Here is a 61,340-nt window from a genome sequence, read left to right as displayed (position 1 = left end):
TTTTAAATTTTAATTCTGGGACAGTTAACATGCAGTATTACGTTAGTTTCTGGTACAAAATATAGTGGCTCAATAATTCTATACATTACTCAGCACTCTTCATGCTACATACACTCTTTAATCCCCGCCACCTACTTCCCCATCTCCCCACCAACCTCCCCTCTGGTAACCACCAGTTTGTTCTCTACAGGTAAGAGTCTAGGTCGTGGTTTGACTCTCTCTCTTTTTTTTTTTTTCCCTTTGCTCTTTTGTTTCTTAAATTCCACATATGACTGAAATCATACGGTATTTGTCTATCTCTGATGGACTCCTTTCACTTAGCATCATACTCTCCAGCTCCAACCACGCGGTGGTGCAATTGCTGGGTCGTAGGGTAGTTCTGTTTCTAACTTTTCGAGGAACCTCCATACTGTTTTCCAGAGTGGCTGCACCAGTTTGCCTTCCCACCAACAGCGTGAGAGGATTTCCCTTTCTTCCACAACCTCACCAGCATCTGTTGTTTCCTGTGTGGTTGATTTTAGCCATCCTGACAGGGGTGAGGTGGTATCTCATTGTGGTTTTGATCGGCATTTCCCTCATGATGAGTGATGTCGAGCATCTTTTCATGTGCCTGTGAGCCCTCTGGATGTCTTCTTTGGAAAAATGTCTATTATGTCTTTTGCCCATTTCTTCACTGGATTATTTGTTCTGGGGTACTGAGTTTGATAGGTACTTTGTAGATTTTAGATCTTAACCCTTTAACCGAAATGTCATTTGCAAGATGAGCCCTGGGTGTTGTACGTAAGGGATGATCACCAAACTCTACTCCTGAAACCAATATTGCACTGTATGTTAACTAACTAGAATTTAAATGAAAAATTGAAAAGGAAAAAAGTTCCCTGGTGATCTCAGAGAGCAGTGGGGGCTGCAGAGTGCTGGTCTGCACCAGATATCCACTCCATGCTCTCCTAGCCTCACACCACGAGAGAAGATTTGGGGCCATGCTGGAAATGAAGCAGGACGCCAGGCCGGGTGCCTGCTGGGTGCAGGGAGGCTTCTGAGGGAGGGCAAGGAAGGCCGCTTGACGTCTGACTGCCCAGCGCGCACCTGAGTGACAGTAAAAACCAGGGGGAGAGCCAGTGCCACTCCCTTGAGCTGGGAGTAGGGAGGGGAGGGGTCACTCGGGACCCCCAAGGGCATGGCAAGGAGTTTGGATTTTATTCCAAGGGCAACGAGAACTAATGGAGAGACATGATCTGATCTGCACTTGTACAAGATTGCTCGGGGCTAACGGGACCGAGAATCCAGGCTGGGTCACTGGCCGTGGGAGATTCAGGACTGACGATGGATGTGGAAGGGGAGAAAGCAGGTTTTCCCTGAAGGAAGAATGAGAAGGGCTTAGTGATGGACAAAAAGGAAGAATCCCATGAAGGCACAGTGTGGGCTCTTCAGGCAGAAGGAAGAGCAGGACAGGGACCCTGAGGAGGAGGGGCTACAGGATTGGGAGGGGGAGGGGAGAGACTGGATTGGCAAGGGGAATGGTGCTAGAGCCTCTGGGCAGGCAGATGGGCCACCGGGTGAGTCTACTGACCCAGGTACGAGCATTTACTGAGTATTGGGCACGGGTCAGACCCTGGGTGCACATCAATTTTAAGAAATTTTACCTGCAAAGAGCTTGCATTCTGGTACAGGAAGAGAGAGAGAGAGAGAGAGAGAGAGAGAGAGAGAGAGAGAGAGAGTAAGATAAAAAAGCGATATGATAAGAAGACATACAAAACAAGCTAAGAGACATCTGAAGCGCTGAGTGAGGAGATGTTTGCAATTTTAAATAGAAGGGTCTGGAACTGCTTGCTGAGCAAGACTTGAAGCCATACCTGGGGAAGAGCAGGCCTCAAACAGTAGGTGCAAAGGCCCTGAGGCAGAAGCATTCCTGGTGCGTGAGAGGGCCTGGAAGGAGTTGAGTGTGACTGGCATGGGAGAGCAAGAAGACGGTAGGAGGAGAGAGCTGTAGAGGGTCGGCACATGGTAAATCTTAACTCGTTTTCTCGCGTGTGTGGTAAAATGCACAAACGATAATATTTATCACCTTAGCCACTGTTCTTATTTTAATGCGAGGCTTTAAAACATCTTGTATTGAGGTGGAATTCACGTAACATAAAATTAGCCATTTCGAAGTGTACAATTCGGCAACATTAAGTGCATTCATACTGCTGTGCAACCACCTTCACCGTCTGGTTCCAGAATACTTTCATGGTTCCAGATAGAAACCCCACTCCCATTAAACAGTCGCTCCCCACTCTTCCCTCCTTGCAGCCCCTGGAAACCACTAATCTGCCTCCTATCTCTACAGATTTCCGGACATTTCACAGAGATGAAATCATACAATATGCGGTCTTTTGTGTCTGGCCTTTTCCCCTTAGCATAAGGTTTCAGGCTTCATCAATGTTTTACGTGTGTCAGAACTTCACGCCTCTTTATAGCTGAGTAATGGGCCATTGGATAGATGCACCACAATGTTTTGACTGGACTATTCCTCGTTGATGGGCTCTGGGTCGTTTCAAGGACCAAGCTTTGATTCTGGGTGACGTGTTGGACTTTGCTCTGAGCAGAGGACAGGACCCGGGGGTGCCTGTTCCGACAGCATCCCCCGACTGCTGCAGGAGGGTGGACAGGGAGGGACACCCGTTGGGGTTGAGAGCGATCATCCAGGGACGAGATGGTGGGGGACTGGTCCAGAGCGGAGGTGCTGGCCGGCCCTCCTTCTGGACATGGCGGTCTGGAGGCCACAAGGGGAAGGGGGATGGAGGGAGGGGTGGGCACCCTGCAGACAAGTCCTCTCACCCTGTCTGTAAGCGCTCCTTCTGTGGCCGGCTCTGCTTGCTGTCTTGCCAGGTCTCTAACACGCCGGAATGCCACCTGGGTGTGGAGGAGAGAGAGGTCTTCTTCGTCCTGTAGGAGCAGTGGAGGAAATGAAAAACAGAACTTTTTACCATCCAAACAGGAAAACTCTGGGGACTGAAAAGCACGTCCAGAGGATAGAAATAAGGGCCTCGGGCGCCAGCCCCCATCCCAGGGCCAGCTGAATCACCTGACTTGAGTGGTAAGGGGCGGCCCCAGGGTGGCCCTCCTCCTCCCGTGCTCTGCAAACACTTACCCGCTCCCCAGCTGCCACCTGGACTGAGACGACCCTGGAAGGATCCATCACATCGCAGCCCTCACAGGACTCAATTTTGCAGTCTGCTCAGCTGAGCTCTCATCATCCTTGGGCCTCAGGCATCCCGATACCAGAGGGGAAGGCACCCCACATGAGTGACTCCCTTATGGCTCCCCGCAGAGGTGACTAACGAGTGGTCTTCCCATCCTGTCGGCACATCCTAGGTCACTCGTCCCTTGGCAAAACTTAGGAGCCCAGCACACAAAGTAGTCACATGATGGCCGGATCTCGCTTCACGCCGAGGAAGACTTCTTGGTGTCCTACTGTCTAAGTGTCAAGGACTCCCTTGAGAAGGACTGCAGGGGATGGGGGACTGGAAGTTTCCAGGGAACCGATCTCCTGCCCAGTTGCCGCTAGTGTGGACAACTTCCGTGCTAGAGCCTCGGAAAGCGTGAGGTTTGCCGAATTTGGCCTTGACGGACACGCTCTTCCTCTTAGCCCTCCCCACTCATGGGTTGGGGAGGCAGCCACTCATTCCTCCTCCCTGTCTTTCCAGAAGCTGATGGGGTCAGCTTGCTGAAGGCAGTCTACATTTGTTTTATTATGGGACAATAGTGGAATTAACAGGAAGTATGAAAATCAGAGGGGGACTCATTTCTGGTCCGCCACGCAGGCAGAGCAGCAGGGCACAGTGGGAAGACTTTGGCTTTGGGGGTTGGATGGCATGTGACCTTGGGCAGGTGGTCGAACTTGTCTAGTCCCGGTCCCTTCTCTAATGGGGGGGTTAATAACACCCCCCTGCAGGATGCTGGCTCTCACATGACCAGTATGATGCCTGACACACAGTAGGGATATAATCAATGCTTTAGTGGTGTTGATATTTACTTTTGTATGAGCCCATCTGGTCTGTGTCTCTGTACTTCCAAATCGTGCAATAAGTATGATGATTGGGCCAAATGCGTGACTCAAATTTACCATATGCTGGGTGTTGTCCCAAATTCTTTGCTCGGTGTAACTCATTCATTTAATCCTCACAACAGGTCCTCGAGGTGGCTGCTATTGTCACCCCCATGGCACAAATAGGGAAACTGAGGCACAATTAACTTGCTGGAAGTCACACACCCGTAAGTACTGGAGACAGGGTTGAACCCAGGCGGTCTGGCCCCAGACCTCTGCTCTTATCCTCTATGCTCTGCCGCCTGTGCTCAGGAGAGAATGAGAAGTGGGGACAGAGAAAGGTGGGGATGGAAGCCCAGAGGGTAGGCAGCAAGGTGATGGGAGCTGTAAATGAGACAAAGGTTGTCCGGTTCAAGCACGCAATGACCCCTAAATGTGCCTTGATGGGCACTCACACGCACGCACACATACCTCCTTCCTTTGGAGGAGGCAGGGGAGTCTTAGGCACTTAGGGAAGAGTATGTGGCCAGCCCAGCACTGAGCCGCCCCCTCCCTCGCCGACTGCAATGCCTCATCAGTTTTCCCTGCATGCCAGAGACAGGCAGAAACGCCTTGTCAGGGACCACAGAGATGACACGGAGACAGGAGTACAAAATAGCAGGGAGAAAGGCAGCGAGGAGAGACAGAGAGAGAGGGGAGGCACCGGTGGCTCTGTAAAGGAAGAGCCATTGTCCCTCTCTCGTCCCTTGGCAACGGACATGGTTGCTAGGCTGCAGAGCATATCCAGCCCAGCTCTCTACGTGTTCAGATTGCTAAAGGGTCGCCTTCCTGGTCAGAGGCAGCTCAAGACGCAGCACGAGGTGGTCCCATCACCAGAGCCTAGAGACCAGCCAGGGGCTGCAGTTTGCTTTGGGGCCTCCTCAGCAGGCTGGTACGTGACAGAACACAGTGGTCAAAAAAGCATTTCTCACCAATAAAACATTCATCAGGTTCCGAAACAGGGTGTTGCAATTTCTGACACAGAATGTCATATTTTGCCCCTTGCAGAGATGTATGTGTACTCCTAGCTATTTTAGAAAAATCTTTCTTCTGCCCTTTCTTCTATACAGAAGGGATTTTAATAGCCAGGCTATTTCAAGAGGCCCCAGTTTGTTGGGCAAACCAGCAAGATTTTCATTTTGTAAAACTGAATTAGCAACAAAACAACAGAATGATAAGGGGCAATGAGGCTGCAAGGCTGTGGCCAGAGCCACATGCTTACGGACTGCAGGACTCCATTCACATTTCATTCCATGCAAAGGACACACTCCACATTCGCTGTGACCTTGAGTGGGTGACTTAAGTTCCTTTGAGGCTCAGTTTACTTATTCCTACAAAACGAGATCAAACCACTTTCCTCATAGGGCTATGACAAAGGTCAAGTGAGATAATATGTGTATTATCCCTTTGAAACCTATAAAGGATGACACGTAAGGATGGTGATATTTTTCTTCTCCGCTGTTGTTTCTGTTACCGGAAAACACTGTCCCGGGTGATTCGGGCAATCTCTAATTTGGCAACACATTTGTGCAATCAGCACGACTATTTAGAAATATTATCCAAGGCTTGGAAACAGAGTAAAAGATGTCTGCATGACATTGAATGTGCCAGACATGATCTGTTCTCTAAGGAATGATAGACAGTAGGAAGGTATGATGATTTTCTTTTATGACCAGCAGAAAAGACTACCCCAAAGCTTGCGGTTGCATTTTCTCAGAGAACAGTGGTTCTCAGGGTGTCGTGCCCGGACCAGCAGCATCGGCACCGGCTGGGAATGTATAAGAAATGAAGTTTCTCAGGCTCCACTCTGGGGAGTCACAAACTCTAGGGGTGAAGCCCAGCATCCCAAGGTTCCTCTGTTATACGCTCCAGTTTGAGAACCACTGTTTAGGACAGTAACCGAGTTTTAAAGCAATAATTAGAAAATCTTATTTCATCATTCCCTTTTTTCCACTGATTATCGAAATCCCATTTTCCCATGTCATCTTTTGACCTATGTCTTCCTGTTGTTCCCTTGTTAATAAGTTAAATAAAACTTTGGCGTTGCTATTTTTGTTGTTGTCATTGTTAAATTGAGATAGAACTGACATATAACATTATATTAGTTTTCGGTGTACAACATAATGATTAGACATAAATATATATATTGCAGAGTGATTACAATAATGTCTCATTAATGTCCATCACCGTTCAAATTTGCCTATCACCCATCCCCATCTTTGGCCACTACCAAGCTAACCTTTGCATCAATGAGTTTGGGTTTTTTGCTTTTCTGTTTTATTTTAAATGTTAGCATAGGTTTTTTTAAAAAGTTCATTATTTTTGAGAGAGAAAGAGAGAGCACAAGCAGGGGAGGAGCAGAGAGAGAGGGAGACAGAGAATCCAAAGCGGGCTGCATGCTGTCAGCACCGAGAGTCTGACACAGGGCTCAAACTCACAAACCGCTGTGGGATCATGACCTCTGCCCAAGTCTGACGCTTAACCAATTGAGCCACTCAGACACTGCTGTTTTCTGTTTTTTTTGTTTTTTTTTTTTTTTTTTTATTCCACATATAAGTGAGATCATTCGGTATTTGTCTTTTCTGACTTCTTTCACGTAGCATAATGCCCTCAGGGTCCATCCACGTTATGGATTTCCTTTTTTATGGCTGAATAATATTCCATTGACCACAGTAGAGAAAATGTGTTGTGTCTATATAAACACAACGGAATGTTATTCAGCTATAAAAAGAAATCCTGCCATTTGCAATCCCTAAGGATCTTTCAATACTTTCAAAACATTGTTCCTTTGTTCTCCAGTATATAATGTCTCCTTTTTCTCTAGCAGCTATCAAGATTTGTTCTTGGGGCACCTGGGAGGCTCAGTCAGTTAAGCGTCCAACTCTTGATTTAGGCTCAGGTCATGATCTCACAGTTGTGGGTTTGAGCCCTGCCTCGGGCTCTGTGCTGTTGGCATGGAGCCTGCTTGGGATTCTCTCTCTCTGCCCCTCCCCTGCTCAGACTCTGTCTCTCAAAATAAATAAATAAAATTAAAAAAAAAAAGAGATTTGTTCTTTATTATTTATTTTTGGTAGTAAACCATGTTGTGCCTAGACATGTTTTCTTCACACTTACTCTACTTGGGATTCAATGGCAGTTTAGAATTTGTACATTTATATCCTTCACCAAACTGGGGAAAATTTCTGCTATTATTTCCTCAAATATATTTTCACTCTCATAGTCTCTCCCCACTCCTTCTGGGACTTGAATTACACGTATGTGAGTCCTTTTGATATTGTCTCACAGGTCTGTGAGGCTCTGTTCAGTTTTTCAATATTTTTTCCTTGTTCTGATTGGATCATTTCAATTGATCTATTTTCTTTATTTTTATTTTTTAATGTTTATTTATTTTTGAGAGAGAAAGAGAGACAGTGTGAGTGGGGAAGGGGCAGAGAGAGAGGGAAACACAGAATCTGAAGCAGGCTCCGGTCTCTGAGCTGTCAGCACAGAGCCCGATGCAGCGCTTGAGCACACGAGCCGTGAGATCATGACCTGGACCGAAGTTGGATGCTTAACCAACTGAACCACCCAGGCACCCCTCCTTTGATCTATTTTCAAGTTTCCTTACTTTCCTATGTCATTCCTATTCTGGTCTTAAGCCCTCTTGGCGACCTTTTTATTGGAGATACCGTATCCTTCAGTTCCAGGACTTCCATTTGGTTTTATATATAGGTTGTATTTCCTGAGGCTATTTCCTATCTTTTCATCCATTTCAAGGATATCGTCCTTTCCTTCACAAGCACAGTTATCATAGCCATTTTGTTCACCTCTGTCTTTTCTCTTGAAAATGAATTGTATTTTCATATTTTTCTTCATATGTCAAATCATTTTGAATCGTATCCTGAATGTTATAAATGTCATATTGTTTTCAGTATGGATTTTGTCATATACCTCCAAAGAGAGTAGATATTTTTGTTTCAGCTGGCACGAATTTAGAATTTAACTATTCCTTAGGTGGCAGCTTAAATCTCTGCTTGCTTTTTTTGTTCTACTTGGGCTGTTTGGAATTTGCCTCAGCCATGAGTGGCTAAGTGGTCAACTAGATGCTTAGACAGAGTTTACACATAGACTCTGGGGCTCCCCTTCTCTCTCTCCTCACTTTTCAGTGGTTTGGTTGGCCTGTACTCTGTTCTCCGCTTCCTCAGTCAAGAAAGAGGGGAGTCTTCTACCAGAGTTTCAGCCTCCCTGTTTGGGTTCCTCCGAGTGTAGCCTGCACTCAATGTATAAACCATAAAAAACAGGTTACTTCCTTTGGGCAGGTCCCAAACCTCTCACTTTGGTTCACTCTCCAACGCTTTCAGGTGTCTGTTTTTGTATTGTTTCCAGAGATCATAGTTGCCATCTGAGGGACGGTTAGATCATCTTGGAAACATATTTCCATGGGTGTTTTACATTTCTTTAAATTTGAAAAATTAAAAAATTAAAAAAAAAAAAACAGATACAGAAAGTAACATTTTAGACCACGGTAGTCTCATGGGTGGTGGGCAATACTGTTGAAGGCAAATCTCTCAACATGTCATTTATTTTATTTTACTTATTTATTTTTGAGAGAGAGAGAGAGACAGAGCATGAGTGAGGGAGGGGCAGAGAGAGGGGGAGACACGGGGTACCCTCCCCCACCCCCGTTTTTAACATGTTGTTTATTTTTAAAAACTGGCCAACTCCTATGTCTCCTTCTACACTTATGCAAGGCATACTAAACATTTCCGGATCCCCTCCACTATGACTGTCTGGGCAGGATTAGGGTGAGAGGTGTTTTGGAGTGTTTTCATACCTGGACTTTCCTTCATCTCTGCAATTTCATACTATTGTAATTGCCTGCTAATATTCCTATTTATTCCACTACATTGTGGGATTCTTTTTTTTTTTTTTAATGAAATATAGTTGACACACAATGTCCTACATTAGTTATAGGTGTCCGGCATAGTAATTCCACAACTCTGTGCATTACGCTATGCTCACCACAGGTAGCTACCATCGGTCACTATACAGCCCTATTACAATACCATTGACTGTATTCCCTATGCTGTACCTTTCATCCCTGTGACTTACTCATTCCATAACCGGAAGCTCTACCTCCCAATCCCCTTCACCCCTTTTTGCCCATCCCCCCATCTCCCACTCCCCTCTAGCAAACACAAGATTGTTGTCTGTATTCACCGGACTGTTTCTGCTTTGTTCAGTTTGTTTTTTAGATTCCACATATAAGTGAAATCATACGATATTTGTCTGATTTATTTCACTTAGCATAATACTCTCTAGGTCCGTACATGTTATCGCAAATGGCAAGCTCTTAATCATTTTTATGGCCAAGTAATACTATATTGTGTATACATACCACATCTTTATCTATTCATGTACCAATGGACACTTGGGTTGCTTCCATATCTTGTCTATTATAAATACTGCTACAATAAGCAAAGGGGTGCAGATATCCTCGAGATAGTGTTACTTTCTTTGGGTAAATACCCAGTTGTGGATTTACCGTCTCATGTAGTATTTCCATGGTTTTTTTTTTTTTAATTTTTTTCAACGTTTATTTATTTTTGAGACAGAGTGAGACAGAGCATGAACGAGGGAGGGTCAGAGAGAGGGAGACACAGAATCCGAAGCAGGCTCCAGGCTCTGAGCTGTCAGCACAGAGCCCGACGCGGGGCACGAACTCACGGACCACGAGATCATGACCTGAGCTGAAGTCGGCCGCTGAACCGACTGAGCCACCCAGGCTCCCCAGTATTTCCATGTTTAATGTTTAGTGTTTTTAATGTTTTCCACAGTGGCTTCATCAATTTACATGCCAATGTGGAATTTTTTTCTTATTGAAGTGTAATTCACATAAAGTGTTATATTAGTTTCTCAGTGCTCATCAATATAAGTGTACTCCTAATCCCCTTTATTTCACCCATGCCCATCCCCTGCCCGAGTCCCCACCCCAGCCCCCCGTCAGGCAGCCACCAGCTTGTTCTGTTTTGAAGAGTCTAGGTTTTCTTTTTTCCTTCGTTCATTTGTTTTGTGTCTTCAATTCCGCATAAGTGAAATCATAGCATCCATTGTGGGATTCTCAAAGTAGGATATGATCTGAATCATTTCAATGCCCGGCAACTGCCAGACAGGGTACAGAGATGGGAGAGGCCTGAGGAGTCCCAGATGAGGGACTCCTACTGCGAACAAAACTGATAGCGAACCAGGGAGTACCGCCTGGGGTGGAAAAGCCCAGGCTGGGGCTTGGCACGGAGCCGGAGGCCAGGGGAGACTGCGTGGATTTGCAAGGCCCAGCCCGTGGCTCCGCCTCTTTGCGGCAGAGCTCAGGCCGGTGCAAACCGGTTCAGCGCCCCGACGGACACACCGCAGCACCCAATCCTCCGCTCGCCCCCTCCTCCCCAGTTCTCCTTGGGAGACCGGGAGTGGCAAGTGGCCAGCTTGGCCAGAGGCAGCTCTGAACCAGGCGGCCTGGGCTGACAGCTAACGACAACCACCGCTGGCGCTGCGGGGAGACCTGCGAGCCGGGGTGTAGGCGGGGGGCCGGCCCCCGTCGGCTCCGTGCCCCGCCGTCCACTCTGGCGCGGACTACCCCGGAGCCTGCGGGCTCGGGAGGCGGAGGGGTGGCGGGGCGGGCCCGGGAGCGGCCGGAGCCTGCGCAGTACGGCGCCCGCGCCCGGCGGGGGATGACGTAACCTCCGCCTGCGGCCTCCGCGCCCCGCCCCGCGCCGCGCTCCGCGAACCGGGCGAGCGCTGCGCGGGCGGCGCCTGGCTGGCCACCGCCTCCCCCTTGGCGTCCGCGCAGCCGGGTCTTTGTCCGCCGGCCCCGCGGCCGCCCGCGCTTTGTTCCCGGCGCCCGTCTCCCGCCGGCCGGGGCGCGCCGCCGAGCAGCCCCCCGCGTCGCGCTGGCGTCGTCCTCGTCCCCCTCGCCGCCCCCCGCGCGCGGCCGGGCCTTGCCCCCCATGGTCTCCCGGCCGGAGCCGGAGAGCGAGGCCATGGACGCGGAGCTGGTGGTGACGCCGCCGGGCTGTTCGCACCTGAGCAGCTTCAAGGTGGACAACTGGAAGCAGAACCTGCGGGCCATCTACCAGTGCTTCGTGTGGAGCGGCACGGCGGAGGCCCGCAAGCGCAAGGTGCGACCCCCTCTCCCCCGGGAAAACTGCGGGCTGCGCTGGGGGCCGGAGGAGACCCCTCGTGCTGCAGCGCTGCCCGGCGAGCTGGTTGTGATGGGGCTTTTGGGCCCTGTTGGGGGCGAAGAGAAGGAAGGGAGGGCTTGCTAGTTTCTTGCCGACCCCTTTGGGCGGCGTTCGCAGGCGGGGGGGGGGCAGGGCGCTTCTCCTTTCCAATTCCCCCCCATCCTCCCTCCGCCCCCTCCCTCCCGCGCCCTCTTTTCCCCTCCCCCACCTTCCTCCGCTCCTCCGCTGCGCGGGTGGGGACGGAGCAGGGGCGGGGTTTGGGGCGTGTCCAGTTCCGGGGGTGGGTGAGTGCAGATCTGGGAACCGGGAGGTTTTCTCTTCCAGGGTTGCGGTGGAAGCTTGGTCCCTAGGAGGCAGGTGTCCCACGTTCCAGCGCTGGGCCTCACCCGGGAATCTTCCAGGGCGGGGGAGGGTTCGGGGGGGGGGATGGGGGCAGTGAAGAAAACGTAAGACAAAGAAAACTAAAAAGGGACAAAGACTCCGGGGACTGTTGGGTGGCCTGCTGTGGGCCAGCCGCTTGCCACCATTTTGGGCTCTAGAAGGAGTGTGCATCAAAGCTTACCTGGGTCAGGGAAACGGAACCACGTGTCGGGATCGGGAGTTGTTAGGGTGAAGCTACAATTGTCTTGGTGCCTGGGCAAAACACCTCACCGGCTCCCGGGTCCGCAGGAACGACTGTAGGGAAATGGCAACGCCCCGCCTCGTTTCAGATTTGGACGTGGGTGGAGGGGATGACCGTTGGGAATGGAACAAGTCAAGCCAGTGTTCAGACCTATATCCGGGAGAGCCATTTCGTTATCAGCACGGTTGTGGTTTGGAGAACCGCTTGTAGCTACGGAGGAATGGATTTACAAGAAAAGATCGGTCTGTTGGGAAGGTGGGAGAGTGGCGTGCCTTCTCGTTAAGAGGCTTTAGTCAGAAACTGATCGCCTCCAGTGACATGTTGAAGAAATTACATTTTTAGCGTTATATTTTTCAGATGTATGTCCTATTAGGCTTATTAATGATTTGGAAATCGGAAAATAACGGCATTCTTATCTGAATAAACCTTGGTACAGTGTGACGCGATTTTGCGTATTAGGAAGGTTGGGAGGTGTATTAGGTTCCACCTTGAATAGCTTTTTGGTGTGGCGGGGGGAGGGGGAACTAACATCCCCTGAGATTGTAGGGAATGTTAAGCACCGGTTTTATTTCTTTTTAACAGTAACGGTGTTGGGAAGCATTACCTCTTAGAATGAACTAAAATCGGGAATGATTTCTCTTAGGATCAGAGTGAGATTCTTGCTAATGGAATTATATGCTTTTAAAAAAATAGCCTGGTTGAAACCATCAGTCTTCAGGTGGTTGTATTATTGTTACCGCTGCGTATTAGTTCATTGGTTGGGGCTTATGTGATCTCTGTAAGATTCTTCTCCATAATGGATTAAGTAAGGAATCCTCTGCTTTTTGCTTTTTTGTTCTCTCTCGCCCCACCCCTGTAATTCTTTAACAAAAAATTTTTGTTTAACAGTCCAGTTTAACACATCATTAGCTTTGTCTCATTTCCTAAAGGAAGGAATCACTGTGTGTGTGTGTGTGTGTGTGTGTGTGTGTGTGCGCGCGTGTGTGTGCGCGCGCGCGCGCTGTGTTTTGGATTAACCTTTAATGTCAGTTGCTTTAGTTTCAAAGCTGTTATTCTTTGTTATTCACTAGTAAGAACTCGAACTACAGACAGGTAAGAGGTGGTGATAAATACTCTCAAACTTCAGATCTGTCAGTGTTGGCAATACTTTTTGGTAGTATACCAGCGAGGAATCTTAATGTCCTTCATCTTTTATGCTCCAGACTTTTGGGGGGGGGGTGTATTTTGTATCTTTTGGGTCCTATATAACTGCATTTCTAGCACTCTCTAGTGGCCCAGCCAAGGAAGAGTTGGTTTGACAAATCCTTTAACCCAGACCATTAGCAATGAACAATACACATTTGTCCGTTTGTGTGGGATTCTCAGCAGATCTACATGTAGGCCTAGTATATTTTTGGTTTTAACAATATGAAGTTTCCTACTAAAATATTTCAATTTAAGTTATAATATTTGTAAATAAAATGACTTTTGAGGTTGAAGTTGCAGCTGCAGCGTAACCATAGAAACGCAGCCCTGGATGAAAAGAGAGTTAGAACTTTAAGTAGAAGCGTTAATGGTTTTTGTATCCAACTTTGATTCTTCTTTTAATAGGCACAGAGTGAGAAGAACATGATCAGATTTGATAACTTTCTATCCAATTTCGGCTTGGTTTGCAGTAAAACTTACCTACTACCGAATGTAAAACTGTTCCCACCATTCAGGACTCAGTGCTACCACAGTGGACTCTGCATTTCTGGCATGTGTTAAATATAGCACATGTCTTACCGTTAGGGTTTTTGTGTGTGAAAAAGAAACTGGCAATAAAAACATCAAGAATTTACAGTGCTGCTGGTTATTATGACTTAACATAGTCTACGTTTTATTTTGAATATATGGACCCTTGGGAGAACAGGTAATATTTTTTAAATAATGACCCCTCTCTTTTTTGAACGACTTCCGTGACTAAAATTTTCCAGCCGCTTGTCCTCAAAACACAGCCCTCTTTGTAGCTGTAGTTAATTCTTTTATCAAATATACTTTGCCACAAGGGAAGAAGAGTTGTCAAACATACTGTGAGTATTTTGGATTATTATGGATTCTGGTTTAATTTGGTCAGTAATCTGGACAGGAAACTGCTTTGGAAGGCTTCTGAGGCACAAAATTTGGGGCCTAGAGCAACCAGCCCTTTGGGGTAGAAATTCTTAGGGAAATATTTTGTTTGAGAAAGGGGTTGGAGAGAAGGAAACTTACCTAGCAAATGAAAACACCTGTCATTTGTTCTGTTTCTACATTTGTGGTCTTTCACACCACCACTTAGATGTGGAATAGGTACCCTCTGGAAGAAAGTCGAATGATTCCCTAATTGTTAGACCTCTCATTTTCTCTTCAGTCCAGAGTCAACTCTGAGCCCTGGGTTTCTATCTTGAGGAATTAAAATCAGAATTGTCAAAACCCGTTAAATAGTAGGTATCACATAGTAAGATAATAAATATCTGCTTTAAATTTTAGAGTATTTGTGGATGCCTAATGATAATTCCTACACATAGGGTAGTTAGAGCCTGAACATATATAAAAGAATGCGTAAATAATTCTAGATGCTTAATTGTTGGTAAGTTTTACTGAGGAAGGTTAAAATTCATGAATCTGTGTATTTAAAAAAAACAGAAGTGACCGTGTGAACATGTTCTTAATGTGTAAAAATAAAACACCTTCCGGGCTTATTGAATATGTAAGGTGAGTCTTTTCTGGCTCCAGACAATATGTTTGATGCTTGGTCTTTCAAATTTTTTGAAAATTATAAACACATGCGTACATATAAAGCAAAGCTACACGTTTTTATTTATGTAAATATGCATGCTGTGTATCTTCGTTCCTTTTTTCACTTGTTGCCCATAAATCTGTTGAGCCGTGCAGTTAATACTCCATTGAGTGGAAATAGCGTTGTGTATTTTCCCCATTTTTTCAAGCTTTCAATTTGGAGAATTTACTAAGAATTTGTAAAACTTAAACCTGGTAATCAGTTTAAAGAAGGAATAATCTTAGGCAAGACATTTTTATGTTTTTGTTTGCTGAGATACTGAAATGTGATTTGTCTACTTGACATCAAACCTGAGATGCGTGTAAAAAAGTGCACTTTTGGGGTGCCTGGGTGGCTCAGGCAGTTATGCCGCTGACTTAGGCTCAGGTCATGATCTCAGTGGTTTGTGAGTTCGAGCCCTGTGTTGCCCTCTGTGCTGACAGCTCGGAGCCTGGAGCCTGCTTTGGGTTCTGTGTCTCCCTCTTTCCCTGCTCCTCCCCTGCTCACGCTCTGTCTCTCAAAAATAAATAAAGATTAAATTTTTTTTTAAAAATTAAAAGTGCACTTTTGTTTATGGAAAAAAATGGGGAGGGAGGTAGCTAAAAGGAAACAAAAAACAATGTGCAGCAAAAGTTGAGGATAGTAGTTTTTAGAGTAAAAGTGGAGTGCCCTTTCATTTTGAATCTTTACAAAGCAACAATATAGATTGTTAGCCTGTGGACACTTGCTTACAGTGAGAGTAGCTCCTACAGTCAGTGTTGTAGAAGTGTGGCTCAGGAGGTAGGAAATGGTCTTACTTATCTTGAGTGGTACTTTTGCCCTGTGTTTTAGGAAAAGATGTGCTGTAGGACTCAACACTGGTCCTCTCTTTATCAGTGCTGCTTTAGTCCTGGAGTCTGAGATCCGAATGAATCTCTAGTACTTGAACTTTTTAATAGAAATCATCATTGGGGAATAACAGTTCTGCTGTTACTGGCTTAGACAGACTACATGGGGTGACAGGACACACTGGGAGGTCATAAACCGGGCGCTGGCCCCACCAGTGAAACAGATTAGTCCTCACTGACTCAGCCAGGCACTTAAACGTGATGGTGAGAAAGCCACTAAGCCCTTTGTTTTTGAACTTTTTAAGTTCAGTTCATTTGTTAGATATGTCTTTTTTTTTTTAAGTAAACTTTTTTCTTTTCAAATTTTATTGCTTTGAGGAATTCACTTTTGCTTTATTTATCGATGCCGTGGATCTTTCAAATCCTTACAACAAAACACTATACAATTCATATGAAGCAGGGGACAAGTCATTGCAAGTAAAAGATCCAAAGCAGAAAAAAATTTTCCTTTTGAGATACTTGTAGATTGCCATGCCGTTGTGAAAAATAATACAGAGAGGTCCCTGTACCCTTTACCTAGTTGCCCCCAAAGGTAATATCTTGCAAACTATAATAAAATATTAACAATCAGGATACAAACATTGATATATATCCTCTGTGATATAATCCGCCTATTTTATTCAGATTCCCCCCCTCCCATGTCCCTGATTGTTAACATCTTAGTTGCCATGGTACAATTTGTCACGACTAATGACCAAGCTTGATACATTGTTACTAACTAGAAATCATACTTTATTCAGATCTCATTAATTTTTCCCTGATCTCCTTTTTCTTTCTCAGAATCCCACCCAGGATCCCACAGTACATTTAGTTGTCATGTCTCCTTAGGCTCCTCTGGCTTGTGACGTCTTCTCAGACGGTCCTTGTGTTTGATGACCTTTGCAGTTTTGGGGGCATATTGCTCAGGTTTCTTCTAGGATGCCCCTCGATTGGGGCTTGTCTGATGTTTTTCTCATGGTTCTTAGTTGTGGTTACAGGTTTGGGGAGGACCAAGTTCTGTCAAAGGTGATGCGGTCAACATGACTTAACACTGTTGGTGGTGAACTTGACCACAGGGCTGTCAGGCTGGTCTTCTGTGAAGTGGCTCCTTCCCTCCTTTCCCTACTGTCCTCTTTGGAACAGAGTCACTCTGCACATGTCCACTTGAGGAGTGGATGCCTCCTTGAGGCCAGAATATCCATAGAAATTATTTGGAAATTTTATATAGGAAATATTTGTACTTTCTCATTCCTTTAGTATTTATTTAACCATGTGTATCAGTATGGACTCAGGGATGTTTTATACTATGGGTTATAATCCAGTGCTCTCTTTTGTTGCTCAGGCTGTTCCAGCTTTAGCCAGTGAGAGTTCTTCCGGTTGTCTTCTGTGTCACTTTGACATACCCTCACCAATTTTTGGTCGGTTGGTGGCTGTTTTTGAGGACATCCGTCCTTTCTGGTACCGTCAGACTTTCTAGGCTTATATTGTATATTTTCCGCCCCGGTCTTAGAATCTGCCATTTCTCCAAGGAGTCCCAGTTCCTTTTATTGGAGAATAGAATTAGAATCTATAGTTTGGGCAGTGGCTGTGCTTGTTGGTACCAATGTTGTGGCTTCTCAGCCCTCGGGGGACAGAGCTAAGAAACAGCTCTGAATTGGCTGGCATATACTAATTCACGTACACACAAGTCCATGGCTATTCACCTCCACTCCTATTAAACTATACCTGAGTTTGTAGTGATGTCTCCCAACTCTAATCCAGTACCACATGGGTCATTCTAGTCTTCTCCTTTCACTTATCTGTAACATCTCTGTCCAACATAGAAAGTTATCAACCATCCACGTACTTATCTGTTTAATTTCAGTGTACATGTATAGGGGGCAAGGGTAGGCCACCCCCAAATGTGACACTTTGGCATATTGTTTATTTTTAATTAAAAGTTCCTTAAAAACCACCTATGCAAGAACATTCTGATCCTCCTTTATCTCCAGAAAGCAGGAAATAAATCTTCCATGTCAAAAGGCACCCTCTTTGTACCAGGAGCTAAAGAGACATCTTTATGGTCAGACGTGGGGAATTTAGAACCAAAAAGGGTGAACAACCTTTGTTACTTTTTACCAATTTACTACCCCAGCCCAGATTCTGTGTGGAATTCCTTCTTAATTGAAGTTCCTGAACATAAGTTTTTGTCCTGTCAATTCCTCTCAGATTTATTGTTTCTTTGTCTAAAAAGTATAAAAACTACCAGTCTTTTTTCATTTCTTTGGGTCTTAATTTCAGTATTGGGTCTCCGTGTGCACATAAGTAATTTTTTTTTTCTTCTGTTAATATGTCTCGTATCAATTTAAATCTTAGACCAGCTGGAAGAATCTTAAAGGGTAGAGAGAAAATTTTCCCCTTTAACAGTGGTTTCAGAATTGTTTATCTGCCCCCCCCCCCCACCTTTGAGAAGCATCGTTAGGGTTAGGTATGGCTCCTTTGGGCTTTAGTTTTACACTCTCCACTCATTTCCAAGTTATTTAGGCAACTTGTCCCACACCAGTTACATTGGAGTTATAGCATACATTTATTTGTAATATCAGATTCTTTTGTCATAGCCACACTCCATCCTGGCACCCTCTGACTGCCTAATTGTGCCTTAAAAATTCACTGATTTCTCATTATGATGATAGTACTTTATATTTACATAGTATTTTATATTTTGTAAAGCATTTTTCATATATAAATTCATTTTGGTTTTGTTACTCATGATACACTTTTTTTTTTTTTTTTTTACTCATGATACATTTTTTTTAGGTAGGCTTGGCAGGTAAGTCTCCTAATCTATCCAAGGGCACTGATAGTGAACATCAAGTCTGAACCTTCAAATTAGATTAGTTTGAGTGTGGAGTTCATATTCCCCCTTAATTTATTCTGGAATGTTTTCCAGTATTCCCAAGTATACTCTAATCTCAGCAAAACACAAACCTGATATCCAGCCCACGTTGTCACCTGTTTGCAACTGATTAGGACCCCCTTCTTCGAGTTCAGTAATTTGTTAAAATGGTTCACAAACTCAGGGAAACATTTACTCATGTTTACTAGATTATTTTAAAAGATAGTCCAAAGGGTGCAGATGAAGAGGTGCTTAGGATGAGGTCCGGGAGGGTCCTGGGCACACGAGGGTCCTGGATCCCGGGAGGGTCTCAGTGGAGGGTGCTTCACCCTCCCAGTGCGTGGGTGCATCAATCAACACACATGCCCTCTGAACCCTTTCTGTTAGCATTTTTATGAAGGCTTCATTCATAATGATCAGTTAAGGTATGATCGATTAAGCAGGCGTTGATCAAATCGTTACACAGACATGATTGATCAAATCATTGGGCCTTGGTGGAGGTTGGGATAGGACTGAAAGTTCCAGCCCTCTGATCACACTGTTGGTTCCCTAACATCCAGACCCCACCCTGAGGCTCTCCCTGAGCTTTATCCCCTCATTAAGATAACTTACTGGTTGAAAGGGACTTGTTTCAATAACAAAAGACACCCTTTTCAATCTCATCACTTAAACATTCCAAGGGGTTTAGGAGCTCCGTGCTTGGAACTTTGAAGGAAGACCAGAATACAGTATGTATTTTCTTATATCACAGTGATGTCACTGCCACATTTGTACCTTGAAGGAGTTGGACTAAATCTATTTTAGTTGAGATTCAAAGGCCCAAGTCTTGCTTTCTGAGACTGGGAAATTTGAAGAGATTGTTTAATTTCAGTTACGTCTTTTGCCTTTTAGTGCCTCAGTTCATGTAGAAAATGTTGCGTCTTCCTGTCCCTTTGCTTAGATCAGAGTCTATGATGGTAAAAGAGTATATTGAGCCCTTGAAAAAGTCATTGAAGAGAATGCGTAACAATTAAACATACCTTCTTTACAATTGTCAGATTTAGTGGTAGTTCCGGTCACGGGTAATATGTGAAATGTGCATTAGTTCTTAAGGTGCTGTCTCCTGTTTGTAGTTTTCTTTAAGCTGGACTCAGAATTCACTGCACACCTGAGTCATCCTATGGGTGAGTCTACCTGTATTTGACTTAAAGGGCCATGCGCCTTCTGCCCCCTCCGATCCTTCTTGGGGTAGCGAGGAGGGTGTGAGAAAAGAGATAATAGAGATTAAGGTATCCAAAGAAATGCTGTTAATATTGGGGCCAAATGAATGGACTTTCAGTGCATTTCTTGTACTATGTAAACTCATAACTGTTTTTTTTTTAAGTTTTTATTTTTTTTTTAATGTTTATTTTTGAGAGAGAGTGAGAGACAGAGAGTGAGCCGGGGAGGGTCAGAAAGAGAGGGAGACTCAGAATCCAAAGCAGGCTCCAGGCTCTGAGCTGTCAGCATGAATGGTGAGATCAGACCTGAGCTGAAGTTTGATGCTCAACCGACCTAGCCATCCAGGCGCCCCTTTGAGTTTTTATTTAAATTCCAGTTAATTAACATACACTGTAATATTCGTTTCAGGTGTAAAATACAGTGATTCAACACCTGTGCATCGCCCGGTGCTCATCCTAAGTGCCCTCCTTAACCCCTGGCACCTATTTTTTTAATTAAAAATTTTTAATGTTTATTTTTGAGAGAGGGAGAGACAAAGTGTGAGCAGGGAAGGGGCAGAGAAAGAGGGAGACATGGAAACCGAAGCAGGCTCCAGGCTCCCAGCTGTCAGCACAGAGCCTGACTTGGGCCCAACTCATGAACAGTGAGATCATGACCTGAGCCAGAAATTGGATGCTTAACCTACTGAGCCACCTTGCCCCACCCCACCCCCAGCAACCATTTAACACACCCCCAGCCACCTTCCCTCTGGGGACCATTAGTTATAGTTTGGAGTCTTTCTTGGTTTGTTTTCTCTTTTTTTTTTCCTTTGTTCGATTGTTTTGTTCCTTAAATTCCACACTTGAGTGAAATCCTATGATATTTGTTTTTCTCCAGCTTATTTTGCCTAGCACAGTCCTCTCTAGCCCCATCCCTATAGCTGCAAACAGAACTGTTAAATCATTGATCCTATCTGCTTCTCCTATCCATAAAAATCCCCGTTGCGTTTCAGGATTACTTGTGGGCTCCTGAATCTACTTGAAGTAACTCCTAGGAGAAAGGGATTTAATACAAAAATCTTTTCGAGGACTCCAAGAGCAGTAGATTCCAGGTTGAGTTTCCTGGATCCCCCACCAGCCTCCGGAATCCCTCTGCCTCTGCAGATCCAGGACTGTGTGCAGTGCCTCCCTGGCAGGAAGCTGTAAGATCAGCTGATCGGGGAAACCTGCCGTCCGCGGCAGCCAACTGTTCCAGAAAGCAGATGTCCCTGTGCCTCTCCCTGGCCCACTCAGATGGCCGGTGTGTGGTGCAGGGGTGTCTAGCCTTTGCGGGAGTGAGAATAATAATAGCTAACGTCAACCCCGTATTATTTCCTGCAGCTGCTTTAGCAAGTGACCACAAACTGGTTTAGAACAAAACAAGTTCTGGAGGCCAGGATCCCAGAATCTGGTGTTGGCAGGACCACGCCCCTCCAGGGGGCTCTGGGGGCAGGGGAACCACTCCTGGCCTGCGGCCGACCCGGCCCCATCCCCTCCAGTTTCTGACCTCCTCTTTCAGCTTGGCTTCTTTCCTGTGTATAGGGTCTTTCTCCTTCAAGGACACTCAGGATGGCATTTAGGGCCATCCCAGATAATCAGGTATAATCTCATCTCAAGACCCTTAATTACATATGCAAAATACTTTTTTGAAATAAGGTAACATTCACAGGTTCTGGAGATTAAGACAGGGACACACCTTTTAGGGAGCCACTGTCAGCCTTACAAATCCCATGGGCAGTGTTCTCAGTCCATGAAAAGCATCGGATCTTTTAACCCTCGTAATAGCTGTATGAGGTAGATACGTGTCCACATTTTTACTTTATTTATTTATTTTGGTTTTTTTTTATTTTATTTATTTTTTTTTTCAACGTTTATTTATTTTTGGGACAGAGAGAGACAGAGCATGAACGGGGGAGGGGCAGAGAGAGAGGGAGACACAGAATCAGAAACAGGCTCCAGGCTCTGAGCCATCAGCCCAGAGCCTGACGCGGGGCTCGAACTCACGGACCGCGAGATCGTGACCTGGCTGAAGTCGGACGCTTAACCGACTGCGCCACCCAGGCACCCCTATTTATTTATTTTGATAGAGAAAGAGAGCATCCCAGCCAGGCTCTGCACTGCCAGAGCAGAGCCAGACGTGGGGCTTGAACTCATAAACTGTGAGATCATGACCTGAGCCAAAGTTGGATGCTCACCTGACTGAGCCACCCAGGTGCCCTGAGAACTGGTCTCTTAATTGTTGAATCCATCAACTCAGTAAAAGGCCTTCACTGGTAGGTGCCCTGCAGTTGAGTGTCCTGGGTTTTACACACATGAACAATGGTCACCCAGAAGAAGCAATTAGGTCCATGTAGAAACGCTTTTCCTCCTTCCCATTTTGAGTTAATTCTCTTGACTCCATATGAATTGAGTTCACACCCCTTGTAAGAAACACTTGTTCTATAGAATTCCATAGAATTGAGCTTTCTGCTCTTGTATACAGACCTTTCTGACTTCCCCAGTGTTCACTCACCTGATGTGGTTCTCCTTGTAAATTTCATAATATTTGGTTTGTGTTTCTCAGCTTAACCATATACATTATCTCTGTTTATTATTTTGTATTATGGGTTTTTATTCCTATTAATTTTAATTTTTTTATTATATTAATGTTTTTTATTTATTCTTGAGAGAGAGAGACACACACACAGAATCCGAAGCAGGCTCCAGGCTCTGAACCATCAGCACAGAGCCCGGTGCGGGGCTCGAACTCATAAGCCATAAGATGATGACCTGAGCCGAAGTTGGACGCTCAACCGACTGAGCCACCCAGGGCCCCTTTTTATTTCTCCTCTTGAAGAAGCATACTCCTTGGTGAATTTCTGTGAAGTGAACATGTTCATGTCCTGGCCGCACAGAGGAGAGTTGACACCCAACGCTCCAGGTGTCCCCTTTGATCCCCTTCCTGGTCCCAACCCTCCTCCCTCAGGAGAATCTACTATCCACCCACGCGTGACCGTGAAATTACCTCTGCTGGCTTTAGGACTTTGTATGACGGTAGCCGGCAGTATGTAATTTTCTGTGGCCAGCCGCCTCCGTGCTCTGTTGTGAGGTCATCCCTTGCTGGATGTACCGTGAATTCCTTTTCGTTGCTCTGGTACCCACTCAGTGGCCCTACTACAGCTTATTCTTCTTGCTACAGATGAATATTTTATTATTTTCACATTTGGGGTATTACCATTATGATACTCTTTTATGTGGCTTTTGGTGTCCTTGATACATGTATTTCTGTCATGTGTAAGTTCCCATTTCTCTTATACCTAAACTTAGGACTGGAATTAATTGAGTCTTAAGGTATGTATTATTTAATGGTTGTTTTCCCTTGATTTATTTTAAAAAATATGAAACCTACAGAAATAGCAAGAATACTAAAATGAGTATCATACACATCTATCTAGATTCAGCAGTTGTTTGTTTTGGGGAATGTTAGGGTTTGAATGAGGTGGTGTTTGTTGGCCAGAGTTCTCTTTTGCCTTTTCAATTAACAGAAGTGATCTCTGGGGTGATACTTTGAAATTAAATATCTAGTGCCCCAGTACACTTATATACAGACATATGTTCACACATCCACATGTGTACTAGGGCATGCACACACGGATATGTAAGTCATTTAGTGTATTTTTTTTTTCAACGTTTTTATTTATTTTTGGGACAGAGAGAGACAGAGCATGAACGGGGGAGGGGCAGAGAGAGAGGGAGACACAGAATCGGAAACAGGCTCCAGGCTCTGAGCCATCAGCCCAGAGCCCGACGCGGGGCTCGAACCCACGGACCGCGAGATCGTGACCTGGCTGAAGTCGGACGCTTAACCGACTGCGCCACCCAGGCGCCCCTAGTGTATTTTTTTTTTTAATTTTTTTTTTCAACGTTTATTTATTTTTGGGACAGAGAGAGACAGAGCATGAACGGGGGGAGGGGCAGAGAGAGAGGGAGACACAGAATCGGAGACAGGCTCCAGGCTCTGAGCCATCAGCCCAGAGCCCGACGCGGGGCTCGAACTCACGGACCGCGAGATCGTGACCTGGCTGAAGTCGGACGCTTAACCGACTGCGCCACCCAGGCGCCCTAGTGTATTTTTTAAAATATAATTTGTCAGGGTGCCTGGGTGGCTCAGTTGGTTGAGCGTCCAACTTCGGCTCAGGTCATGATCTCACAGTTGACGAGTTCGAGCCCGGCATCGGGCTCTGTGCTGACAGCTCAGAGCCTGGAGCCTGCTTCTGATTCAGTGTCTCCCTCTCTCTCTGCCTCTCCCCTGCTCATGCTCTGTGTCTCTCTGTCTCAAAAATAAAGATAAACATTTAAAAAAAATTTTTTTTAATAAAAAAAATAAAAAATACAATTTGTCAAGTTGGCTAACATACAGTGTATACAGTGTATCTTTTTAAAATTGAGTTGAAATTCACATAACTTAAAAAATAACCACTTTAGAATGAACTATTCATGGGGCGCCTGGGTGACTCATTCAGTTGAGTGTCTGATTCCTGATTTCAGCTCAGGTCACGGGATTGAGCCCTGCATTGGGCTCCACGCTGAGCATGGCACCTGCTTGGGATTCTCTCTCCCTGCTTGTGCGCGCGCGTGCGCTCTCTCTCTCTCTTTAAAATAAAAAATAAGTAAATAAGTAAAATAAAATTGAAAATTTGAAAATAAAAAATAAAATGAACAATTCAATGTATTCATAATGTTGTACAGTCATCATCCTATCTCTACCAACTTTCAAATCACTTTCATCTGCTCCCCATTCTCTCTCTCTCTCCCCAGCCCCTGGCCGCCTCTAATGTCTGTTCTGTCTTTTTGGATTTACCTCTTTTGAGCATTCTATATTAACGGAATCACACAATATGTGTCCTTTTGTGTCTGGCTTCTCTCACTTCGCATTATGTTTTCAAGGTTCATCCATGTTGTAGCAGGTATCAGAACTTCATTCTTTTTTATGGCCAAATAATACTCCGTTGTGTATATGTAATATTTTGTGTATGCATTCATCCTTTAATGAACATTTGGGCTCTTTCTTCTTCTTTCTAACTATTGTGAGTGACCCAGTATTTTTCTACCCTGTGGTTTTAGCATCCATGGCTGATTCTTGCCTGAACCCATTATTACCGTGATGATTATAAAGTGAAGATTCTGCATTTGTATCTTTGTCCTTCCTACTACATTGATTAGTTGGGAGTTCTCCTGTGAACAGGTCTGTTAAGACTGTGTGTGTGTGTGTGTGTGTGTGTGTGTGTGTGTGTGTGTGTGTGTATGTAGTAATATCAGAATGGACTTGGGGATTCTTTCTTATTCAGTGTATAATCCATTTTTTTTCTTCAAGTATTTATTTTGAGAGAGAGGGAGGGAGAGAATCTCAAGCAGGCTCCACCCTGTTCACACAGACCCCTGTGTAGGGCTCGGTCTCACAAACTGAGATCATGAACTGAGCCTAGATCAAGAGTCCGTTGTTTGACTGAGCTACCCAGGTGCACTGTAATCCATTTGTATTCATTTTTATGTTCAAATTGTACCAGAATTGCCTAGTGGGAATTCCTCAAGCTGGCTCCCATTCTTTCTCACTTGACCCCCTTGGTGTTAGAGTCAGTGGCTTATAAAAGGTGTCCATTTATGCTCAAACGCCAGTTCAAGAATTGTTCATGGCCAGGGTGTGTGGCAAAGTCATTCGTGTTTATGGATAATAGATTTGTGACATACATCAGTGGTGAACATGTCAGGGGTGCACCATGTAATAAAATCTGATTTGCTGCCTTAAAAGGAGTATTGAGTGGCGGGGGGGGGGGGGGGCAGGGAACCCGGGTGGCTTAGTTGGTGCTGACAGCGCAGAGCCTGCTTGGGATTCTCTCTCTCTCTCTGTCTCTCCCTCTCTCTCTCCCGCTCCCTCCCTCCCTCCCTCCCTCTCTCTGCCCCTCCCCCATTCATGCACACACTTTCTCTCTCAAAATAAATAAAACTTAAAAAAAAAAAGTATTGAGCATGAACTTTATTTAAATGAAAAAGATTTAGCTGAATATTGAATATGTGTGTGTATTTATTTATATTTTAGGCTTTCTTTCCCTGACCTGATAATATCAGGACATGATAAATTTCTGTGTGCTTAAATGTTTATTTACTTGTGGGTTTTTTTTGTTTTGTTTTGTTTTTGAGAGAGAGAGAGACCACAAGCAGGGAGGGGCACAGAGAGAGATAGAGAGATTGAGAATCTGAAGCAGGCTCCAGGTTCTGAGCTGTCAGCACTAAACCCAAACGGGACTTGAACCCACAAGCCACGAGATAGTGACCTGAGCTGAAGTCAGAAGCTTAACCGACTGAGCCACCCAGGCGCCCCTTCTGTGTTTTTAGCTGGAGCTGATCTGCTTCTTTGTAATTGCTAGTTTCTTTTTGTGCAGCTAAGATCTTTTTCTTTAGGGAGATTTTTCTTTCATGAAATTCTGCAAAAGAACAGGTGGCATATTTTTACATTTAAAATTCAGAGTTTAATTTTTATCTGTTTTAAAAACTGTTTGTGTGTAGGGGCGCCTGGGTGGCTCAGTCGGTTGAGTGTCTGACTTTGGCTCAGCTCATGATCTCGCGGTATGTGAGTTCGAGCCCTGCCAGCTCGAATCTCATCAGCTCATGATCTCGCGGTATGTGAGTTCGAGCCCTGCCATCGGGCTGTGTGCTGACAGCTGGGAGCCTGGAGCCTGCTTAGGATTCTGTGTCTCCTCCTCTGTCTGCCCCTCCCATCCTCATGCTCTGTCTCAATAATAAACGTTAAAAAACCCAAAACAACCTTTTTGTGTGTTTTAAGGGAAAATTATTAAGTGTGATAGTTATGTACTTATTCAGATAAGCTTATGTTTTCAGGGCAATGCTACTGTAGAATTTTCTCGTTCTATAGAATTGGATTTACTGTTTCAAGTTCTTAGAGGAATTTTTTAAAATCATGATAATGCCTTTAAAATATCCTGAGTGGTAAAAATAAAGGATACCTCTTAATCTTTCCTATTCTTTCTATCTGTAATTGTAGTGAATGGCAAACAGATTCTAGCTTGTGGTGGTAACTAAGAATCTCCAGGAATCTGTTGTTTTATAGTATTTACAACTAACGGGGAATTTTCCTTGATACCTATATGATTTGTTTACATCAAATATAATTGTATATGTAATTTAAAAACGTTCTCTGTATTCCTGAAAGCAGTCACAGTGAATTAATCTCTTCGATTTGTCACTGGAAGAATAGATGATACAACTACTAACTGTATTACTACGGCACTTCAGAAAAGTCTTCCACACAAACCGCAGCCTCCTGTGGCCTTGCTTTAGACTGGTGGCTCTCAGCCGGCAGGAGGGTGCCACCTGTGATCTTGTGGGCAGAGGTCAGAGATGCTGCTGGCCATCCCGTGGTGCCCAGGAAACAGCCCACACCCTCCCGCACACACACGCAAAGAGTTACCAGGCCCCACGTGTCCGTGGTGGTGTTACTGGGAAGTCCTGCATTGGGGGCGAACCTTACGGGGTTCTCAGAGGTAGCTTCTTTGTATCAACAAACGTAAGTACTGACCATTGAGAGTAATTGTTTCCCCAAGAAGAAATACGGTTTTAATGATCGGGTTTATTTATTTATTTATTTTTTAATGTTTGTTTTTGAGAGATACTGAGTGTGAATGCGGAAGGGGAGAGAGAGAGGGAGACACAGAGTCAGAAGGCTGCAGACTCAGCTGTTAGCACAGAGCCTGATGCGGGGCTCGAACTCGCGTACTTCGAGATCTTGACCTGAGCCAAAGTCGGACGCTTAGCCAGTTGAGCCATCCAGGCGCCCCTTAACGATCAGGTTTAAATTTGGGCCCAGAGATAAAACCACCAGCAGCTGAAAGGTGATGGATCAGCCTTGGCACCCTGAGAGTGGTGTGGGTCTGTGGTCCTCGGGATGCCCCTCGGGCCTTGCTCCATCCCGTGTTCCTGGGCAGGATCTGGACCTCTTCCCAGCTCCCGGCCGGGTGGGCATTCGGAGAACCTGACGTGCAGAAACGTCTGCGATTCGGCCACAGCGTGGTTCTGGCTCACCTAATTTGTCTTCCGACCTCAGGCTTCAGGCGCTAGGCTCTGTTGTCTTCAAGGAGTTCATCCGTGCACCCTCCCTGCCCATAAGGCAGCTTCCATCTAAGTAAAAACTGTGGTTCATGTTTTTTTTTTTTGTTTGTTTGTTTTGTTTTTATTTATTTTTGGGACAGAGAGAGACAGAGCATGAACGGGGGAGGGGCAGAGAGAGAGGGAGACACAGACTCGGAAACAGGCTCCGAGCCATCAGCCCAGAGCCTGACGCGGGGCTCGAACTCACGGACCGCGAGATCGTGACCTGGCTGAAGTCGGACGCTTAACCGACTGCGCCACCCAGGCGCCCCTGTGGTTCATGTTTTATAGTAAATGTGGTTTGAGCCTAGTCCCAGACCCTCTCCTCCCTCCACACCCTCTGTTCTAGGTGAAGGCACAGCCTGTCACCCCTGGGCTTGGCACTTGCCTTCTTGTGTGTGCAGAGTGAAGCTTAGGAGTAGGCTGCCTCCAGGGTGAGGGGGCTGCTGGGGTAGGTGCGTCCCAGTCCACGTTCTCCCTGTGTCCCCCACCCCCATGGTCACAAGCATATACAATAGCTTTCTTCGGGTGTCGGAAGAGCCTAAAGCCTTTCCCCCGCCCGGGGTGGGTTGGGGGGGTGGGAGGGTTGTGAGGACTGAATGAGGTTAAGTCCTCTGAAACCCCCGGCACCAGGGTCTAGAGTGCACGTGGCGGGTAGTACGGATTGCTTGTGCGGGCAGCCCTTTCTGTTGTAACCTTCCCTTCCCTGGACCCTGTTCATTTTCCGCTTTCCTCCGTCTCCCTGCTTCCCGCCCACCTGTCAGAACAGAGGAGAATTGTATTCCGTGCTGCCGTGTCGGAGGTTGGAAATTGAATTTCATAATCTGCAGGGAGTTTATAGTGACTACGGTGTGGTTGTCATATTGTGCGAGAAAGCAGTGGCGTTCTTGGATGGTTGGGTGTATGAGAATCCTAACGACTCGCAGTTGCTGAGATTAGAGTTTTAGGTTTCTGTGGTCTAGTTCTTGGCAACAAACTGTTTCTTTTTCTTCTTCTTCTGTATCGCTTTGACTCAACGTCCCTGTGTGTTGGTTGGTTGATTGCTTCTAACTTTGCTGTGGTCTTGTGACCTGGAATATCAAACGCGCAGTGACATCCATGTAAGGGTGACTAGGCTTGGAGCCGCCGGGCTGGGGTGGGGACAGGAGCTGAGAGGGTTGGGGTGCCCTGTCGGGACTCAGGAGGAGAACACGAAGACTTTGATGGCTCCTCAAGCTTTACGTGGTAAATGAGCTTTTTTTTTTTTTTTTAAACATTTGTTTATTTTTGAGAGATAGAGACAGAGCACAAGCAGGGAAAAGGCAGAGAGGAGGGAGACACAGAATCCAAAGCAGGCTCCAGGCTCCGAGCTGTCAGCCCAGAGCCCAGCGCGGGGCTCGAACCCACAAACCGCGAGATCATGACCTGAGCCGAAGTTCTATGTTGTAACCAACTGAGCCACCCGGGCGCCCCATAACATTTATTTATTTTTGAGAGACAGGGCACGAGTGGCAGAGGGAACAGAGAGAGAGGGAGACAGAATCGGAAACAGGCACCAGGCTCTGAGCTGTCAGCACAGAGCCCGACGTGGGGCTCGAACCTGCCCCTCTCGAGATCATGACCCAAAGTGAAGTCAGATGCTGAACCGAATGAGCCACCCAGGCGCCCCTGGGCTGAGGTTTTTTACATGGACCTAGTTTTGAGCTAAATGAGCTCATGTACATTCTGGGGCAGTTGAAAGGGTTAACGGAGGGTCTCTCAGGTTGTACAGGGTATGCTGTGATCTCCTTTCCCCACACGGGTCACTTTGCTCGACCGCTTTCTTGGTAAGAAGGCCCGTCGTGCCATGCGCTGGCTCCTGATTCTCTTCTCTCGATTTCAGGCAAAGTCGTGTGTGTGTCACGTCTGTGGTGTCCACCTGAACAGGCTCCACTCCTGCCTGCACTGCGTCTTCTTTGGCTGTTTCACAAAGAAACATATTCACGAGCATGCGAAGTCCAAGCGGCACAACCTGGGTAAGGCGCCTTCTGATGAGTGTCCCTGGTGTGGGGACGGCCACTACCCGGCCTGCTGTTCCCTGAGTCGTGGCTCCCAGCTCATCCGGGGCCCTGTCTGAAGTCCTCGTGCAACTCCAGGGGCGAGTTGATGAACAGGTGAACTCAACAGGCTTATGCACCCAGCTGGCCTTGGGGCTCTCGAGTGGATGTTGATATCTGTGCCATCAGCACAGAGCGCGATGTGGGGCTCGAACCCGCCAGCCGTGAGATGGTGACCTGAGCTGAGATCAAGAGTCAGACTCCTAACCGATTGAGCCAAACAGGAGCCCTGCAATGTTAGTTATTAACGCCAGCGTGGAGTTGAGTGATTTTTATTGCTTCCTATGGTGGATTTTCATGGTTCTCGATAATACAGAGTCACGAAAAGGCTGACGGCACCGTGGCATCAAGATCAATTGTTTCGTGTAGTTGCAGGTTCAAGCTGTCGCACATTCTGGAAATTACACGAAGCGGAGTTTTGCTCTTGGCTTTCTTTTCTGACCGTGTTCGTTCAGTGTCTCTCTCCTTTAGTATGTGCGATGTTTTCTCTTGAGTGATGGGGAGGCTCTTCGGCTGGCCTTAAGAAAGTCACTTTCACGAGGTCCAGGCCAAAGAGCTATTACTTCACGGCGGCTCGGCATTGCCAGTTAAAGGTGTTTTTAGGCCTTTTTAGGTAGTAGAAATGGAATGTAAGGACTCAGTCCTCTTTGCTGGACTTCTTGTAACTAACAACTTAGAGTGAGCCTGAGTGAAAAGGGTGCTTGGAGCTAGGGGTTCAGGTTGTGACATTGAGCTCGTTGGCCTTTTTGGAAGGAGAACTAATGGACCTAATAGTGCTGTCATGAGCTCTGTCCACAGAGGAACAAGGTAGTTCGTGATCTCTTCTTACATTGAGTAACCAGAGGCAAAAGACACGGGTCAGGACCGTGTGGATGTGATCAAACTCTGTAGTACTCACTTACTGTAGATCTTTGCTTTTACCGGTACAAATGAGGAGTATGCTGTTCTCCGACCAGCCCCATTTAGGCGGCTCTGCTGTTATGCCCGGGCTGTGATTCCATGTGGTTAGAGGGTTATGGAGAATTGGAAGTATATTTGCACTTGAAAAAGCTATCTGAAGAATTACATTGTTACGCAGAATCGTCTACAAAAATCACTTCAGAAATGCGTCCATTTTTAACCTGATTGATACACTCGTTCTCTACTTCTGCTGGAATGAGTAAGTTTTAGAAGGCTTGCTTTCAGAAACAAAACCTTGAAATCGGAGAAAGATGCGTTTGAGTCCGTGAACGTACTGGAGATTGCACGTGTATGTGTTTAACCAAAAGCTAGAATTAGTTTCTGTGTCCAGGTGGACAGGAGGGTGGCGGGCACAGGAGAGCGAGGCCGAAGCGGCAAAGTGCTGGAGGAGAAGAACGGGGATGGGCAGCCCCGGTCCTGCCTGGCGGTTTGGTCTCCGTTTCCCCCACTTAGGAGGTCGCACTGCTGCTCCCGCCCGTTATCTCCAGAGCAACTTCTAGGCTGGCGATAGTCTGGTGTCCTTTCGTACAGAGTATTTCGCAGGATGTTCAAGGGCAAAGTGATTGAGCAGTGGTATGGGGAGTGAGGGGCCTCGACTTCCTGGTGGTCCACTTCTGCCTCCCAGGGGATATGTGGTAGTACAATGTTGAGACCTGAAGTTCTCATCAGGCATCCAGGTTTTAGTTGGAGTAGCACGGAGGCCTAAACTGAGTCTTGTCTGAATATTGTGGACGATGCACTTAAAAACAGAGTATTGGTAGAGTAAGGCCATTGTCAAAGGTCTTGTGGAGGGACGGGCGAGTGTGGCATGGGACGAGGAGGGTCTGACAGCAGTCTGAGGTCCAGCCCTATCAGGTTGCCTTAATGCAGTGTGATAAATACGCACTTCAGGGAAGAGAACTTCCCCTCTTTCGGGGTCGTCACTCAGCTTTGCTGGTATGCTTCCACCTGTACGGGTTGGTGTCCCAAGCTGGGTGTTGGAATATTCCAGCCAGCTGTGGGGCGGGTACAGCAGAGTAAGGTGATAGACTTGGAGCTGCTCTGTGTTCGTACCTTCTAGTTTCATGCAGGTCTGGTTTTGTGCTGAGTCCAAGGGTACTTAGATTTTGTCTGTATGAGCCACAGAGGTGTAAAAGTAATGCCTTTAGCTTCGTTCTGTGTGTGCGTGTGTCTTTCAAGAGTTAGAGCATGTGTTGGTGGGTGTGGGATATCAGTTCGCTTATGAATCGCCAGTGTTTTTCCTCCATTCTCGAGGTTACCCTGCGACCAAACAAAAAGGACCTTGCATGGTGCATGCACGGTGCTTCTGTGAGCTGATGGCTTTGGGAATTCCCAAGGAAGCCAGTGTACCCTCATCTTGACTATGAAATAATTTTCCAGGGGAGCTACCTTGATGGGAGGTGTTGCTTTGGGCTTTTAAATTTTATGTTGAGGTGAAACTCACATGATGTACAATGAAGCATTTGAAAGCGTACAATCCAGCGGCTTTTCGTCACTCACCAGTTGTGCAACCACCGCCCCTCTACTCTCCAACCTCGTCGTCATCTCAGAAGAATACCCCACCTCCAGGAACTAATTCTTTCCTCCCTCCAACGCCTGGCACTCGCTAATCTGCTTTTTGTCTCTCTGGATTTGCCCATTCTGAATATTTCATAACAGGAATTATACGGTGCATGACCCTTTGTGTCCAGCTTCTCTCTCTCAGCATGCTTCCGGGGCTGATCCACGCCGTAGCATGTGTCAGTAGTCCGTGCGTTGTATGTTTGAGTAACACTCCCATTGTGTGGACCTTCCATATTTTGCTTATCTTTGTATCCATCAATGGATACTTGGGTTGTTTCCACCTTTGGGCCCTTATGATAAGGCTGTTATAAACATCCATGTGTAAGTTTCTATGTGGACATACGTTTACCTTTTTTTAAGATGCATACCTAGAGCGGATTCGCTAGAGCGGATTAGCGGTGTCATATGATATTTCCGTGTTGACTTTTTTGTGGAGCCACCAAACTTGCCCACAGTGGCTGCACCATTTTACGTTCCTGCCGGCAGTGCCTGAGTGTTGCTGTTTCTGCACGTGCTCACCGACACTTCTTTTCTTTCTTTTTTTAATAACTCTGGCCACCATGATGGGTGTGAAGTGGTGTCTAATTGTGGCTTTGATTTGCATTTTCCTAATGACCAGTGATGGTAAATATTTTTTCATGTGCTTCTTGGTCCTTCGTATATCTTCTTTGGAGAACTGTCTATTCAAGTCACTTGTTCATGTTTTTAATTGGGTTGAGCTGTTTGTCTCTTTGTTGTACTTTCGGAGATGTGTGTGTGTGTGCGTGTATTTTTTGGAAATACACACGCGCACACACACACACCTTGGAGGTATATGTATATATCTTCTGGATAGTGAATCCTTAGCAGAGACGTGATTTGCAGATATTTTCTCCTATTCTGTGGGTTGTCTTTTCACTTTCTTAATAACATCCATTGGTGTAGAAAGTCTAGTTTTGATGAAGTCCAACTTACCTATTTTTTTCTTTAGTTGCTTGTGTATTTGTTGTCAAACCTAAGAGTCCATTGCCAAATCTGAGGTCATGAAGACTTAGCCTCTATGTTTTCTTCTACTAGTTTTATACTTGTAGCATTTTATTGAGGTTGCTGATGCATTCGGAGTTCATTTTTGTGTATGATGTAAGGGTTGAGCTTCATTCTTTTGTTTTTGGATTTCTGGTCATCCTACCACCATTTGTTGAAAAGGTTGTTCTTCCCCCACTGAGTGGTCTTGGCACCCCAGCTGACCTCGTTCATTTTACACAGTGAGTGAAGGGTGTGGAAAGGGTGTGGAAAGGTGCCTTGAAGAAGAGCTTGTCTAGGACGAGTTGAACACACGTTGAAATGTTTAAATGCCTTCCCCAGGCTGGTAGTTGGGCTGTTGGTTGCATGCTTGGCACTTTGTTTGTTTGTTTATGTTTATTTATTTATTTTGAGACTGAGAGAGCACGTGCACGTGGGGGAGAGAGAGGGGGAGAGAATCCCAAGCAGACTCTATGCTGTCTGTGCACAGCCTGACATGGGGTCGATCTCGTGAAGTATGAGATCATGACCTGAGCTGAAATCAAGAGGCGGAATCTCAACTGACTGAGCCACCCAGGCACCCCTGGCATATTTTGTATCGAATGTCTCTACATTCCTGAAAATTTCTGTACCACCTCATTGTAGTCTGTCTCTGGCTTTGGTATCTCCACACCAGGAACTTGTCCCATTCAAGGAATACAAAGTGCCGAGGAGGAACCGAGCTGTCCGCAGAGCTTTGATGGGGACTTTCAAAGAATTTGTAGGAATTTTGTCAGTTTGCAGGGAGGGGCGAGGGGTAGATTGTGATTCTTAAACTGAGCCTTCGTACACCTGCTACAGAGGACTTCAGAGATCCACCACAGTATTACCGATCTGTGTCGTAGTAACTTAAGGCATGGAATGTGATCAGAGCTGTGATTTATGAAGACACTACCATATACTAGGTGTACTGTGACGTTACAAAATTACCACACAAACCTATGAGGTGTTAGTGCTGTTACTATCACCATTATACCAAAGGGGAAACTGAGGCTCAGAGAAGTGGAGTAATTCACCAGAGGTCCATAAAGGTACATGGCAGAGCTGGGATTAATACCAGTTTCTGTAAATCTGTAAAGCTCTTGCCTCCATGCTGCATTGCCTCTCAAACATCTTGGTGAATCTCAGCCAAAAAAATTCTTTTTAACTGTTGGGTGGAGATAGTACCTTTCTTCCAGGTGCTTAAAGGACTTTATCTTACTTTCTAATGTGGTGACTAAGGGCCGGGTTCTATAGATGAGGTGGTTGAGAAAATGAGTGAGAGCAGCAGTCAGCTCTGTGGGTCAGGAAGTCAAGGTTCTCTGGTTCGAGCGTATTTTACAGCTGTCCTTGAAGCGAGAGTAGGCCGGTAGCTGTTGTGTTCCTTTTTGTAATCCTGTAGGAATTCTAGATATAGTAAAACGGTTTTACGTGTCAGGTGGCCGAGAATCCTTAGGAGCTGATCGTACTCCACGAAAGTTTTCCCTTGTTTTAAATCCCACTCTTTCGGGGTGCCTGGATGGCTCAGGTGGTTGAGCGCCTGGCTTCAGCTCAGGTCATGATCTCACAGTTTGTGAGTTCAGGCCCCGTGTTGGGCTCTGTGCTGACAGCTCAGAGCCTGGAGCCTGCTTCTCATTCTGTCTCCTTCTCTCTCTGCCCCTCCCCACAGGCACTCTGTCTCTCTCACTCTCTCAAATATAAATAAACATTACAAGATAAATAAAATTCCCCTGTGTTTACAAATAAAAAAAAAAACCCCACTCTTTCAGAGAAAAGACAGAAGGTCCTGATAACTTGAGAGTTAGGTTCTTTGTGAGATGTGGACGTTGACCCGTCTCTTGGGTTCCTCAGCCCTTCATAGGAGCTTCCGGGGAAAATACACCTGCTTAGTATACACCTCACCTGCTTGGGATAGAGGTCTGAATGGGAGGGACCAATCATTTTGCAACAGGTGGGTTCTATGATTCGAGAGTAAGGAAATGGTATAAACGGTGAAATGTCTAAAACACTTAGGGGTTTCATTTGTGACCTTAAGCGTTACCTGTACATTTGTAATTAAATCTGATCTCTTCCCTCCATTCTCTTTGCAGCCATAGATCTCATGTATGGAGGGATCTACTGCTTTTTGTGTCAGGACTACATATACGACAAAGACATGGAAATCATTGCCAAAGAGGAACAGCGGAAGGCTTGGAAAATGCAAGGTTTGGTTTGGCCTAGATTTGTGTGCCTGATTTGTCTCTTAGTCCTGCATCCCCTCGTGTGTCTGAAGGGCAGAACTTCCCAAGAGAAAGACCGACATCTAGGGAGAAAGTGAGTGTTAGAGAGCTAGGATCGCAGCTAGGTTTTTGCAGGTTGGGTTCTGATTTGCTCACTCCCTCCTGTAGGCGAGAGGCAGACCAGGTGACTGGCCAGACAGGTGCGTGGGGAGGGAGCTGAACCTTCCAAGCTTCTCATCGGGGCTCGGTCTTTCTGGCAACCAGCCGCCTCCAGGAACCCACCGAGAGTCAACTCATTAGAACAGAAGCTGCTCCTAATGCTCATGCTCTTATCACTTAGGAGGTTACCAGAGTTTGGGGAGCTCTGTGCCAGCAACCCGGGGCAGAGACCAGTATATGTTTTCTGCTCTCACAGTGGCTATGGTACCAGCGTGGGGTTCTCCGTTGCTGTCGCCTCCCTGGCCTCACACGGGCTCTCTTCAAGGGGTGCTGTCGGGGATGGACACAAACATTATGCAGCGGTTTTCTTTATTGTTCATTGATGTATTTTTTGGTTCCTTGATTTGTTTTTCTTTCTTTAGGCAGATGCTCACAGGTTTCAATGGTAGTAGGTGTAGTTTACCCTGTGTGGCTGGTGAGCATTTCTCAACTAGTGACGGTTCCCATCACTGCTCACAAAGAGAACATATCTGTTTTACAGTTTTTGGCCTTAATTGCTCTGCCGTTTTTTTTTTTTTTTGAGAAAGAGCGAGCATGAGTGTGAGTGGGGTAAGGGCAGAGAGAGAGAGAGAGAGAGACAGCATCCTAAGCAGGCTCCCTACTGTCAGCGCAGAGCCCGATGTGGGGCTCGGTCTCACAAACCTGGAGATCATGACCTGATCTGAAGTCAGGAGTCAGACGCTTGACTGACGGAGACAACCAGGCGCCCCCAATTGCTCTGCTTTTAAAACAACCCCATATTTTGAGAGCAGAACAATAGAAACAGGTGCTCTCAGTGATCAGGATTGTTTCTGAAGAACAGTCTCTTTACCAACTTCCTACTCTTTTCCCTCTCAGAAATTTAGTAACATTGCCACTAAGTCTGAATATACCATTTCTTTGACAAGGACATTTAATGCACAGGAGCTAAGAAGTGCATGTCCCAGAATAAAATCGACCTCTTCTACGTAAAGTCATTCTACAATTCCATCCGTCAATGAGATATTATATCTTTTAAAGTTTATTAAATTTTGCAGAAATTTTAGGTTGCAAGGAACAAGTACCTTTGAGTGAATCGGTATTTGCATGAAGTGTGACACTTAGTGGCATCTACACCATTGTCTTTGGCTGTTCGACATGTATTTTCAAACGGCGAGTGCATTTTCTCCCTGTCGACTCACTCATTCACGGGAGAGCCTTCATCTAAGTGCCAAGTGCAGCACTGCCTCCCCCCAGCCCCCGCCCCAGGGCTGATGCTACAGGCTCTCTATTCAAGGATTAAAGGCTTTGAAAAAACATCCATCTTGGCATTAGCGTGACTGTGGCATTAACTGGAGGTATTTCTTTCTCACGGGAAACTGCTTATTCACACATTTTCTAAAAGAAACTCCTTTTACGTGTTCTTTTTAGCCCATTGCAATATAATATGGTTCTAGAAAGACCTCGTGTTATGGGATGCCCCGCTTTGAAATACAACCCGATTAAGTATTCTATCACCATCACTTTTATTTATAAACACACTTGATGAAACTTGAGCTCATGGCGCCTGGAACTGTCTTCCATCCGCTTAGGCGTTGGGGAGAAGTTTTCAACTTGGGAACCAACCAAACGGGAGCTTGAACTGCTGAAACACAACCCGAAAAGGCGAAAGATCACCTCTAACTGCACCATAGGTAGGTGGGCGACAGTGTTTGGAGCGGCCGGTCGTCTGTCCTCGCTGCCAGTGAGGCTTGCTCCTCTGGGTTTAACAATAGATGTAAACAGGTGGGCCTCATAGTACAGCTCTCTGTAAACCTGTGTATAACTCATTCCATCAATTGCCCTCCACCCCCAACTACTTCTGGAGCATCTGTCCTCTGTGGGGGGCTGCAGTAGGCCTAACGTGCCTAATGGTGATGGGCGGAAATGGTCCCTGCCCCGTGGCCCTGATGGTCTCTCCTGGGAAAAGATTCAAGTTGATTCTGACCAAGTGGAGGCTGTACATAATCTTCAGTGAGAGAGAAAAGGATGTGTGTGAGATGGTTCTCTGGGCTTTCTAAGACTTCAAGAATACATTTTAGAAACTTTTTAATAGGTTTTGTTTGTTAGGCTCCTTTCTGACCTTTCCCATCGTTCTGGAATATTTGTGAGCAGTTCTGTCAAAATATAACGGCTGAAGTGAGGGGTAGGGTGATAGTGAGCATTCCTCAGGACAGTTCCCATAAAGGTGGCATAAAATTGGAAAATACTGCATTTCTTTTTGCCTCTTGAATGAATGCATGAAAGGCAACGAGCATGTACATGTAAAGGGAGGCACAGCAGTGCCATTGGGGTTCAGTGGGACGTGTAGTTCAGTGCCCGTCAGCCCTGCTGTCCCGTCTGCCTCCTGCCCAGGTCTGCGGGGGCTGATCAACCTTGGAAACACGTGCTTCATGAACTGCATCGTCCAGGCTCTCACCCACACGCCGCTCCTGCGGGACTTCTTCCTCTCCGACAGGCACCGGTGTGAAATGCAGAGCCCCAGCTCGTGTCTGGTGTGTGAGATGTCCTCACTTTTTCAGGAGGTGAGCGCCGTGGACTCTGGCAGCGTAACATTTCTGTCACCACTTGTGTTCTCCCTTTAAAAAAAAAAATAAGGCTGACGGAATAAAGGGAAGCAGATTTCTGAAACCTCACACAGCGAGTATTTAACATATGCACTTGCTATGGAACATCGCCCTTTTCCAAAGGGAACTGTCAGGTGGGGACCGGAGGCATCACTTCGAGGCACACTGCTGGCTGGGAGGATGCGAAAGAGCCCTTGGAAAGGGGCATAGCCGGTGGAAGACATTTGTCTGTAAATACTGTGGCATCTCACGCTTCCCTCCTCTGGGGGACGGGTCTGCCGTCCCGATTCACAGCAGCGCACGTAGGCGCGCACACCGCTTCCCTCCTTTGTTCTCGAGGAGAGTGGACCTTCTGTTCCCTTGCCAGACCTGAGTGTGCTTCACCAGAACGTCTCTGTCGTCGGGTTCTGTCCTGTTTGGATCCTAGGCTGCTCCCAGGTGGTGCCTGTCCTTGTCTCCCTGACCATCGCTTAGAGCGTGACAGGGCTCAGGCCTGGGCTCAGGTGTCCTTGAGCTGGATCCTGTGCGCCTAGTGGCCAAAAAGCGTGCCTGGGCTGAAGTTGCTCGGCCGCCCCATTGGTTGTCGACAGGACCCGGATGTACTTCGGGGTCCGGCAGAGGAGCCTCGTCTGTTTCTGTCGGTACCTTTGCTGCAGCATTTCACTCCCACTCAGCAGCTGCCCCCCTGGTTTGCCTACCGGGCGCTCCTAATTCCTCATTTTGGCTTATCTGTAGAAAACGGAAGGGAGAGGACGGATTCAAAAAGTCCAGTGAGTCCAGAGAAAAATGCAGTTTGCAAAATAGAGTAGGGGAGTAAACTGGAACCATTTTTTGTCAGAGTAGCCGTAAGAAGTTCTAGGCAGTTGTTAATTATTTTTTTTATTGTGTGTGCTCTGTGTTCAGAGGATGATATTTATTCCTGACAGGTTTTTTTTTTTTTTCCCCATTTCCTTCTCTGTGTGTGTGTGTCTGAGCAGTTTTACTCTGGGCACCGGTCCCCCCACATCCCGTACAAGCTGCTGCACCTGGTGTGGACTCACGCCCGGCACCTGGCGGGGTACGAGCAGCAGGACGCCCACGAATTCCTCATCGCGGCGCTGGACGTCCTGCACCGGCACTGCAAAGGTGGGGACCTGCTACAGCTCCCGGTGACCTGGTGGGGTTTTCATCACCCGTAAGAAACACGCCGTTAATACCTCAAAGAGGTTCTTCACAGTTTGTTTCTAAGGGCAGAGGAAACGTTCTGGGTGCTGTCTTCTGACCTTGCTGGGGTGGAAGAGCGTGGCAGCGGGCCTGTAAAAATGCTTCAGACGCCATCAAAACCGGCTCCCTCCCGTCACGGGTCTCCAGAAGGACTGGTCATTGCTCTGACACAGCCAGACAGCTGAGAACACAAACCAGACCTTCACACTTGGCAGTTTCCCTGACCCTGAGTCACGTTCATTTTTGGGTCCCGCCAAGGGCTTTTTCAGATCTCTCTTAGGAGCTCCCTGGATCTTGGCTTCTGTCTCACAGCCCAGCCCCAGAGGGTCACAGCCTCCCCAGGGGTCTCAGATGCGTGTGGGGTTTGAGAGTTTGGGGAAGGGGACAGCGGACAGGAGATTAGGACCGAATAGCACACCGCCGAATAACAGCAAGCCCCTGGAGGGCTTGCTGGTGTTCCTCTTTGCTGGGTGCGGAGTGAGGTCAGGAGTTTCTGTTCCTGACGCGTTCCCACGCGGTGCTGATGCGGCCCGTTCAGGTAGCACGCCCCAGTGTAGCTGGAGTGTGCCGGGGTAACCTGTGGCCTCCCGGCTGGTACAGCTGGTGGTAAGGGATTCCTGACTGGCTCTTTTTCTCTTCCACGGATTCTGTTAAAGAGCAGAGTCCACTTTTTCCAGGTCTTGTTGAACGGCCTCCTACAGCTCCTTCCCAGCCTCTCTCCGGTCACTGAGCTGCTCTCACAAATGCCCTGTGTTGTCTCACATTACAACTTAGAGGCAAGCCAAACCTGAAATAAGGCGGCTTGTTCCGATCAGCAGTCGGCGGCTTTGGGTTCTGGCTTTTTTGTGTACTTAATTTGTTTTCTCCTGAAAGACACACACACGATCCTTTCAGTGCTTGCCTGGGAAGCCTAATAAACAGTGCTTCGTGGCTCGGGTAGGGTTTGGTTTCCCAGCACGAAGTACAACGTACACACAGAAAAGAGCCACTGTGTAAGATTATTAAATTATTATTCCAAGCATTTGAGGACAATCAGGAAACTTGCGTAACCGGCATTAGTCTATCCTGAAAATCAACTGCTTGACCATGCACTGGTGTTAAAACAACGTTCGTGTGACGAAAACACAATACGGTGATTGTGATCCCGTTCTCTGACATGATTCCATTTCACATGTCAAAAGAAACGTCCGGCTCTTCTCGTTAGAAGCACGGTCATCAGAATTCTCCTTCAGCCTTGCTAGGTCACAGCACACAGGAAGGCCCGTTAGCCAGGCCTGCCATGCCCTTGACTGTGTTCTTTTGTGTGGTTATGACCATCCGGTGTCTTTTGGCTTATTTTCCTCTGCGTCTTCTTGCTGTCAAAAGACCTAATGGGCATCCTTTATTCCTGTGTGATAATTTAACCTTTTTGACATATAATATATATAGATAGGCACAAATAGTCTAGCCCCATGGTCTAGTTGAATGAAAGTTCCATGGTATGTATTTTACAGTATTTCTTAATGTGTACCGTGCTCCATCACGTAAGCTTGGTACCCCTGTATGTGCACACACATCGAAGTAGAGAGGATGGGAATAGTACTTATCTCGGTCCAACCGATCGGAAGGAAAGCAGAGCTGTTCTTGAGGTTCCGGAGAGCAGGAGCTGACGAGAAGAGCAGAGACTGGCAGGAGTGCTGCACAGGGACTTCCTGAAGTCAGGGCCCCGGGCAGGACTAGCGCAGGGAAGGGGGGGCTTCCCTGGGCTCGCCACAGGCACAGTCCACCGGGCCACGCCACCGCGAAACTCTTCGGTCATTCCGTACGTGGAAAAGGGAATCCGTAACTCTCCCCAGCTATTGGGCATTAGATACGTTTTGGTGCCAAGGTAGAAGCCAAGCAGATCTTAGGGAGTGGAGACAAAGAAGAGAATTGAGAATAAGCCAGCCGGGTGGTTTCCTCTTTTCCCGCCAAGTCTCCCTCTTTGAAGCGTCTTCCTGTGCCCTTTCGAAAGCGTCGGCACTTCTGGCTTCCTCACGCCTCTGTAGGCGAATGGCCTTGCCCCTTGGGTTGTGGCTCCTGGAAACGTGCGGACTCTGGGGGCACAGCTGCAGATCACACAGCTGCGGTCTTTCCCCAGGTGATGACAACGGGAAGAAGGCCAACAACCCCAACCACTGCAACTGCATCATAGACCAGATCTTCACGGGCGGTCTGCAGTCGGACGTCACCTGCCAAGTCTGCCAGTAAGTGCGAGGCATCCCGCACTGCACCGAGGGTTCTTCTGGAACACGGAAAGCTGTCGGGGCCGTGCCGGCCAGACCGTGATGTGGGACCCCAGGGCCTGTCGGTGAGGCCGACTTTACTCTGGGTGCTGCTTGTTGAACATCGTGGCACATGCTTAGCCGCCGAAGCTGCTGCGTTCTGCACAGTTTTTAAAAGTTTTACGCTTAGAGGGGCGCCTGAGTGGTTCAGTTGGTTAAGCGTGACTCTTGGTTTCAGGTCAGGATCTCGTGGTTCATGAGTTGGAGCCCCATGTCGGTCTCCACGTGGGCAGCGTGGGGCTTGCTTGGGATTCTTTCTCCCCCCACACCCACCCCGCCCCTTCTGTGTGTGCGTGCACGCATGCGTACTCTCTCTCTCAAACTTAAAAAGTTTTATATTTAGAGCTAAAAGTTGGTGCCACCACAGCGCCTTTTTGGTGATGTGCGGATAAATACAATGTTTGGTGGAGCGCGTGGATGGCTCAGTCGGTTAAGCATCTGACTTCGGCTCATGTCCTGATCTCACAGTTCGTGAGTTCAGGTCCCGTGTCGGGCTCTCTGCTGTCAGCGCAGAGCCTGCTTCGGATCCTCCGTCCCCTCCCTTCCCCTTCCCTGCTCACACTCCTTCAAAAATAAACAAACATTAAAAGAGAAAGAAAAGAACGTTGGTCCTTATAGAGGAGCATCTGCAGCAGCAAGCAGATGTGAAGCAGATTCTGTTATTTTTTTAGATTGATAATTTTGATTTGATACTTTTTACTTTTGTGGAACATACAATTCTCGAAATTTATAATTTTTTTAAAGTTTTTATTTAAATTCTAGTTAGTTAACACGTATGGTAAAATAGGCTTCAGATACAGAACTCAGTGATTCATCACTTAACACATAGCACCCCATGCTCATCCCAACAGTTGCCTCCTTAGTTAATACCCATCCCCCATCTAGCCCACCCCCCATCCCCACCCACCTCCCTCCAATGCTCCGTTCTCTACAGTTAAGTCTCTTGTGGTTTCCTTCCCTTTCTCTTTTGTTTTCCCCCTTCCCGTGTGTTCATCTGTTTTGTTTCTCAGATTCTACATAAGGGTGAAATCATATGGTATTTGTCTTTCTCTGGCTGGCTTATTTCGCTTAGCGTCATACTCTCTAGCTGCATCCATGTCATTACAGATGCCAAGATTTCATTCTTTCTGATGGCTGGGTCATATGCCATTGTAGAAGGAGAGGTTCAATGTAAGCAGCCAAGTCACCAGATGTGTTGAGATAAAATAGCTCCAGTAGAGAAGATGCGCATTAGCAGGTCGTCCAGAGCAGGGTCCCCAGGGACCAGCGGCCCTTCGTGCTGAGGCCACCTTTGTTCTTGTGTCCCGCCCCCCCCCCCCATCTCTGCTCTCCGGTGTCCCTGACACCAGGAGCTGAATAAGAGCCTTGCCTTCCGGGGGGGCTGGGGCGCACACGGCAGATTCTTGGCACACATGCTCCAAAGTGGGTTGCTTTTTATTTTACGGTTTCCTTTTCCATTTTCTCCAGAGTAGCGTCCCTGATTCTTTACAGCTGGAGCCTCTGCTTGGCATGCAGAGCTTTTATTTCCAGGAGCTTCAAGAAGGCACTGACTGGCGAGGTTGCAGGAACCCTCCCTTTCGACCTCAGCTCATGCTCCTGGTTTTTTTTTTTTTTTTTTTTCAGTTTTTTAAAAAACCCTAGTCATGATCCGTTAAAATTATTTCAGAACCTATGGGATTACCACTTGCACTTTGTATAGGATGGACTAGATACCAGAAGGGGAACAGTTTGCCTGTTACGAACCCCGTTTTCTGTGACACAGCTCGTGTCATCGTGGGCCATTGCTCTAAGCAGTGTTTAGACTCACAGTTTTTCCTTCTTTTTTAAAAGTTTTATTTATTTTTAAGAGAGCACAAGCAGGAGAGGGGCAGAGAGAGGAGACAGAGGATCTGAAGTGGGCTCTGCACTGACAGCAGAAGTGGGGCCCGTGAGATCATGACTTGAGCCAAAGTGGGACGCTCAACCAACTGAGCCACCCAGGTGCCCCTAGACTTACAGTTTTGAAGAACCTCCTCGTCGGCTCTGTGTTGCTGAACTCCTTCAGCAGGAGGTTGTCTGGGATTAATATCCTGTTTATTTTATTTTTTTTTTTTTAATGTTTATTTTTGAGAGCAAGAGAGAAAGAGTGCGAGCTGGGGAGGGGCAGTGAGAGAGGGAGACAGAGGATCCCAAGCAGGCTCTGCGCTGACAGTAGAGAGCCCGATGCGGGGCTCGAACTCACAAACTATGAGATTGTGACCTGAGCCGGAGTCCAACACTTAACCGACTGAGCCACCCAGGGGCCCCAATACCCTGCTTAAATATTTGTAGTAACATTCCAGTCTGTGAGTTTCCTTTCTGTGTTCTTTAAAATAAACCTCTCCGCTAGAGGGAACCGGTTTGTTAAATAGAGCATTAAATGCCGCTGTCCGGCTGTGGGGCTGTGCCTGGTCGGTGTTCTCTCCACGTTAGGTGTGCTTGATGTCTCCATTCCACTTAGGCCCGCGGTTTCCAGCTCCCAGGCAAACATTCTACGGTTCTCAGATGCTGCGGCCGCACATCCATCAATTCAGAGTCTCTGGACGTGGGGCCCAGAAGTTTCTATTTTTCACAAAAACCCCAAAATGATTGTGATGATCTCCTGGGTTTGGAAATGGTTGCTTTAGGAGCAACCTTTGCCTTAAGAGGTTTACGTGCTGTTCCTCTGTAGGGCCACCTTGGGGGCCCAGGACGTGGTGTGTGGGGGCACTCAGTGTGTTTTCTGACCTTCGATGCCCTTTGGATGAAAGGGCAGAGCTGTGAGAGGACGTCAAGGTGCCGTCCGCCAGGGGGTGCCCCTGAAGGTGCATGGCTGTCCCTTCTCACCTCTGCGTTTATCTCCTCTTGCTTCTAGTGGAGTCTCCACCACCATTGACCCCTTCTGGGACATCAGTTTAGACCTGCCTGGCTCTTCCACCCCGTTCTGGCCCCTGAGCCCAGGCAGCGAGGGCAGCGTGGTGAATGGGGAAAGCCACGTAGCGGGAACCACTACGCTCACGGACTGCTTGCGAAGGTAAGAAAGCCGCCCGCGCTTTTGTAGAAGAAGAATGGTCTCTCCTTGCAGACACTTGTCTCTCCTTGCCTTGAGGCTCTTTGGGGTAGTGGTTGGTCAGAGTAAAGTCCTGATAAATTCAGGGCTACCCCAGGGCCCCAGTAGTATTTTTATTCACATGTCCTGTGTAGACAACAAGGAAAGATGTGACAGCCTGCAGGTGGCTCCCGTGGTCTGTCACATGTTTGCACGATGACTAGAGATTTCCATTTAGCTGGCTTTGCTTGTAGCCTGTGTGTGGCACGGCTGCTTACCCCCGCTCCCCGCCCCGCCCCGTGTCCGTTAACAGGGAGCCACAGAGCAGAAGTTGAAGTTCCCTCACCTTCTGGGACTAATGCTCTGCACCGGAGTCTGGCCCCCCCGCTGTGGCACATGGCCCTTCCTGGAGGCGATTAGCCTATTGTGGTGGTGTGTGTGTCCCTTTACCACACCACCGATTTCGACAAGTGCTGAGGGTTAGGGCAGGGTTGCTGTGAAACGTGTTAAGGTAGCTGGTGTCACCTGCAGTGTTGCGGAATGGAAGCCCTTCCCACGCTTTATTTTAGTTGAGTTTAGTGTTCGACAACCTTTGTTGAATTAAAGGTTGCTGTAGATACGTTTTTGGGCAGAGGCGTTCCTTAAAAAGAGGGACAAGCTTCTTGGCATTTATCTTGCCCTGTACGTCAGCAGGCTCAAAGGTGCATGTGTAGAATTTTTCAGTGCATCGGCTTTGTTACACTAATAGGTCCAGATGTAAATGGGGCATCAGGACTTGTAATTTGGACAACAAGCGAAAGCTCAAAGCAAAAAACCCCACCATTTTCCAAGGGAGTCTTTACAACTCCGTTGAACTTAGTTGTGAATTTCAGTAAAACTGGAAGGTTGCCCACAGTGCAGAGGCAGGGAGGGAGCACTCGGCAAGCTGAGATGCACAGGGAGTGCCAGGTCGGGAGCAGGAGTGCCGCGGAGCCAGGTCCCTGCCCGAGTGGCCAAGAAGAGGCGGAGCACATCTGTCTCCAGTTTGTGTCACTTGCAAAGGGTCCCTTTTCCAGTTCCGCTATGGGAGTAGATGACGAAGCCGGCGGAGGTGTTTGTAATTCCGTGGCTGCAGAGACCCTCCCCCCTGAGTCTTCAGCAAGTGCGGGCGCTGCTAGGAGGCAGTCACCCCTCTGTAGCTGCCCTGAGGGAGCGCTCACTGTGCGCCCTGAACCCTTTGCGGTGGAGGTGGACTCTCAGCGGGACCACGAAGGCCTTCCTGAGAACGGGCCTGTCGCTTTCCTAGGTTTCCATGTCCCCCTTTCTCCGGGCTCCGACTCTTTGTGTTGCTCTCAGTTCTGCTGCATTTACGTGCTGTGTCTTCTCAGTGCGGAGGAGACGGCCTCATACCACCTCTGTGTGCCCCCGCGGCCCCTCCCGTGGCGATGGGCGTCTCGTAGACACGCGAGTGAGTGTGTGCCCGAGTATGCCGGGCCGGAGGGCTTGCGAGGCGGCAGACGGCAGAAATGGACTGTGGTGAGCTTAAGCGGGTAAAGGTACTAGGGAGTTCGCAGAATCCACAGGAAGGCTAAAGAAAAGCCTGCTCAGCAAGCGGGTGGTCTCCAGAAGAGGCTCGGCGACCAGCATCCGGAAGGTGCAGCCCGCTGCTGGGCCAGCTGCTCTCAGGTGCAGTTGAGATGCTGCTCCCTGACAGTACAAGTTCTTCCTGCACTTGCCTCTTTAGTATGATTTTTCCAGATACCGAGGCCTAATGACGGGCATCCGGCTGGTCAAGCCTAGGTCGTGTGCCCACCATGCAGGTGGGTGGGAAAAGTAATGACCTGGCTTTTGTGGTAAACCTCCATGAAGGGAGACAGCCCTGCCTCCCACCTAGGTTTGGAAATTCCCCAAACACGAGTGGAGGGTGAGCCGGATACATAATGGACAAGATCTGTGACCTGGGCTCTGTCGTCCTTCCATTCTTTACTTACAGCTATGTGAATTTGAAGCCAGATCCTCTTCGTGTCTGGCACCGTGGGACTTGTTCAGTACGTTTTCTTGGCGCTGAAGCAGGTTTGGTTGACATATTTCGTGTCAGAAAGTTCACATAGTTTGGCAGAGATGACAGGGATTTGGGTGGGGGTAGGCGTGTTTCAGCTTAGGGGCACTGCACATGGAAAGAAAAATGACAGACGATTAGGAACTTCCAGAAGAATTAAAAATGGGAAAACCTCAAAAGATGACTCTTGACTTATATGCACATTTTATTTTATTTTTATTTTTTGAGAGAGAAGAGAGAGCATGTACAAGTGGGAGAGGGGCAGAGAGAGAGGGAGACACAGAATCTGAAGCAGGCTCCAGTCTCTGAGCTGTCAGCACAGAGCCCCACACGGGGCTCGAACTCACGAGCTGTGAGATCATGACCTGAGCCAAAATCGGACCCTTAACCGACTTAGCTGCCCAGGCACCCCCGTTGGTGCACATTGTATAAGCGTCTCATCGTGAGAAGCAGTGTGCTTATTGGTCAGTAGCTTAATCAAGAATAGGTAGTCAAGTGAATATAATTGGCATAAAGTGTGTGAGTCAGATTTGAGGAGAGATGGAATGTTTCACCCGCGGTCTGACTGACAAGCCACAGAACGCGGCGTTTCGGGGAGTTGGAGCCTCTGTTACCGAGCAGAGTGTCTGGCTTTCGTTCCTTCTCTGGCCAGGATGGTGCGGGTCGGGGGCTCCATTAAGGAAGTGTTCTTTGCAGCCAGGCCTAGTAGGTTTGTTGCCCTGGGCGCTTGCTTTCCGCCGTCGATCGCCTTTCTGAATGTTTGCAGACCAGCAGAGTCTAGGCCTAACTTTAGCTGTGGGTTGGCATCGGGCTTCCAGATCTAGAAGTCAGTGTTCTTCCTCAGCGCACAGTGCTCTCTGCTCAGTAGTGACGCATGGTCTGAGTACTCGAGCCTGGGCCTGCCATCGCCAGTGCGGGCTGGACCAGTTTGTAGAGACGCTAGGGAGGCGGGTGCGGCCCCTGGGGTGGCCCTGAGCAGTCTGGTTGGGATGGGGCCAAACTGTTTTGAGTTGGAAAATTGGTTCGTGGGGTGGGGTTGTGGTGATTCAGGTATATCCAAAGTCTTCACTCTAAACACAGGTGCATTCTTCTCTCCTCCAGTCAGGTATCCAGTATTCAACTACCCTGATTGTTTTTATAAAAAACTATTTTGTGCACTTTGTTCAAATCAGGATCCCAGACTAGGACCACACATTACATTTGGTTGGTTGCTTTCACAGGTCCCTTCCCAGTCCGTAAGCTTCCGCTCCCCCTTTTGTTTTCTTGCTGTTTCTGTGCCGAGAAGCTCATTTTCCACAGAATTATGCACACTCTGGATTTTGTTGATTGCCTTTGTGGGCTAGTTCTCGCAGGTTACAGTGAACACAGATGCCTTGTTCCGTCCTTCTTCTCCCCAGTGAGATCTAACTGCTGTCCTCAGATTTCCATTTCCTGGGCAGTACATGGGGCAGGCAGGGCCAGCGTTGGTCATAAGGGGGCGTCGTCGTGCCCCTGGTGAGATCACAGAATTTCCAAAGCATAAAGAAAGATTTCCAGGCCCCATGTGAAAACATGAATTTTATTTGTTTTTCAGCTTTAAACTTAAAAAATTTGTCATAAGTCCTATTGAAACATCCTGTTTCATGCGTTTTTCCCTCTAGTAACCACCACCTGTGACAGAAATGCTTGCTGACTCACTTAGTACAACCTTTCTATTCTATTTGTGATCTGTCTTCACCACTAGAAAATGTTCGTTTCCCCGTTGTTTAGATTTAACTTTTGAGAGACAGAGTCACATGCATTTATCTGAAATAACTGGATACCCTTTACTCTTTACCATTTCCCCCAGTGGTGACATCTTGTAAAATCAGAGTTCAAGATCACAACCACGGTACTGACATTGGTACCCAGCCCTGCATCGCGACTCACAGCCACTCCTCCTGCCCTCCCACCGCTGCTGTCTCTTAACCCCTTGCAGCGGGAATCTGTTCTCCATTTCTGTAAATTCAGGATTCCAAGAATGTTCTGTAAATGGAACCCTAGGACATGTAATTTTAGGGCCCCATTTACCTCCCCAGTCGTAATTCTCTGGAGATTCTTCCGGTTGTGTGGATCCATAGTTTGTCCCTCTCTGTTCCTGACTAGCAGTATTCCATGGTGTCACGTAACCTTTCGTACACTAAGGAACATCTGGGTTGCTTCTTTCGTGGTTTTTCTTTGTTTTTTGTTTTGCTATTAAAGCAGATAAAGCTGCTCAAAACATCTGTGTACAGTTTTTGTGTGAGCGTCATCTCCTTTTTCTGAAATCCAAACACCCCTAACTATACGCATGTTTTTAAGTAGGGAAATTAGCCGATCAAAAGCGGTCAAATGATTCTTTTCTGTCTTTTCCTTTTCTCACCTCTCCCACCTTTTTCTCCTAAAAATACAAATGTCTCATAGATTCACGAGACCAGAGCACTTAGGAAGCAGCGCCAAGATCAAGTGTAGCGGCTGCCATAGCTACCAGGAGTCCACTAAGCAGCTCACCATGAAGAAATTGCCCATCGTAGCCTGCTTTCATCTCAAAGTAAGTTTTCCAGTGGCAGACTCCATATTTAATCCCCAGTACAACTGAGAGCCTCTTGGTCTGGTGCAGGAAGTATGTCTTGTAACTGCGGTGACTCGGGAAAGAACACTGGAGAAACCAGAGGGTGGTAAGTTGGAACTCTTTCCCCGTCTTCTGTTGCCCAGAGAGGCTTGTGGTAAACGAAAGTAATGACTTCATGATGAAAATAGGATGTGAGTTGCTCTACTGGGGTGGGGGGTGGGGGTTAAAATTTTACTTCTCCTCCCACCCGGATTCTTCCCCCCTCGACATCAGTTTTCTGTTGTCCTTTTACTTTTTAAAAGCAAACAAGACCCTTAGCATTATGATCCAGTCCAGGGGTGGGTCAGCTTTTTCTGTAAAGGGTCAGACAATAAATATTTTAGGTTTCACAGCCACACAGAATCTTTGTTTTCTAATCTTTGTTTTATTTTATGGCCCTTTCAAAAACAAAAAACAAAACCGAACCATTCCTGGCTTTCTAGCTGGATTTGGTGGCCCGAGTCTAGGCAGAGGAATGTCTTTGTCTGGTGAAAAGAACAGTATGTTCCTTTTTGCTCCCAGATGTTATGGATATTCTGTTTTCTACTACCTTGCACTTTGCCGGGTTTGTCGTAGGATTACTTTCTTGTACGCTTGGAGTCGATCACTTTGGACAATCCCATCGTTTCAAGACTTCGTTTTTGAACTGTATAAATTAGATTTGTATGGATTAATATCATGTTGCTGAATCTGTTAGCTCTAGACGTGGCCGAAGGGCAGTTCAGAAAGGGAAAGCCCACTTTTGGGAGTTGCCCAGAGAGGCACCATCAGGGGAAACCCGTAGAGCTTCATCCTCTTCCTTCTCTCCCCCCACCCCCACCCCAAATTTCTGTAGCGGTTTGAACACTCGGCCAAACTGAGGAGGAAGATCACCACCTATGTGTCCTTTCCCCTGGAACTGGACATGACCCCCTTCATGGCGTCCAGGTATGAAAGGGTTTGTTAAGCCGTATCTGTGATCAGGAGGGTGTGGTTCTATGGGGTCAGTGATTGGCACTGGGGTCCCGATGAGCCGGTTTAGACATTGATGTATCCATACGTGCTAAAACTGAATTGTTATCCTGATCTTGACCCAAGACACATTTTAGTTTCCTCAGATGTGCTGCTTCAGCTTTGGGTTCTCCCTAGTGATCCTCGATCAGGTTTCAGACTTGGCAGGTTGTCGAGGTGGGATCACCGCGAGAAAACAGCATGATCGCCGATGGGACTGATGTTGGCTACAGATAAACACAGTTGATTTTGCAGTTGTAGATTCCATTTCTCTTGTTTTCAAGTCTTGATATCCTAGACCACCTCAAATCTATCCTCCAAGTAAGGGCAACCTTCCCTAATATGTTAGACATGTGTTAGTTTCCTAGGCCACTGTAACAAATTACCACAAACTTGGCCTGAGGTAGCAAGGTGTCGCCACAGCCGCTCATCCTTGGAAGCGCCTGGGGAAGACTCTGTTCCTTGCCGGCACATGGGGTCAGTTCGATCTGGGCTGGCTCTGCGCCTCGTGGCAGACGCTCTGGGCAGGTCGGTTCGCCAGCCTAAGCCTCCCATCGCCTCACCTTCACCTGGGGATAGTCTGCCCCTAGAAGGGAGAGCTGCTGGAAGACCTAGAAAGCATGTCTGGAGCGTACCTGGTGCCGCATCGGGTGTAGGAGGCCCCGGTCGTAGTGGGACATCATTTGAGCCAGGCGTCTGCTTGGTTATTATTTCCAACGATGCTGAGTCTTGCTCCTGTTTCTTACAGCAAAGAGAGCAGGATGAACGGACAGTACCAGCAGCCAACGGATAGTCTCAATAATGACAATAAGTAAGTGGCACCTTGTGGGGTTGCCCTGGGCATCTCCAAGGTTGGGGTGGGGGGAGGTGCGGGACCTCTGGTAGGCCTGGCAGGGAGGGCCCCGTGGTGGCAGCCCTCCTGTTTCTTTCGGCCCCTGGCCCGCTGCCTGTCTTGCTGCCCCCCGACCCCTGTTGAAAACGCTCAAGCCCTGTTAGGAAAGGACTTTTCACAGCTGCACCATAAACCTCCCTGATGTAGGAGCCTGACCCGTCTCTCCTAGCTTCTGTGCATGCACGAGGGCCCTGCATTTCTAGAGTGAAGGCTCGGAGTCTGAATTGTAGGCCTCTTGGCCTCTACCTTCACTGGCATTGCAATAAGGTCTCTGTTCTTTTTTTTTTTAATGTTGAATTTATTTTAGAGAGAGCACAAGAGCGTGCACGAGCGGGGGCAGGGAGGAAGAGAGAGGGAGACACAGAATCCAAAGCAGGCTCCAGGCTCTGAGCTGTCAGCGTAGACCCCGACGTGGGGCTCGAACCCATGAACCAGGAGATCATGAGCTGAAAGCAGACGCTTGACCAGCTGAGCCCCCCAGGCGCCCCAAAGCCTCTGTTGTTTCCTCCACCACCCTTTTTACTGGTGGTGTGGTAGAAAGCACAAGGCAGAGCGTGGTTCCAGTACCCCCAGGACGGATTGCTGTCCCCACTTCCACTAAATGTGGTTCCCGCAAAGCAGCCCGAGAGCCAGGTGGGGCTAGGCAGGCTTTCTTTCCCTCCGTGCTCCAGCTCTCATTCCTGGGGTGTTCCCGTTTAGTGTCAGGGGGCTACTGACTGCAGGCTTCTGGCCGCTTCAGACTATGTGGTTTCCGACCGTGATACCGCTGAGCTAACCACGCCCTCTCCCCACACCCTCTGTCCCCTCACTTGCTCCCACACTAGGTACTCCCTGTTTGCGGTAGTTAACCACCAAGGGACCTTGGAGAGCGGCCACTACACCAGCTTCATCCGGCAGCACAAGGATCAGTGGTTCAAATGTGACGATGCCATCATCACCAAGGCCAGCATCGAGGACGTGCTGGACAGCGAGGGGTATGTGTGGGTAGCAGCTGACTCCCCGAGTGTGTAGCCACTCAGGGATTTTCACCGTCAGTCGCTGAAGTAATGAGGCTTGTTCTGGACAGGACGCCAGCCTGGGTCGGTCGCTGGCCAGGAGAGGATATACCTCTTGGTCACTCTGGATCGTACCTTCATTCAGACCACGCAGTCATTTATTTTACCCACGACGTGAGCTGACACATCAGTTCTCGGGGAGCTTGTTCTTCTCTACCCATCGTATTCCTCCTCGGCCCCCCGCTTTGTTAAATCCCTATTCCTCCTAAGACTGTCAGTGGGATCCCGGCCCCAGGGGTGGGCTGGGATGAGCCACCGTGAACTCTGTGAGGCATCTGCCCTTTGTGTTTACTTGCAGCAGGGAGGCCTCTTGCTAGAATCGGTGTGGAATTTGTGTTGAGAGCACGGTTTGTGGGCCTGAGGAGGCCACCCAAAGGGGCGGGTTTGGACTAGATGCCGTTGAGGGGTCTCACCCAGAGAAGCGGGAGGCAGGACTGATGGGGCTCACGACTTGCCGGTGGGCCGGTGGGAGGATGGGCTTGGGGCTCCAGCGTTAGGCGGGGGCAAGGACCCTCCCCCTTGGGAACTAAGACTCAAAACCCAACCAAGCAAGCAGTCAGACTGGCAGCGTGTGCCAAGGCCACCGTGCAAGGCCAGTGGCAGGTGGCGGGGGGTGGTTTTGTTTTCCCTTCTCATGAGTTACAACATAAGCTTGCTTTCGTCTCCGCCTCCCCAGGTACCTGCTGTTCTACCACAAACAGTTCCTGGAATACGAGTAGCCTTATCTGCGGCCGGACGGGAGAGATGAGGGCGATGAGTTGGCAGAGCCTCACAGAACGGTCCCCGTCCTCCCCGACTGCATGACGCCACCTCCCCCCACGGAAGTGCCCCCAAGAGTGCCAGCTTCCTCCATGGCCTGGGCCCAGCGGCGGCCCGGGTCGGTGCCTGGGGGGTCGTGGCGTTCGCTGCGCTCGGAAGGAGGCCCCGGGGACCGCGCCACGGAAGCATTTAAAGGCGGGTGTGCTCTGCGTGGGCGGGGGCAGAGTGGACGCGTCCCTGGTGTCTCCTGTGCTCCTCAAGAAAATGTGCGGGGGCCGGGGTGGGTGGGGGGGTCCATTTTTAAGTCATGGGTCCATTAAAGCAGGAAAGTAGAGGAGCCAAAGACACTGCGTGAGGACAAAGGACTTTGCAAGTACCTTTCTCTCTGTGAGTTTAGTATTAAATATATATATAGTGTGGAACTCTTAGCCGCCGTCTTGTCAGCAGATACAGAGAACCCCCCCCCAGAGCCTGTGGAACCGAAGACACTCCCTGGGGTCTCCAGGCACATCTGTTCCGCAGATAACTTAGCATCAAACTGCATGTGGAAGCGTCAGCCCAGGTGTTCTCTCTTGGTTTGTTTTTTTTTTTTTTTTTTTTTTTTTAGAAATAGGCACTTTCTAATCCTCCCTCCCCTTTTCTCTCTTTTTCCACGATGGTGACTTTCATAGACGTAATGGTAGTAACGTGAATGAATTACTGAATTTATACTGAAGTTGAGGTCGTTTTCCTTTATTCTCTCGAGAGTGAATCTCGATTCTGAATCGGGGCCGATTTTGTTGCTTCCCCTCCGCCCTTCCCTCCGGAAGTGTCCGTGTCCTGGTTCTAACCAGGCAGACGCAGCAGAGGAGAATCAGGCTGCAGCTAAGTGTGTCTGTCATATTAAGCTTTTGAGTAAATGAGGTGTTTTCAGCGGCTTCTTCGTTTCCCTTCCTCGTACTTTGTCCTGTCGCCGGTTGGCGGCCCCCGGGGGGGCCTGCTTTCATTGCCGTGTGCCTCTGCTCTGCATTTGGTGTAGTTTGAACGGTAGCAGGGAGAAAATGGCTTTGTGATCGAGCTGGTGGGGAGAGGGAGGAGCCGCTTGAGGAGATGGAAACACTTTGCGTTGTTCCTCGTGAGATACCTTGCATGCATCTGTCTGTCCAAACCCAAGCTTAGATTGTCCGCTTCTGAGAACTTACCAACCCAGAGATGTGGGGGAGGAAATGCTTTAGCATATGATTCGTGCAACAAGCAGTGCTTGTCCCGGGAGCCTGGTCTGCATCTGAACTGTGGAGTGTTCTTTCCTGGAGAGGAGGAGAATCCTGTTTCAGGCTCAGCATGCCGTTTCATAAAGAGCCAGGTGGTAAATATTTCAGGCTTTGTGGGCCAAGTGGTCTCTGCCATAGGTAATACATAAAGACGTGAGTGTGGCTGCGTTCCAGGAAACCTTCCCGTGGACGCTGAAATTGGACAGTTTTCACATGTCATGAAATTTTTTTTCCTGCTACATAAAAATGTACAAACTGTTCTTAGCCGGCAGGCCGTGCGGAAACAGCGGACCACATCCGGCTCATTAGCCTAGTCAATTTAGGAAGTGGTAGCAGCAGCAGGAGTGGAGTAGTTACTGCTCAGTGTGGAAGACGCTAGAATACATGAAACAGCAGTCATCTGCTGCAGCAGCATCACACGTGACGAACTCCCTAGTGATGCAGTTTTTAAAGCACTTGCTCAGTTCATTCTCATTTTAGGAATAAGTGTTTGAAGATAGCAGGCGTCATCAGAAATACGGATGGGTGCAGATTTCCAGAAATGGCCACGTGTGCTGAGTCTGTGTGTGTGTGTGTGTGTGTGTGTGTGTGTGTGTGTGTGTGTGTGAGAGAGAGAGAGAGAGAGAGAGAGAGAGGCCGGCTGTGTTGTGAAGATGTCTTTTGGGGAGAGCCGTTGCCCGTTAACAAGGAGCACCCTGGGAGAAGAGCTGACTTGGCCTGCAGAGTTCCAAGCCATGTGCTTTGCTGCCTTGTGGCCTGGCTTTACTGGATTGTTCTGGGTTTTCTGGCAGGTTCCCTGTGGTCTGGGCAGCCCTGCTTCCCCTGTCTGTCCCTGCTCGTGTTCAGGAGCTCGGCTGCTCCAAGAACAGGAGGACTGGGGACAGACGGGCCACGTTAATCTTTTGTAGACATCAGATGCTTATACCCAAATGAATCCTCTGCCTTCCCTTTGGCCCTGGCGCTCTCTGCCTGTGCCGGGAAGCCCCCCTGTGGCAGGAAGAACTGGCCAAGCTGTTACCGCAGGGGTTGCCCTCTCCCCGTGCTGCCAGCAGGGCATCCTGCCGTCGGCGTTTTCGTGTCAATTTGCCACGTTAGGAACAAAATCCTCCGTGACGGACCTGGGAATTTTTCCTTTTGCTCCCGATCCAGCTGTGAAATTCCAGAAAATGGCTTTCTCATTTCCTAGTAACCACCCCTGTATAGGTATTCAGGTCATTACCAAGTGCGTCTGACACTAAGGGATCACTGGGTGACCTCCCCCCCACCCCCACCCCCGCGCCCCCACCAGTGTTTTTAAAACACCCTGCCTTTCTGAGATGTTGGCAATCATTTCCATGCTCCACGGTGAGACCAGCTTTCCATCTTCAGAGTCTGCTGTGCATTCTGAGCAGTGTCCGGGCCGGGGCAGCGGGGCGGGCGGCCCGAGCGGCCGGGCCTCTGCTGCAGGGCGAAGGACAGTCTGAGGTCTCCTTCCTGCGGCAGCGCCACAGCCCCCACGACACGTCGCCCCGTGCTGTCGTAGTTTGGCTTGGTGTGTCTGCTCTCACCGGGTAAAATGGCCGTTCTTTTGACGATTCAAGTGACTGTTTCATTTACTATAACCTTGAAAACGAAAATCGTGAGAAAAAGATTCCAATGATCGTGCTGTGGATTTTATTACCAAGATGTTTACACCCCCCTCTTACCTGTCATTTTAAGGAACTGTCGACCCTTCTACCTTAATGGCTTGTAGTCTTTCCTATGTCATAATAAAGCTACATTTTCTTCCGAATTCTGGCCGGCTCTTCTGTTCCTAATGACGGCAGCTGAAAAGGGCACGGTGGATGAGTGGCCACACTGTGTGGATGCCTGGGCACACTCTGTCGTGACGGGAACCCCGCCAAGGTCCGCGGCCAGACCTCGTGCTTGGTTTGGACCAGTCTAGCGACTGCTCTGAGTGTGGGGGAGTCCACACACCCCACGTTTCCTCATGTCCTGTGATGGGCTCACTGCTCTTTGGCCACCTCCTCTTGTGGGGACATATCCATGGCCTCAGGACAACCGTGGGCTTTCAGGAGCTTCTTTAAATGCAGGAATCCTTACCAGGGTTCGACGACAGGATCCGGGACGTGGTATAACGATACGTGTGGTTTTGCAGTCAGCTCCCCAAATGAGAAAATAGCGTGTAGAAATAAGGAGAAAATGTGTCCAGTTTGCACTGCCCTTGATTCTGTAATTGGTACAGGACTGTAGTTGACATTCGTGACATCCTTCTTCCCCTCCAACCTCCCCACTTCCCTTGTCCTCAGAACCTCCCCCAGCTGGTTATTACCTGGTTGACCCAGACCTTCATGGCGGAATTGTTCTTTTTTAGAGACCTTTGCTGCAAGTTCCTTTACTTCCCTTACATGCAAATACCAAGAGATGCCAGAGAATCACTCTGGGTCCTAGGAACTCTCTTCAAATGAACTGGAACCAGCGTTGTGACCCTCAGGGGAAGTTTATCCCCCTTAAGGTCTAAGACCATCAAACCAGCAACGCCCAAACTTTCCTGGCCTAGAATAAAAAGATTCTGTAATTGGGATCTTAAGTATAAGACTGGAAAGTGTCAACCCCACTCCTGCACCTTATCCTCAGACCCCTGTATTCTGGCTGCAGTGAGGGGAGGGGGTGGGGGAGGGGCGTCTGCAGTGGATAATAGCCTCTGGTTAAATGCATAAAAGGCACCTAGCAGCAGTCGTTAGCTTGGTGAGCCTTGGGCAGCGCAAGTTTAAGATGTTGAGCCTATTCTAGTCCCCACCCGTCTTGATGGCCACTTAGTTCATGGGTCCATCCAGCAAGCATGGTGACTGGGGAAGGACCTTGACTGCATTTACAAGGCAGGCCATTTTGTCCCCCTGATCATTAATAGCCTCCCCTATAGGGATTTTCTGGCAGGCACACATGGATACACACATCCTCACAGCCTGTGCCCATTTTGAGAGGTCTGTCCCCAACCAGACCTTGTCACTAATCTTTGAATCCTGCTCCAGATGCTTGACCATCCAGCCAAGCTGTTAGCAATTCGCCACAAGTCCATGTAGATCAGTACTTTTGGCCCCATCTCATTCCAGACAAGGCGGGTAACCAGACGTACGGCTCCGAGTTCCCCTCGGAGGACTTTCCTTCGTCACCGTCCTTAAGTGTCCTCAGTCATCTGGCCACAAAAAAACGATGCCATGCAGCAGGTGTCCGCTGAAAGTCTGAGACACCTACTCCTGCAGTTTACTTTCCGGACGTGCCCACGCTCACCCTTTGACGTGCCATTTCTGCCAGACGGTGGATGGCTGCTGCGCACGCCCAGCCTTAAGGCCGAACGGGTCAGACAACACTCCTTTCGTTATGGGAAGTCCAGGCTGCATGGTCAACTGGCGTCCTGTGATTACTTGCCTGGGCTGCTGCGTTTAAGAAACAAGCAGAAGCTGTTTCTAGAAAGCGCGTATATCTGCAGAGGAGGACATAGATTGGAGTTGCCCTGAAATCCTGGAGCTCTATGCTGTTTCTCTCCTATTGGTCCTTGCTGGAGTGTCCATAAAGCATCCTTATTTGCCAGGGACACTTGAAGTATCCTTGGATCTTCTGGATCATAAGATTGGAGTGGTAGTACAACATGTGTGACAGCCTGAACTTAGGTCCTACTTGACACTGGGAGCCACATGGAGCCTCTGTAGGCGGATCGAGTTAACACACTCAGGTGCGGTGTAAGCTGCCTCCAACACCCAACACCTGTCAGCCATTGTTCTTGCACAGTAGGTGGTGCGAGTGGAGGCAATTTGTCCTTCACCTTGAGGAGGCTATCTTGATAGGCTTCAGACTGCTGAACCCCCAGAAACTTCATTGAGTTGGGGACCCCTGAGTTTTGGGGAGCGTATTTCTCATGCTTTAGTTCCCTTGCCTTACTAAAGCTCTATAGAATTTACTGCCTCCTGCTTATCAGATGCGGTCAACAAAATGTCATCAATATGGTGGACCAGAGCAATGAATTCTGGAACAACAAGGTGGTCAATGTGTATGTAGACTCTTGGAGCAGAAAGCTGAATTAATGTGGCTCCAAGTGTATACCATGAAGGTATGCTGTTGGCCCTGACAAGTAAAAGCAGACTGCCTTGGTGGTCCTTACAAATGAGTACGGGAGAAACATGCATTAACCAGGTCAGTGGATGCATAGTTAGTGCCGGGCGCCCTGTTGGTTTGCTCCAGGAAAGCTGTCACTACCTCTGTAACAGCAGCTGCAGTTGGACAGGACCAGATTAGGTTTATAGTAGTCTGCCATCGTTCTCTCACATCTTCGGCACAGGCCGTGCAGGGGAGTTATGTGGGAATGTGATAGGTATTATCACTGCTGCGTCTTTTAATTCTTTGATGGGGCGTTACCCTTGGAAATCCCCCCACGACTACATATTGCTTCCTGGTTTATGGTCCTGCTGGGGAGGTGAAGTTCCAGGAATCTCCACATAATCCTTCCAACCACAGTAGCCCTCGTGTAGCAGATAAAAAGTCAATACAGGGATCCTGCTAATGGCCAAGGGTGCACACTATACACTTGGGAACTGGGGAATTAACCACAGAGTGGACGGAACAGATTTCCATTAAAAAAACATTGTGTGTACAATTTCTGGACAGACTATCTGAGAACCAGTACATGTTTCCCTGTGCTCTCTTTCCCCCTCTGCCTCCACTGGCAGTGTTCGGTTAAGGAGTGTCCATCAACCAGAATGTCCTGGATAAAGAATGACATGGAGGAGAACCTGTAGGTGGCTGGACGGACAGGTTACGTGAGCAAAAAATACTTGTTAAAAAAAAAAAAAAAAGCTATTGTCTTGGGCTGCATCGATAAAAGAATGATACGTAGAAATGCGGATGGGCCAGATCTAGTCTTTTCGTATCCACAGCACTTAACATAGTGCCTGGTCCGTAATATTCGTGGACTCTCCTACTCAGCCTGGGACTCCGGTCCCAAAAGAATATCTCAAGTGGAATATGACGCTGAGCAAAAAGGGGCCAGGTCCTGTCCCCAAGGAACTTACGGGAAGGGAAGTAAGCACTGACATAGTATCTGTGAGACATGCGGACAAACTCAGGTGACTGTGCTCTGGAAACCTTACAGGGCGCTTGGGAGCCTAGCTGAGGAAGTGACATTCAGCAGGACAGGGCAATGGTGCGGGTGAGGTGGCTCTGTTGATTAGAGGGCAGTTACTAGAGCCACTGACAAGCAGCTCTTCAGAGGAGGAACCGAGTGCTTCAGGCCTGGGGGTCCTGGGACGTGCACCACAGTGCCCATCACGCTCAGTGACATCTCTGACTCCTGGGACTCTCAGATTCGTGCATTAGTACAGGCACACGGTCCCATCCCGCGGCAGGCATGATGGCCAGTGGAATCCAGAGCAGACCTGAAGCATCAACCTGGACCAATTTCACAGGGCAGGACGGTTTCCTCCCTGGCTCTCTCCGGGTCCCCGCCCCCCCCCCCCCCCCCCCCCCCGCCGCCACAGTTCTGCCACTGAGGGAGGCATACTCCGCCTTTTCCATGGGAAGAAATATATCCACCTGAAACCTTGTGCACTTTATCCCAGTGTGGGGGCCATCTAAGTTTGAGACCAATACGCTTCATGCCACAAATTTGTTTTTGTTGTTGTTGTTGTTTAAGTTTTTTAAATGTTTATTTTTGAGAGAGACAGAGTGCGAGCAGGGGAGGGGTGGGAGGGGGCTGGACACAGAATCCGAAGCAGGCTCCAGCTCCTGAGCTGGGAGCACAGAGCCTGATGCGGGGCTCGAACCCATGAACCGTGAGCTCATGACCTGAGCCGAAGTCAGACGCTTAACTGACTGAGCCACCCAGGCGCCCCTTCATGCCACAAATTTGCGAAGACTAACACGGACCAAGGAGAGCTCCCCGAGACCCCTTCCATCCTGTCTCGGTCTGCTTCCAGGAAGAGCGGTTCGGTGTAGCAGGAAAGACTCTTCTCAGGGGACAAGAGATGACCCCTCTAGTTGGGGCTCCGTGCTCTCTGGCAGTGCCTCCTGAGGCTCGAGACTCTCTTGAGGAAGAGGCAGAGCTTAAAACGGGTGGTCGGGAATCTCCCTCCCAACCCTGACGTTGGATGAGTCTAAAGATTTTTTTCTCCCTGCTTCTCCTGGTGGTGAAACCAGTCACCAATGGATGTAAATGCCGGTAGCTAAGAGAGGAAGAGGAAGGGTAAATAAGTTGCCTCTTTGTAGGATGTTCAAACTAGAAATGACTTTAGCAATGATCACGTTGGGCTCCTGAATTCATTTGGCGACTGTTTGACACCCGCAGGGCCCGGACTGTTCTGGACACTAGGAAGCGAGAGGCCACAGTCCCACTCTCATGGAGCGTCCGGTCTGATGGGGACACATATGTGTCAGGCTGCGTAGAAGAGACAGGCTCGGGGGCCAGAGCGGGACAGCAGTGGGCATGCTGTTGACACAGGTGGTCAAATGGCTCTCCCATTAGATGACCTTGGGGCAGGGACCTGAATGAAGTGAGACTGAGCACAGGCTCTCAGAGGTAGAATGTTCCAGGCAAAAGGAACAGCGTGTCCTCAAAGATGGGTAAACTGAGGCTCAGAGAGACACACCTTAGCGAGCTCCCTGCGGTCTCCCGTTGAATCCTGCTCACACTGGCGGTTTCCCCTTGATTCCAAAAGCCGAGTCTCGAGGGCTTGCAGGAAGCACGTTGTGTGACCACTGCACCTCTGACCGATGTTGTGACCTGGTTCTCACCAGGAGCCGGTGGAAAAATTCCTCCTGGTCTCC

The 61,340-nt window shown here is 48.1% G+C and overlaps 1 protein-coding gene and 1 long non-coding RNA gene across 3 annotated transcripts; one reads left to right on the top strand and one right to left on the bottom strand.

The window, feature by feature from the left end:
• Positions 1–690: 690 nt before the first annotated feature.
• Positions 691–3,528, bottom strand: LOC115501383. Its single transcript, XR_003964779.1, has 2 exons — positions 3,134–3,528; positions 691–2,921 (listed from the first exon to the last, which is right to left on the bottom strand). It is a non-coding gene; the product is annotated as an uncharacterized LOC115501383 (long non-coding RNA).
• Positions 3,529–11,025: 7,497 nt separating this feature from the next.
• USP22 (ubiquitin specific peptidase 22) lies at positions 11,026–56,316 on the top strand. Of its 2 annotated transcripts, XM_030297057.1 has the most exons (13): positions 11,026–11,220; positions 29,643–29,775; positions 35,490–35,603; positions 37,388–37,489; positions 38,190–38,359; positions 39,379–39,526; positions 41,724–41,829; positions 44,780–44,938; positions 49,413–49,539; positions 50,435–50,526; positions 51,338–51,400; positions 52,306–52,455; positions 53,213–56,316. In XM_030297057.1, exons 1-13 carry the CDS (start codon positions 11,050–11,052, stop codon positions 53,253–53,255), a joined length of 1,578 nt encoding a protein of 525 aa, XP_030152917.1. In that variant the 5' UTR covers positions 11,026–11,049; the 3' UTR covers positions 53,256–56,316. The 2 variants fall into 2 exon arrangements, with proteins under 2 accessions (XP_030152917.1, XP_030152919.1); XM_030297059.1 differs by lacking the exon at positions 29,643–29,775 and having other exon boundaries at positions 11,144–11,220.
• Positions 56,317–61,340: the final 5,024 nt, after the last annotated feature.

Source organism: Lynx canadensis, chromosome E1 (genome assembly GCF_007474595.2).
Source record: "Lynx canadensis isolate LIC74 chromosome E1, mLynCan4.pri.v2, whole genome shotgun sequence".
Taxonomy (NCBI): Eukaryota; Metazoa; Chordata; class Mammalia; order Carnivora; family Felidae; genus Lynx; species Lynx canadensis.
Note: the sequence above shows the minus strand (reverse complement) of the source record. Positions and strands in the feature narration are given on the sequence as shown.

Excerpts from the sequence above, each read along its gene's own strand:
- USP22 (XM_030297057.1), top strand. The coding sequence starts at position 11,050 with ATGGTCTCCCGGCCGGAGCCGGAGAGCGAGGCCATGGACGCGGAGCTG. Across the intron at positions 41,830-44,779 it reads GTCACCTGCCAAGTCTGCCA|TGGAGTCTCCACCACCATTG; the intron begins GTAAGTGCGAGG and ends TCTTGCTTCTAG. Across the intron at positions 49,540-50,434 it reads TAGCCTGCTTTCATCTCAAA|CGGTTTGAACACTCGGCCAA; the intron begins GTAAGTTTTCCA and ends AAATTTCTGTAG.